Here is a 72,089-nt window from a genome sequence, read left to right on the forward strand (position 1 = left end):
AAGGTTAAATTGATTGAAGACATGGAAAGAGGAAGTCGAGGTCGTGGTAGAGGTGCTCAAAGGATGGCAGAGGAAGGACTGAGAGAGGAGATCTGAATTCTTGCTACCCGTTTGGAGGCAGTGGAGGCAGGGAGAATAAGAGACCCAGAGATAGGTGATGACAGTGAAGAGGAAACTGAAGCAGTAACAAATGGACCAGAAGGTGAGAGCCCAGAAGTGAGATTGTTGAGATCTGTTTTAGTGGCAAGCAGTAAACCCAAATCAGAACTCCTAACCTATGATGGCAGTCTGTCTATCGAGGTTTTATTAGATTGGATCAGCGAGATGGATAAGTATTTCGAGTGCGAGGAAGTCAGAGAAGACTGCAAAGTTATGTTCGCTGTGACGAAAATTTAAGGGACACACAACCCTGTGGTGGGATAGTGTCTAGATGAAGAGAAAAAGATTGAACAAGTCACCGATTAAAACCTGGTCAAGGATGGTTGCCAAGTTAAAGGGCATCTTTCTGCCGAAAGACTATCAGATTGCACTACACAGGTAGGTGCAGAATCTGAGACAGAAAGGATTGACGGTAAGGGAGTACATGGAGGAGTTCTATCGAGTGAACTTGCGAGCCAGATATACAGAGGATACTGCGAAAAGAATAGACAGGTATATAAATGGGTTAAGATTAGAAATTTTAGATGAAATCAATATTTTATCTCCAAAGAACACTGAAGAAGCGTATCAGAGTGCGATGAAAGCTGAAGAGAAAATTACTAGAAGGCAGAATGCCCAGAGAGGACGAGGAGCCGGCCGGGGAAGAGGCCAGTCATATGGTAGAGGGCGGACTGCTAGTAAAAATGAAGAAGGTAGCAGTTCCAGAACTTCTAGATTAGTGGACAGAGGTGATAATGCGAGAGGCGGTAGGTCATCCCACCGGGGTAGAGGAAATGGCTGAGGAAGAGGGGCTGGTTACCAATGTTATAGGTGTCATAAATGGGGACACAGATCATTTGAATGTCCAGAAGCAGAACAAGCTGGACAGAGGGGAGCATATGTTGCACAACCAGAAGAAGCAGCGGCACCTCCCCAAGAAGCAGAAAATTCTCTAGAGACATGGGAAGCCCTGGTGCTGCACAAGGTATTTCTAAAACCAGTCAAGGAGGTCACCAAATAGACACAAGAAAAGGCTTTGTTTAGAATAGTTTGTAAGTCACGAGGTAAGTGTTGTAAGTTAATTATTGACAGTGGTAGTACTGATAACTTAGTGTCCACAGAGATGGTAGAAAAGTTGGAGTTGAAGCATTTGAAACATCCCAACCCTTACAGAGTCTCATGGCTGTGAAAAGGCCATCAGTTGCTAGTGGATGAGCAGTGCGAGGTGGAGTTTCAAATAGGCAGATCTATAAAGATAAATTCGTTTGTGACATCATGCCAATGGATGTATGTCACATACTGAAAGTGGTACACGATGGATTGACGAACTGCTATAAGTTTGTTAAGGATGGAATCAAGCATACGCTTGTGCCCATCAAGGAACAAGGGAAAGCAGGGATAAGTGAACCAAGAGCATTGTTGGTTAGTGGAAAATAGTTTCTGAAACAAGTTGAGGACAGTGAGATGGGTTACTCGGTTATAAAGAAAGCAAGGACAATTTTGTTGCATACGGAGGTATCAGATTTACCTATAGAAATCCAGCAGATGTTGCAGGAGTTTACAAATATAGTAGTGGATGACTTGCTAGACAAATTACCCCCTAAAAGAAGCATAAGTCATCATATTGACTTCATACCTGGAGCCAGTTTTCCGAACAAAGCAGCATATTGAATGAGCCCCAAAGACAATGAAGAGATTAGGAAGCAGGTGCAAGAATTGTTAATAAGGGATTGATAAGAGAAAGTTTGAGCCCTTGTGCAGTCCCAACGGTTCTCACCCCCAAGAAGGGAGGAGAGTGGCAGATGTGTACCGACTTAAGGGCCATCAACAAAATCACCATCCGGTACAGGTTTCCACTACCACGGATGGATGACATGATGGATTGTTTAAGCGGGGTAGCATATTTCTCTAAGATAGACTTGAAGAGTGGGTACCATCAAATTCGAATACAAGAGGGGGACGAATGGAAGATAGCCTTTAAGATGAATGAAGGGCTATACGAATGGCTGGTCATGCCATTTGGACTGAGCAATGCGCCCAGTACATTTATGAGGTTGATGAATGAGACTGAAGGAGTACATCGGGAAATTTGTGATAGTGTACCTGGACGACATACTAATTTTTAGCAGGACAAGGGAAGAACACCTTCAACATGTACGGAAGGTGCTGGAAAAATTACAGCAGAATAAACTGCTAATAAACTTGAAGAAATGTACCTTTCTGCAGAAGGAATTGATTTATTTGGGCTTTGTAATAACATAAAATGAACTGAAGATGGATACAGAGAAGGTGGCGGTGATAGTTAATTGGACATCTTTGACAAATTTATTTGAGGTATGTAGCTTTCATGGACTAGTGAGCTTCTACTGGAAATTCAAAAGGAATTTTAGCGAAATTTGGGCACCTATGTTAGACACCATTAAAAAGGCCAGTCAGCCTTTTTGATGGATGGATGCAGCGGAGAGAAGTTTCCAGTTATTAAAGAGGAAGATTACTGAGAGGCCGATCTTGAGATTGCCAGATTTCAAGAAGCTTTTTCAGGTTCGTTGTGATGCTAGCGCTACGGCTATTGGAGTTGTACTCAGCTAGGAGGATAAGCCTGTAGCGTTTTTCAGTGAGAAGCTGAATGAAAGTTAACAGAAATATTTGTCGTATGATAAGGAGTTCTATGCTATTATACAGGCATTAAAACACTGGAGGCATTATTTGTTGGGAAACAAATTTGTGCTGTTCTCAAATAATTCTGCACTATAGTATGTAATGCAACAGCACAAGTTGAACCACAAACATGCCAAATGGGTGGAGTATTTGCAGAATTTCAACTTCGTATTGAAGCATATTAGCAGGAAGGCCAACAAGGTGGCCGATGCACTAAGTAGGGGAGCTTTACTTCTGCAAGAAAGTACTGTGCAAGTGATGGGTTTTGAGCACTTAAAAGACTTATACCAGACTGATACAGATTTTAAGGAGGCCTACGAGGCATGCCAGAATCCCTTGGTGAGGGATAATAGTCCATGGTTGGACTAAAACCTACAGGAGAAACTGTTGTTTAAGGGAGGAGAGCTATGCATACCTGACTGCTCGATGAGGGAGAATATTATTTGGGAGAAGCATAGTGGAGGTCTGGCCAGACATTTCAGCATGGACAAGACACTTGAGCAGCTCAGTCATTTCTACTTTTGGCCAAAGATGCGGAGGGATGTGCAGCGATTTGTGGCCAGATGTAAAGTGTGCCAGTTGGAAAGGGCCACAGTTAAAACACGGGACTGTACACACTGTTACTTGTTCCAGGCAGACCGTGGGACTCAGTCAGCTTAGAATTCGTCTTAGGTCTACCTAAGACACAACGAGGTTACGACTCGGTGATGGTAGTAGTGGATAGATTCTAGAAAATGGCGCATTTCATCCCTTGCAGGAAAACCAGTGATGCCACTCACGTGGCCCACTTTTTTTTCACTAAGATTGTCAAGTTACATGGGTTTCCTAATTCTATTCTGTCAGACAGGGACGTGAAGTTTACAGGACACTTTTGGCGTACCATGTGGAAGAAAATGGATACATAGTTGAGTTACAGTTCTACTTATCGTCCGCAAACTGACAGAGAAACAGAAGTTGTAAACAGGAGTTTAGGAAACCTGCTACGAAGTATGGTTGGAGAGAATTCGCGGATGTGGGATCGAGTGCTAGCACAGGCAGAGTTCGCTTATAACAACTCACCTAACCGCAGCATAGGTTTCAGCCCATTTCAAATCCTGTACGGCATGCATCCTCGTGGAGTGCATGAGTTGCAGGATCTTGGACTGCAAGAAAGGCAAAGTGCAGATGGAGAAGATTTCGCTAACGCGATGAGGGATTTGTACGAGTAAGTAAAAATCAAATTACAGGACAACAGCTTAAAGTATAAACAACAAGCAGATTTGAAGAGAAGGGAAGTACAGTTTAATGTAGGAGATGAAGTCCTCGCGCATCTGCACAAGGAACGCTTCCCTAGGGGAACACACAATAAGTTAAAGTATAAGAAGATAGGACCCTGCAAAGTCCTTCGGAAATTTTCGACCAATGCCTATGAGATACAGTTGCCACCCAGAACAGGCATTTCACCTATCTTTAACGTAGCAGACCTATTTCCCTACACGGATGACCCAGAGGAGAAGGAAGAATATGGAACCACACGGCCTACACGGAATGCCTACGATGGAGGAGAAGCTTGGATGAGACAGATGCCTTACATTCAGCCTCCCGAGATCAAGTGCATTCTTGACACTTAGGTGGTCAAATGAACTCGGCGGAAGGAGTATCTGCAATACCTGGTCAAATGGAAGAACCGTCCTATTGAGGACAGTTTGTGGCTTGATGCCAGTCAGATTGAGCAGACAAGTTCTTCAGTTGAAGAGCTCATGGACCAGAGTCATGATTTTCTTTTTCCTAGGAGCCTGATGCAGGAGCATCCAGCTCAGGCACCATGACTGGGTTTCGGTCTCTGCCAGGTCAAAGAGTTGAGTTTACTTTTAGTTATCTTTATGTTAGCTAACAGAATAATAGGTAGAATTTTTATTCTTATCTTAATTTCTAAATTAGTCAAGGGTAGTTGATCAGTTAGGGTTACTTGTTTGTCTGTTGTTAACAAGTCCTGGATTAATGATTGTCCTATTATTTTAAAAGGGAAAAGACGAATGTATCCTAAAGGAAAATCTTGCCATAAGATAGAACAAATGAATAATAACCATGTAACTATAAAATCTGTAACTGAAAAACAACTGTATAATTTCATTAACTGGAACTGGAAACATATAAATGTAATAGGACAAATCATGGAGGGGGTTCAGTTAAATACCTCTCGCACTCAAATAAAAACGATAAGAGAGAAATTAAGGTTCTGTCCATCTGTATGTCTACTGTACATTATTATGTTTTCCGTTGATGACTATCGGAGCATAAACTAACTCTACACAGATTTTTCTGAAAATAAATGCTTTTTGTTTTTCCTAAGAGAAAGAATTAGTTCTCATAGCGAGACCAAGAAGCAGTTACAATACGAGGGTTCATAGTTCGTTTGAAGTAAACAACAGAAATAAATCGGGAGTGATACAAATAGAAATTCGTTACAGGCCAAACAACCACAGGTCGGACGAAAGTTTCCACCATACGTTTAATTTGACAACCATATAAAATTGCCAACATAACTATAGGGTTCATGTACATTTATACATCACATCTCAAGCAAACAGAAGAATCATAACAACAATTCTGGCTACGAGTTTAGATCAAGTCAATAGCGAACGTTATTTAGGTTAATCAAACTTAATCTTATTACATTCCCCGGAAGAATTTTCCTTTGAAGAAGTGCAAAGTCCAGCGAATAAAAAATACATTACAGTACTGTAAAAATAAAGTCGTGAATGCTCAAACCATGAGCGATAAACCCTAGGCGAGGGTTTCAACCACAAATTCATACATAGCCATAGACATGCAGACCCCTGAACGTCAAACCCTAGGTGAGGGTTTCGATAGAAAATTGCAACTATAAATAGAATATTGCAGTCAAGACACAGTGGAAGTCCAGAATTCCAAAGTAGCAGAGCATCGCTCACAGTGATCCATTCGACAAACAACGTGGGTGAAAAACCCATACAACCTGAAGGCATAATAAAGACCAGAATGAACACTACAAGAAATTCGAAGAGGTAAAGCCTACCAGACAAGACTGATACGCATATGGCCAAACCCTCCAACCGCAAACCCTCAACACCTACACAACCATGATACAGAGGTGCTATAAGATACATTGCAGTAGAAGTAAAAGTACAGAGTTGGAAAGGAAAAACGAAACCATTCGAGTCACATATAGTTACCCGAGAGTTTGCAGTGAGACCAAAGACCGGCATTCCGCCAATAGCGTCGACTGACTGTGGAGACAAAGGAGGAGCCCAGGTCAAGAACTGTGGAAAAAGACCCGTAAATTGAAACAGAGAAAGTGGAATTACCTGTGTATTAAGCTGAGGACAAAAGAAAGCCATTAAGCTTAACCTGGAAACAAGCAAACATTGAGTTGCCAACCAGAATGAGCAATACCAGTGCATGAGTTGACATACGACGGCCTGTAGAACCCACGACAGAAGGAAAACGAAACACAACAGAGGTCACTTACCCACACAACCACAAGGCGAACCACAACTATCAACGAACCAAGGATTAAAGACCAACACACTCATAGCAAAGAGCAACCAGAGGTGTGCCCAAGACTCGCAGCATAGCTGCCCACCAAAACCTTGCAGAGCACTGTGGAGTAAACCCTCGACGAGCCAACAAAAAATGACCGAAAATACCAACGAACAAAGGGATCAAGCATAGGGTCGAGAGGGAAATACAAACTCCAAGGCAAGTACCCCTTTCATTATTGCTTAATTGAATGCCACATAAATCAAAACCCAAAATATCTGTTGTGCATTTCATCCACGTGTAATCACCACCATATGATTGAATAAAATGAATAAACATTAAAAAATCATTTCCATTACGATAGTTTATAAAGTGTTTGGCTAGCCCCATCAGAGTCACTCCAAATTAACAAAAAACAAATTGTTGATGGGACAAGATAAAACAACTTGACATGCAGATGAGATAATGCAGTTGGTGAGTGAATAATCATAGAGTTTCAAGTTATGATTACGAATGAATTTCATATCATATGGTAATATCATATTAAATCACATTCACTCGTTGCAGCGGAAGAAAAATCATTTACCGGTACGTTTCACCCCTTCAAAAAATATAGAGACGTGTTTCAATGCTATCGCTGACACTGACCTAGTCAGTATAATCATCATTTTTTAAATTTAAAAACTAGTTTTGCTGCTGAAAATTGACCTGTCAGCCAAAATGAAAAATGTGATACACATGTTGTTAGCGAATTCCTTTGAAAAACCATATCGGAATACTAAAACGTTGATATCCCCTCTATCAGTAATTTTCCCTCTTTATTACAATTAAGACGCTGACAGCGAGTTTGTAAACATTTTCTAAGAATTTAAAAAACAAAGTTTATTGTGATAACACATCATTTTCCCCTCCTCTCTATCTTTATGTTCTGGGTATTGGCCCATGATAAAAAATCCTATTTAGAAGTTAATAATATTCATGGCAAATATTCATGATTAAAATCTTATTATATTGTAAATATTAATTTTTTATCCGCTTGTTAATTAAATTTAAATATGGTTATAGAATCATTATTTTAATTTATATGGTAAAATGGATGTTAATTTTTAAGTACTATTTATATGTTATATGTTTTAATGTGATATGCATATTATATTTTGTTTTATCTAAAAAATTGTTTCTTAATTTTATTAATAAATAACAAAATTACAATATAAAAAAATTGAATTTTGAAAATATGTCACATCATGATTTGTGGACAAGACTTCCTCGCTTTCGTGAAAACAATTATCAACCAATAAGTTATCCTACGTAGTCTACAAACTATTTAAAAGTTAGAAATGAGACAAGCAATTACATTAAACTTTTGTTGTTGCTGATAATTCAATATTTCACTTCCTTATGGTGTGTTTACTCCTGATAATCACTAATATTGTCCTATAAATGTTGATGTAAGATGATTTTTTCAATAATTATAAACATTGAAGGTGTCATGAGTTCATATGGATCTTATTTTTGATCTAAAATACAGGAAGTGGATCGAATCAACTGGTCCTTCCTTTCAAATTAACTGAGATTTCATGTGGGGCTGTCTAAATGTAACATTAGAAACACCATTTTATAATTAGATGCAACAACTAACAATTGTATTCTGTTTATGTATAGAAATGGTAATGGATTTCCATTCAATATTTTCTAAGAGGATGGCCACACGAAATGTATTTTTCCGTTTGTAATATGTATTTTTGGTTGACGAGGGAGGAAAATTACCAAAGCTATTGTAAACAATCAATATAATCTACTCTAACAATTTTGGATTATGTATTTATTTTTATCTCATATAACCTAATTAATTATTTTAGCAAAAGAAAAATACATTTACATTCTATCTTATCCTGAGTTCATTATGTTGGAAAAAGAAAGAGAAACCTACATGTTCATCTGTGACATGATGAAGTGTTTAACTGAGCAAGATCATTTCTTTCTCTTTTACCATATGAAATACGCACACAGTAACAACTCCTCTTAGTCTGGCAAAATTATTTATTATAAACAAATAGTTATATCTAAAAAGTTAATTGTAGATTTTGACGGGTCCTTACTTACAAGCTTCAGGTAGATGGTTAAGTTAATTGTAGATTTTGATGGGTGCTTACTTACAAAGGTAGATGGTTATAATAAACATTCGTGATTTAGATAGTTAAAACCTGAGAACATAAATGTCTGGGATCAAACCAAATAAAAAATTCATTTCCATCCTTTTTCACCCCTTTGCTCATCAAGCATACATATAAAAATTACTTTCCTTCATTCTTATGCCTCTGCTTATCTCTCTCCCGCTAACACACACAAACAACTATACATAGAAATATATACATTCTCACATACAAACAATAACATAAATATATAAACAGACACAGAGGACAAACAACGCCAAGGAGTGCCCCCCACACCGTTGTGGAAAGAGAGATAGCAAAAAGAACCAAACTGTTGAACCAAAGAAACATTTTATATCAATGTGGAAATCAATTTAAAGATGGAATATTTCTGGTGCAATTGCTAGTTTCATACTTTCAACCAAAAAATTACCCATTAAAAATGCTACAGGGTGATTATATTTTCAATCATTTTCGAGGAAATAAACGAGCCCACCTAAAAAGGGAAAAAAGACAAACTGGGGGAGAAATGTCATGGCAGATTTAATGTATTGAATATATGCTTTCTAGGTTTTTTTTTTACTTCCTTTAAACACCTAGCAAACGACTATGAAGAAATTAGATGCAATCACTAAGTTTTATTATAAAATGATTATCACACGTTATTCTCCACAACATCCACATATAGAATGCAACAGATTTAGTAACATTTAACATTCCACTATGAAGAAAATTGCAGATAAACCTTAATCATGCTTATTTACACTGCTCCTTAAAGAAAAGCAAGGTCATGCCAAGAGATGCTATCCATTTCTATTCATTATTGGGGATCATATGCTTCCCAACAATTGAAGGATGTCAAGCTGCAAAAGGTCATGGAAAATCATAACGCCAAATACAAAATGAGACTTTGTAGTTCATAAAACCAAAAAAAGAACATCTTTTAGGTTCATTTGTGGACAACTTTAATGCAAACAAAACAAATATGACCTTTCAAGAAGACAAGAAAATTTATCAAAGGGAAATTAACATTTCAGTGTCGCAGATTTGAAGGAAAATTAGGATAATTGCCTCCAATTATATCAATATATGTCACATAGATATCCTGAATTCATACAACTCCATGCAGGTCTGTTTTTTTTTTCAATCCATACAAGAGCCAACCGCCAAGATTTCTTTGTTAAATTCAACAACATTACACACAAACCCATGTCTTGTATTTCCATAATCAATTTTTTTTTTAAATTTATTTAACTTCAACTCAACCGATCCACAAAAATGGTGTTTTCATTTTTTTGACCAATTTTGACTGGCCTTAATAAAACCCACTGCCAAGCTTTGTTGCGATCCCAAATTTGGATTTTCAAGCTTTTAAGTGTTCCTTATGACATACCTAGCCTTCCCATATGATAATAATTGCAATGTCAATCTAAATAATTGCTCCTTTAGCAAAACATGAAGAATATGCTCTCTTCCCAAATAAGTGCAAATTAGTCTTGAGTGCATATTAAAAAAGGACTTTGACTTTGTTGCCAGAGCAGTATTGCTTTCATGACATTTAGTTTCTATGAAGCAAATATCCTACAAAAGAACAAATTAATTTAAAAATATCTAGGACCAACAACAAGTACATCTCTTATGCCAAACAATAGAAAATAATAGTGCTCAGTATATGTAGGTATGAAAACGAAATAATTCACCTTTCACCACAAGGCTCAGCATTGGCTTTGATACCTGTTACAATAAAGAGGCACATTGTCTTACTTTATAAGCTCTTGATTCAGTTCCTTGAGAGAGAGATACACAATATCAATAATACGATTCACCATGTCATAAAAGAAACCTTGATAATATCATAAATGCATATTGATTACATCATTGGAAAATAATCTGCACCTCATATCCGAGATGAAGCATATGAAAAACTGGAGCAGGAATTCATGAAATTGTTTGTTTGCTGGCTCAAAACAACTATTATTTTCAGGAACCTATCAATCTCCTCGTCTGTACCTATTAATTCCCTGCAATCCATTGTTACAGGCTACATCTGTCGAAATCAAATGAAAGATATCAGTGTCATCTTCAAGAAATGGAAATGTGAAAAATACACTAGTTATATAAAAAACTTCACAAAAATATGGACATGAAAAGTATATGTGTCGTAGAGCCATAAATAATTTAACACAGTACATCCTACATACTAAAGAAAAAATGGGGTCCCAAATTCCTCGCCATTTCCAAAGGAATTCATGGTAATAAACTGAACAAATGCTTGAGTAACATTTAAGACGGAAAAATCACAAGAACACCGTGGCTAAGGAGAACAAAATGAGTGAAAGGTCAGCAAATTATCTGCAATATGTTCATGGATTATAATAAAGATTCACAAGGTGAACGGTTGCACAAATTAATATTCAATTGAGAGTTAAAGCACTGGGATCTAATAGTGGAAAAACTTTCAATCATCTAACATTAGATCTAACGGTGCACATGAGTACAAAGTGTCAGCTAGGGGAGTTCTTCCCAGAGAGGTGTAATTATCTTTAAAAAAGAAAAAAAAAAGCCTCTTAACATTTGTCTTTAAGAAATTTATAAAATTTGTTTATTCTAAAAAGTAATTTTTATAAATATTCAGATATACTCCAAACTCTAGTTTAATTATAAATTCAAATCTTGTTTTATTTTCTTGGAGGTGAAATTCTCCAATTCTAAGGGGGATTATTTTACTGAAATGTATGATCCATTCCTTAATGGGGCATTTCTTGGAACAATAGACCAATTTGAGTCCCCCCACATGCTGAACTATTCGATCATTTCGAATTGTTTGAATTTTATAGAGATATCTATGAAAGCGGTAAATAGGGATTCCTGAATGATCCATTTGGGTAATGGGTATCATATCTTTGATCATTGGTAGGAATTGGAACATGAAAGGTTTCAACTACCCTAGGAGCCCTTACCTAAAGATATTGTTCATTTGCTTGTTCTGATCACTAAATCATCGAAAAGAGTAAAAGTTGAACCTATTTTGAAACGAATTTATCTATTAGCAAAAGGAATAATTTCAAATCAAGCAAAGAATATCTTTGAAGAGTATTTCTCAAATATAGATTCTTCTTTTGGTAAACTAATCTATCCAAAAGATTTGCTAGAAATTCCCTCTCATCAGATCCAAGAAATTTATCCAAAAGATTTGTTGGATTTTCCCTCTCATCAGATCCAACAAATTTATCCAAAAGATTTGTTGGAAATTCCCTCTCATGAGATCTAAGAAATCTATCCAAAAGATTTTTTGGAAATACCCTTTGATCATATCCAAGAAATCTATACAAAAGATGATGAGTGGTTGATATATTTCTTGTGGTTGGAAATAGCCTTTAGAGTAGCCTATATAGATCTTGTACCAAATAATTCATGTGTTCAAATATATTCCAAACTCTAATTTTCCTTAATTATAGATCCAAATTTTGTTTTATTTTACCAAGAAAATAATTATAAAATATCTTTATAACTTTATTGAAATATTTTAACTTTGTTTTTTCAATTTTGAAATTCTAAACAATGATAATTTGTTTAATGTTTTGATTTTAAATATACCATAATTTTATACTTAATCATTTTATAATTTTTTTATATAGATTTTTTCAATAAAAATAAATCAAAATATAATAAATAAATAAATAAGACAACAACAACCTAAACTAAACTAAACTAATTTTTTTTTAATATAATTATCTTAAAAATAATTTCATATCCACATTTAAATTTAGATTGCTCAATTCAAATTAGTAAATAATGTTTCATGATTTCCTTATTTTTTATTATTTTTAAAATACATATTGCAAACCTAAGTCAGAGTAAAAATTTCTATATATATAAAAAACATTTATGCAGACTAATACAAAACTTAGTGCAATCGCATTTTAGAGATTTATAACCATAGATACCATTGCATCCATTACAACTATTTACAACTAATTATTAGGGCACTCATTTCTTTTTCTGAACAAGTGGATATCTGTGTGTGTGTTATTTTAATATGTATGATTATGACTCAAATAATTGTGTTGATTAACTCTTCAATTAATATATACATTTCCAACAATGTCAAATCACATTTTTGAGTTACACTTATTCATATAAAAAAATACAATATTTATTAAAATCAAATTGATAAATTTTCTTATGTTTAATCAATTAATTATTGTCCATACAATATTTATTAAAATCAAATTGATAAATTTTCTTATGTTTAATCAATTTATTATTATCCATGCAGTAGGCATAACTTAGGCAGAAAGCCTTCAACAAAGGATGTTGCAGTCACAATTTTTGAGAAACCAATTCCACTAATTCTAATTCTTCTTCTGCAAAAATCCCTCAGCAATGTGGCAGCAAAAAAGTAGCTCCTATAATATATCCCCAAGTGTCAAAACCATCACCCCAGAACATGAAAGCCTAATATGATATTGCATTGAGTCGTTAACTCCTATAATATATCCCTAAGTGTCAAAACCATCACCCCAGAACATGAAACCCTACTATGATATTGCATTGAGTCATTAACCTGTTTCGCTACATGAAAAATACTAACTCTTAACCAAACAAAAATAATTTTAAGGCATACTCCAAACCTAAAAAAAATAGTAGTATGAAACAAATCAATTAAATTCAATAAATAAATAAATTTTATTAAAATTTAACAAATACTTGTCCAACTAGGAAACAAATCAATAAAATTTGATAAATAAATAGATTTTATTAAAACTTAAATTAAAAATAAAATAATAAGAAATTAACCAATTAAATTTGATAAATAGATAGATTTTATTAAAACTTAAATTAAGAGTAAATTCAATAAGAAGTGAAAATCATGTGTAACCACTTAATAATTTAATATTGTCTTTTTATATTGCGTAAACAATAACAAGTGGTTCCCATACGAATTAATGTGGACGTGTGTGGATATGCCTCGATGAATTGCGATGATTGTGGATATTATATATAACGTGTGTGCTACTTTATGAATTGATTATGAATTAGGTTCATCATTATATTCTCATATAATTGAATAACTTTAATTTTCCGTTGTTAAAATTGAGTGGAATGTTATTTTATTAATGTTCCAACTTTTTAACCATACAAATAACTTGGCGATGAAAGGTCATGGGAATACAAAAATTATATCACTATGGTTATGGATTCAAGGAATAATAAAACATATGGATTTTTTTTTTTAAAGTGGGGATGGTATATAGTTAATTTTGGTTTAATTGTTAAGTGGGGATAGATTTATTTATTTTTAAAGTGGGAATGGTTGGGAATGGCAGATATGTAGTCTAATTATGTAGTAAATTTAATGTGTTGTCTTATTGTTATTGTTAGAAGGGGATTGTTAGGTGGGATATTGTTATGCGGGAAATTTCAAAAGTGGGAATAACATATGGTCTAATTATTAGATGGGGATTGTTAGGTGGAGAATTTGATCGGTTAGATGGGGATTGTTGGGTGGAGAATTTGATCTGTTAGATGGGGATTGTTAGTAGGGAATTTGATCTGTGGTCAAATATTGCCCAGACTATTCAGAAATACTTCAAAGGCAAACAAGCAGGAATACTTCAAATGCAAACAGGGTTGATATACGCTCACGTTTCTACATATAGTCAATCATTCATCCGTATTGTGTATCGCACTCATCTAACCCACTGCACCTCTCCTCGTTACAGGCCCTCTATCGTCCCCTGTTTTGGTTTCAATCTTCATATAACTTCCATTTTCTCTCTGCATTTTGCTAAAATGGCCACGGAGTTTGCAATTGGAGAAGCGTCCGGAGTGGCCACAAACGCCACCAACGCCATTATCGGTCTCCTCTACCAACAATTGAAGGATGTGAAGGAGTTGGGGAAGAACCTTCAACATCTCAACAATGAACTCGACCGTATGGAGCAGTCGTTACGCGATATTCAAACCCAATTCGAAGATCAACAAAAGAGGCTGCCGGAGTTAGTGGAAGGTTCTTTGGTAAGGATCAACAATTCCCTTGAAGAAGTCAAAGCCCTCATCGAACGCGCCAAAGGACAGCGAGAACGGTGTCGCGGTTGCTGCCTCTTTTTCAGCCCCAATATCCCCGCAGATATCAGAGAATGGAAGACCGGATTCAGTGAGCTCTTCCGACAGCTTGATTCCGCTCTCTCAAGAGCTGCCCATACCGCACAGATTGTGGTGTCCTCACAGCCTGAAGCAGAGGTGCTTCTTCAACCCCTACCAGATTCCGGCTTCGTGGGGTCTGGCATTCAAGCCGCTCAGCAGCAACTGCTCTCATGGCTTAACGATCCTCATCCGGTGATCGGTGTTTGGGGGATGGCGGGAGTTGGGAAAACGGCATTACTCCAACTCATCTACAATAACTGCGCCAAGAAGGTAAGTACTAGCTTCGATCTCGTCATTTGGTATACCATTTCTCAAAACTATCAGATTCAAAGTCTCCAGGATACCATTGCCGAGTCTCTGAATTTAAAATTTGAGCCAAGTTCTAGTAGTGACACGAAAATGATGAAATTGTATGCATCTCTTGAAAATAAGAGGTTTCTTCTGGTCTTGGACGATATTTGGAGTCCAATTGATTTGGATAAAGTTGGGGTCAAATTTGGGCGTGATAAAGGCAGCAAAGTCTTAGTGTCCGGTCGCTACAGAGATGTAGTTGAAATAATGGCAGAAAAAGAGTACAGCATGATGTTACGACCCCTTTCCATAGAGGAAGGGTGGGAGCTGTTCCGGAGAAGAGCGTTTAGAAGTGGGGCTGCTCCAGACAATAATCTAGAGCTTATTGCTACGCAGGTTGCTTTGGAGTGTAAAGGGCTGCCATTAGCAATAAATACAGTTGCTGCAGCTATGGCTCGGAAAAAGACTGCTGATGACTGGAGTCGCGCTCTAGTTTGGATGAAAAATGTAGATCCATCCTTCCCCTCCACTCACAGGACCATCGATGCTGAGCTCTATCAGCGGCTGAGATGGAGCTACAATGACTTGCCCAATAATAACATGAAAATATGTTTTCTGTATTGTGCTGCCTTTCCTGAAGATGCAAAAATTGATGTGGAAACGCTGGTGGAGATGTGGACCGCAGAACGACTGGTTCCTCAAAAAGGGACTACTTACTTCATGGATGTTGGGCGGGAATACATAGAAGCACTGGTAGATAGGTGCTTGATTGAGTATGTTGGTTGGCAGAAGCAGTATAAGCAGTATATAAAAATTCATGATGTACTGCGCGATATGGCAATATATGTAGGCCAAGCAGAGGAAAACTGGTTATTTGAAGCAAGTCAACATCTACAACAATTTCCAAGCGAAGAAGAAACCAGGGCTCGCAAAAGAATCTCCGTTCTCGGGAGCGAAATTAGTGATTTGCCAACAGAATTGAAGTGTCCAACACTTGTCAGTTTAGTGTTGGCCCAAAACATACGGTTGAAGGAAATTCCAGAGCAGTTTTTGGTAAACTTCAGGTCTCTCCGGGTTCTGGATCTGTCGTATACCTCAATAGAAAAATTACCAACAGCAGTGGAGAAACTTGGACAGCTTGAGTTTCTTAATTTGAGAGGATGTGGCGAATTGAAGGACTTGCCTGATAGCATATGCAGTCTTTCACATCTTCAATTTTTGAATCTTGAAGGATGTAAAAGTCTCCATTCTTTACCCGACAGGATAGGAGAACTTAAAAATCTAAAGCTTCTCAGATTTTGGATTTCTTACAGAGGAGGCATCAAGGTGATTCCACATCAAATCTCTCAACTCACTTCATTGAACAACCTGGTCTTGCCTCAAGACTCAACTCCAGTGAGATTGGAGGATCTCACAAATCTCTCAAATCTGATCGAATTGCATGCCAAAGTAGAGCCAGAAATTAAAGAGGGTTCAATGAGTACATGGTCAAAGATGAGAAAATTAGATTTATGGTTCGAGTGGGGCGAAGATGAAAATAGAGATGATGCGGCGCTTGAAATCCTTCCACAGAACATGCAGAGCATGGAGGAGTTGCAGAGGCTTGTGTTAGTCTGTTATCAAGGGGTAAGTCTGCCAAATTGTATTTGTCAATTTCAAAATTTGAAGTTTTTGATCTTGAGCAGCTGCATGAACTTAGAGGAGCTTCCAGTCTTGGAGACTGGGAGCGAGGCTGCACATGACGATTTTCCAAGGTGGGAGGAATTATATCTATTCGACCTATACAGGTTAGAGAGTATAGTGTGCAATGCAAAAACAATGCCGCAACTGCACACCTTGCAGATAAAAGAATGCCGCGTGTTGAAGACATTGAGAATGGAGGATCTAACCAATTTAAGGCAATTAATTGTATCAGGTTGTGCTGAGTTGAAGGAGCTGTTCATGGAGACCGGTGGCGGTTTTCCAAAGTTGCAGACAGTAAATCTATGGTCCCTACAGAGCTTAGACAGTATAGTGTGTAATGCAAAAACAATGCCGCAACTGCACTCCTTACACATAAGAGAATGCCGCAGGTTGAAGACATTGAGAATGGAGGAGCTTGCTCATTTAGAGAACATAGAGATTTCCAAGTGCCCTCAGTTGGAAGTTGAGATCAACAGTCTTCCAATGTTAAAGAAATTGACTCTTGCAGGTTTAGAGAAGGCAGAGAGTATTGCAAGACCATCGAGTGTATGGAATGAAGAAACAATGCCTAATCTGGAAGTTATAGAGATCAGACGCTGTCCACTGTTACGGAGAATGCCAAAAGAAATGGAGAAGCTACCTAAGTTGAAGGAAATTGTAGGAGAGTTAGATTGGTGGGATGGAATAAGTTGGGAGAATGATGACGTAAAATCCAAACTCTCTCAACTTTTTAAAGAATCTCGAAGACGGTGAAGTGAATTTGAAGATGGTGAAGTCGAACATGAAGAAGGATCTGAAATGTAAATGTAATATTTTTGAAGTGATATGAATATTGAAGGAATATATTTAAAGGAATAATTATATTAATAATTTCTGAATTATAAATTTGTTTTATTTTGTTATTCCTGTAAGAAGGTTATGTTATATTTACACCGTAAGACATTTCTCTCTGGAATCCATCCCCTTTTGCCTACCTGTCATCCTTGGACACGGTTCGATGTTAAACGATTACAAAAATCTGAACCGTTGATCAAAACAGTACAAATAGTTTTGTAGGTGAAGCTTTGGTCCTTGTGATGCTCTGTTTCCCTCACCGCGAAGGAAAGAATCGTTCAGGTAAGGGTGCATGCGGTGAAGCTCTGGTCCTTGTGATGCTCTGTTTCCCTCGCTGCGAAGGAAAGAATCGTTCACGTAAGGGTGCGTGAGGGGTTAACACCGTTTCTTGAATTCATGGACGATACTCTACAGTCGAAAATGGTCCATTTCAGGGTTAACGAGCAAGCCATCCATGATACTCTACAGTCGAAAATGGTCCATTTTAGGTTTAACGAGCCAGCCCAGGATGGCTACTCAAGATGTCGAGATGAAGGACTCAACAGTCGTGGTCTCCAATTCTTCTGCGCCATCGCCTCCTCCGGTTCTCACGCGTAAGTTCTATGAGATTTCACCATTGCAGGTAGTGCCCGTTTTGCCCGTGTTTGTGTTGAAATTGAGGCATATTTGTGGATGTTGCAGATCTGAAGATTACTGGGCTTCTAGTGCCCCCGGCACACGAGAGTTAGCATTGCTAAACTACTCTCGAAAAGTTCCTAAATGTTACTCAAATTAAAGGAAAGGAAATTTCAGGGGAATGCCCTTTTCTCTTAGTTATTTTCTCATCTGTTGTAGGTGAAGTCCCAAGAATCCTCGTTGAATCGTCATGGAGTCTATTTGTCTACCTCGTTGGATGTTACCAGGAAGGTAGGCTTCATATGGGCTATTTTTCCACTGGAGCTCATCATCAGTGGGATTCGAACCCTTACCCATCTGGCCCCTTTTATTATTTTTGCAGATATCGTTGACATTTCTGCAATGCTAACTGTTGTGGTGCAAGATGTGTTGTCCATATTGAGTACTGTGGGTCCAGATGTTCAGGCTCTCACTGGTTTCTCTGCTATTCCTTATGGAGTGGGTGTAGCAATCTATGCATTTGAAGGGGTAAGCATGATTTTGCCCCTGGAATTAGCTATGGAGAAAAAACATAGATTTGGTGGAGTTTTGGCCGTTGCATTTCTCTTCATTGCTCTCATTTATGGGGGTTTCGGAGCATTCGAGTATATTGCTTTTGGAAGTGCAACCAGAGATATGGTGACTCTGAACTTGGGGAAAAGCTGGATCACAGATTTTGTTCAGATTGCCCTATGTCTGAACCTTTTCTTCACATTTCCACTGATGATGAATCCTGTTTATGAAGTCCTAGAAGGGAGGTTTAGCAGAGGGGAGTTTTCCTTCATGATCAGATCTCTTGCGATTTTCTCGATAACAATAGTGTCAATTCTGGTCCCTTCATTTGCAGATTTTTTATCTCTGATTGGGAGCAGTATTGGTTGTATTTTAGGGTTTCTATTTCCTGCTCTGTTTCATTTGCATGCTTGTTGGCATGAATTATCTCTGATATGGATCCTTGCTGATGCCTTGCTCATCGTATTCGGCATTGTCTTTGGCATTGGTGGGTCAGTTTCGTCTATTACTCAAATCTGTAGCAAATAAACATTCTTGTAAGTGGCCAGGGCGGAGGTTCCAAGCCATGTCAAGAACATGAAAACCCAATAAGCATGGAGTTATATTTGGGCCTTGAGCTTCACAGGTTCCGGCCATTTTCGTAATTGAAAAAATACAGAAATTTTGCTCATATCTTGTAACTCAAAAGGGAGTTATCAAAGAGTGTAGCGACATTGGTGGTGGGATATCTTTTCTTTCAAAAGAAGAACCATAAGCAATCTGAGATGGGGAGAGAATCTTGGTGAGAAAAGCTTGGAGGAGGCGCCTTCATGGCATTCTTCTCCCTCAATCATGTAAATATTCCTTCTGCAAGAGAGTTCAGTTCTATCTGTGGCTTAGTGGATTTTGTTTGTTGTTAGGTGCCTTATTGCCTACAACCTCGATTGACATTTTTTGGCAAATTGTCTCAATAATCATTTCCACTTGAGAACTGAACTAGTGACCGAATGCCTATTTTTAATGCTGTTATAGATGCATGATAATAGTTTTTGAGTTTTGATGTTTCTCATGAGCATTTGGATTTTTTAATTTTAAGTCTGGCAGGCATTTTATGGGAGACGATAAATTGAGAACTGTTTCATACCTTTGCTTGTGCATTGCAATGCCTTGCGACTAATATTTTTTAAAAGGTTATCATATTCGTCAAACCATGTAATTCTCCATTCTGCACTTATGCTCATTTCTGTTATTGAGTCCTTCCCAAAGGAAATATAAATTTAAGCTGCTTTGTTTGATCTGGTGACTCATATCAGTTTTGTTGTAGATTGATCACCTTCCAATTGCATTTCCCTCTAGTCAACCATGGATAATAGGTATCATTCCCTGTTGCCTTTAGTTCTCGGGTCTGTCTGAGTCCACATGTGTTATGTGATCATTACAATGGGCAAATCATTACAATGGACAAAACCCCCAGTGGAATGCCAACGTTAGAAGAAATTTACCTTTGCTTCATACTGGAGTTCTGAATATTATGTGGTCCCTGCTTATAGTCGATGCTCTGTGGTGTTCAAACCACTTGACACCAAGAGGATATCCGAACATATTGTGAGCTTCAGCTTCTTCTGGTCTAAGAAAAAGTGAACACCACACATACAGGTGTGATTGGGGTTGCTCATCTTTGTAGGAAGAAGAAAGGAATGTCATTGATACATTTGTGATTATTTCTTTCAACAGGGCTCTCTTGAGTGTTATCGATCCCAGCGTTGGCATTTAAAAATGTGACTCAGCTCTTAAAAATGAGGTAACATTCTCTGCATTTTTAGAAAAGAAAGAAAAATTGAACACTTGCCTCTGCAATGGCAGAATATGGATATGTTGTCTGCATGATATCAAGGGAATAACTTATTCGGCTGATGTATTTCTTACCTGCCTATGCTATCTGTAATCGTGCTGTTAAGATACTTAACAGTTTTCTTATGCACAACACTCGTGTGCAATGTTCTAATAGTGATTTATGGTCGATCTATTTGTATCCTGAATGGTGGCCACTGTTTTCTCATAGAAATTTATACTTGAAAAGTCTTGATCTTACATTCATAATAAGGCCTCATGCTAATTGGAAATTAGTCTTGAATCTCTACAAATTACACAATTTAATTTATGTCATAATGGAACCATTTTTACACCCAGTTTGATGATTGAATGCGGTTGTGGGAAGTCATGAAGTCGTTGTCGATGATGGTCAGTGTAATAATTATGTTGTATTTGGCAACATTGTTGAAGATCCAGTAGCTGCACTTAATGTACAAGGCTGGAACAACTCTTCATTTCGTTCTTGGGAGGTATCATCTTTTCTTCTTCCCATAAAGATATAAGCTATGGAGGATGAGTGGATGGACTCTAAAAGTTTCTAGGATGAAAAATGCATAACAACTTCTAAAATGAAACATGCATATTTAGAGGGATTAAAGTCTTTATTTATGTTTCATATAAGGTGTAGTTCTTTATGCACTAAAGATAAACTTATGTATAATTTGTTATATCAAACCTAAATCATTTATTTTTCAATACAAACATAAAAGCATAGATTGATGGCACTAAATATCTCTAAAAATTCTATAAAAATAATGCAATTTACTCATCTAAATGATTTCCTAACAGTCATTGATAGCTTAGCTTGCCTATTTTTCTACTATGAAACTGTCTGACACTACTCAGAAAACGGGCCTCTCTCAGAATACTCATATGGAAGGAAATAACCAAACTTGTCACGCCATCAGGGACTTGATCATAGAAATATTCCTGAAATCCTTTAAAGTAAATATCTCTACTATTCCAAAGATAGCGAATTGTGGAGTTAAACAAATAACCACATAGGCGTTCTAACTCTAGAACTATCAAGTAGGCTTTGTGTCTTGCTACATGTATCCCAACCCTTTGGAGAACAGTTGATCCTTTCCTGTTATTCTTTTGGCTAGAGGTACAAGGCAACAGTCATATATAATTATGAGAACAAACCCACAAAGCCTGGAAAGGGCCAAAAGAAAAGCCTGGGCCTGGAATTGTGATCCGACATTTCTATCCATGGCGCTACCTTGCTTTATCAACAAAGATGTACTCTGTTTTACTGCAACCATTTCACAGATTAAGCAAGAGAACCAGATGGAAACCATTCTTAATATAAGCGTTTATCCTACTTGAGTTTATAAGTGTTTATTCTACTTGAGTTATTGCTTAGACTTTTTATGGATTTGAATTCGTATTTCCCTGTGTATTAGTATACTTTTCTGAGGAGCCTTGCACCATCGCTACTGCTTTGTCCAAAAAACAACGCATTGCCAACCAAAAGTAGATATCAAGATACAATTGTGTATACACATATGGGTTTGGGTTGATAGTTATTTAAGACTGAGAATCTATTAATACTGCTTTATCTTTGATATTTTTGGACTAATAGTCCTAACTCATAAAATGATTTAAAAATCTGGAACTTGCTGAAAATTATTTGTGTGATAGCGTAGTTTGGCCTGATTTAACGGATTCTATATAGTGGTTCTTGTAAAGCAACTTCGTATTGGAAGGCATGCTGATATTTCTCTTTCTTGTAAAACAGATTACAATGCAAGCAATATGAGTGATGGGGCTGCCTGTAAGAAGCTTGTGCCTGTAAAATGGTATCCCATCGAAAAAGACAACAGTGGCTATACCCACTGCCACGGTGAGAATCCCAACATATTTTAGATTCACATTAATCAGGTGGCTTCAGAATGGCTTCAGAGTTGAGAGATACACCAACAGAGTCAGCAAAGCAAAACTAATCCCTGAAACGATAATTTATACAACATTGGTTGAGAGATACACTAACCGAGTCAGCAAAGCAAAACTAATCCCTAACAATAATTTATACAACATTGTAAATCATCATCATCAAAGAGGTTACATAATGAGGAAAAATAGATATAAGCTCATGTTCAGAAGAATGAGGAAAAATTCACCCACAATTAATAGACAATCGATATCAAAATATTGTATATTCAGTGGCCCTAAACAAAAGGAAACGGACTGCAATTTCGACAACCTTTATAGCTTCCTCTGGCTCTAGCGGAAACATGGATGGATTCCTCTATCTCTAGCGGAAACCGGGTGTGAGCTTGGGTATTTTGGTGTGCGAACTGGGCGAGCTATGGGGAATGGGGGTGATTAGGAAGAAAGGCCACAGACATGATTTTCATAATTCAGAATAGCTTCCTCTGGCCCCAAAATAGCTTGCTCTGGCTCTCACGGCAACTCTGTTAGAGCTGGGTATTTCTGTGTGCGAAATTGGCGAGCTGTGGGAGAAAGGGGCAATAGGGGAGAAGGGCGAGGAGTGGAAGGACAGGGAGAAGATAATGGGGCAATTGGGGATAAGGGTGAGCTGTAGGAGGGAATTTTAAATTGAGTCTCAAGCCCCTCTCGATACAGGCTGTCGAGAGTACAGTGCAGAGACAGGCCAGGGTTTCTCGAGCACAGATTCCGCGGGAGGTTTTCGACTTGAGCATCACGTCTCTGTCTAACGGAGACGGAGGAGGGCCCCACTATCCACGTTGACAGGGCCAACGAATATGCAACCGAGTTAAGCTCGGCGGATGTTCAAGTTCTTCCTCTCGCAAGCCGTTGTGTTCGCTTGAATCATGAAAGTTCAGGGCCAGCTTAAGGAGACCCCTCTCACTCTGGATCAATTTGCAGAGTTACTCGGGCTTTTCGTTGGAGTGCTAGTATTCATTAGCCTCCTCGGAGTGGATACATTAAAAGCAAGAAAAAAAAGGGTCCATTGGGTTCCTGGTCATGCGCTTGTCCTCACTGCTCTCACCATCCAGGTTATGAACTTGCTGAACGCAGAGAGCACTTTACTAAAAGAGATCTTGAACAATCCACAGCCATTGAACGATGAGGTACTTAAAAATAACTTGTATATGATACATAGCAGCAGGGTAATGTTATGTGTGATAGTGGCCTACTTGTTGCCAGGAATGGCCCGTCCCAGCTATGAAGATTCATGGGGCAAATTAACTACTCTAGGTCTCACTATGTTTGTCCACATTTTCTCCGAGTTCTTCGTCGTACATCTTCGTTTGCGTGAATCTGGTTTATCTGTCATCACCTATTACTTCTACTTTTGGCCACACGCCAAGGAGGTTACAAAATATTCGTTTATAGTATCGAGTGTGATAGTATCAATATCCTTAGCATGGCTTCTTCTCCTCCTCAGCTCTACAACAATAGCCAATAAAAGCATCCGGGATATTATCGCTCAAAAACTTCCCATTATTTTGGCAAATCAAGGTAACGCTACAGAGAACTCCTCGCAGGTAGTAGAAGATCTGGTACTCAAATCTTGGATTGTCTCTCGTGCATGTTATCCTGAAACCATAATTGCAAGATCAGTGTTAGACGCGTCAGCCGCAGTTGCAGTCACAATTTGCATTTTAAGTTCAATCGCCGGATGGCTTGTTCAGGGCCCAATTATAGACGTGTTTCCTGGTGTCAAATATCGGTTAAAATTCATCACAACAAACATGGAAGTCGTATTCATCATGGTAGGGTGGGCAATCATCGGCTGGAGATGTCTTATCTCTGTAGTGTAATATGGAAGATGGCAAAGCTGGAATCCAAATGAAAGATGGTATACCTATTTCCAGGTGGAGGACTTTTGGACCAGGTACATCGTTGAGTTGCAGGAAGCAGCATTCGAGAAGCAGAAAAGTATTGTTGATGAAAAGGTAAATAAAATGATTGGCTCGGAAGGAATATAAATACATTTCTTATGGGCCTTTTTATGGGGTTTGTTGTGATGTGTGTATTGGCTGCAATTTTTTATGGTTTATACTAGTAAACTCTGTTGGTTTATCACAGAGTTTGTGTTGGATAATAGGTGTATGCAGAAAATATCCTCAAAGTTTTTATCAAAGCCGGGTGAAACAGAGGACGGGGATTTTTCAGAATACAGGCCAATTTTGGAGAACGTGGACCTTCTGTGGGGGGCTCCTTGGACCATGTTTGTAACAAACCGAAATTCCATCAAGAAAGCAAAGGAACTTGTGAAAGACGACAACATGGATGGTAGAGAATGCGATACCCTAATCTGGTTTCTGAGAAACTATAGAAAATCGACAGGATGTGTGGGTATACAGAGTTTGGATCCTGCAAAATTACAAAATAAAGCGGGTTTGAAGTTCTTGTGGAAAAGAGATCCTGGCCCTGTATTAGATGTGGAAGAGCATTACATATACGCGAGCAAACTGTCATTGAAGCAAACAGCGGTTTCATTGGTCAATATAATCGTTCGGTTGTCACCTGATTGTGGGAGAAATGCTTTAAAAGCATACTCTGAGGCATGTGAAGTGATGGATTTGGTGGAGGACTCAGATCTTGCAACCGATAGCTTGCTGAGTAAAGCGGCAGATAGTTTATTCAAAACATTACATGAACAAACTGCAGAGAATGCTCTGGATACTACAAGTGTTGTATACATGGAAGATGCAGCTGCTACAATCACATGGAAGATGCAGCTGCTACAATTGATAATCTTGCAGAAGAAAGTAAAAGGAAAGTTACGGTGATTGAACATGGAGGAGACTCTCTCGTTTGGAAGAAGGCAGGGGCAGGGAACGCCTTATACAGATTATGCAAGAACATTGATTGCAGTTCAACAGGGAATTTTATGGAAGTGGTCGATGAATTACAGAGTGCTTTAGCAGACATTGTCGGTGGTTGCATAGAGAGTGTGGGGAATGCGTTAGTGGATAACTGCACTAAATGGGCACAAGATTTCCAGGAAGGTAAGTTGCTAAAAGCAGTTTACATAGCCAGGAAAAATACGGCACTGTTGGAACGGCTGAGATCGTGTCCGAACCTGCACATTAGCCCAACAACAACACAATCGTCGATGGTAAGACTTGCAGTAATTGTGCACTGAATGTTTAATCAATACACTGTCCATCTTCCCCACATGCTCTCAAATAGCCTAACTCTACCTATGCGGTTATAGGATCCTAACACCTGCGGGTATTAGTCACGATAACATCTAATAGTGTCCACCCATTGTACTTTAATTCTTTGAATGCGTTTTTTGTGGAAACGATTTCAATTATGTTTTAAATCTTTGATAACGTTTTTTGCGGGCAAGATTTCAATTATTGTGGTTATCGGTGGGAGAAACATATCACCAGTGATATTTGATCAAACCAAGAATGAAAATATGGCTAAGTTGTGAGCAGAGGCAGATGCGTGGACAACCAGGGTATAGTAAGACGAAATTAGTGAAGGTTGAAAAACAATGTGGGTGCTAGTGGGTGCTAGTGGTAGCACTATGGATAATGACTATGAGTTTATTGCAAATTATATCATGGCTGCTAGTCTTGGTAAAAGGGTTGATTGTTAGCAAATGCAAGTAAAAAATCTCGATGCAAGGACTGATAATAATTAACGCTAAAATTAAAATTGTTAGTTGGTCTCAATACAGAGGCTAAATGGAATTAATGGCACTAGGTTGGACATGAATCAAGTTGGACAAATTGGCTGGAAAGAGGCAATGATGAAATATATTGGAGAAGTTACTCCTAGACACGACAATGACATGATGACCAAGTGATTGGCTAGTCCATGGGGAATGATAGATAGTGGCATGGTAGCCATGGAATGGAACAAGGGAAGTTCTATGACCTTAACCCAATATATATGTGTGTGTGTGTGTGAGAGAGAGAGAGAGAGAGAGAGCTGCCCATGATCGTGCCAATCTTGTATGCAAATATGAGCATGCCATTTTGTATGATAGGGTTTTGTCATGGTCTCTTCTTGTGGAAGAGGGACTATTTAAACTTATTTAATGGAGACGCGAATGGCATAAAAAGGTTCCAGGTTAATAAGGAATCAAGAAGGAAAAAGTACCCCGATTGATCTATAATTTTAATATCATGTGAACATGCTTTAGAAATTATGCCCATGTTATATTATGAACATGGAATGTTGAAAGATATAAAAACAAAATGAAAGCAGTGTGATGTGTGACATGCAGAGAAAGACAGTAGAGGCAGTGTTGGTTGGTGTCTATGGATGGAGACAGTGTGGTTTTTGGATTATCAATGTTGTGTATATATCACATTGTGTTATCTGTGTTGCATATATTTTGTGTTATACATGTAAATTCATTATGTGTATCATGTGTATGTGTATGTGTTGTGGTACGCCGTGTATACATACATGTGTTGTGGAATTTTTGGGGCAAGCAAGTATGGGACTGTCTGTGCCCTTCTGTTGCGTAATGTGTATAAAACAGGTAGGTATGGGACTTCCTGTGCCTATGAAGGTGTGGAATACACTTATATTCATGTCGATAGAAGACTACTTTGTTTGGTAGTGCCCATATTCACAGGGTAGTGATTGACCTTATCTATACTTATTTGTTACTAAGTGCTTGCCTTGGGGCCGATGAGCCACTTGGTAATTTTGAAATCGAAGAGAAGATAAGAGAAGGCACTAGGTGATTTCTAGACTTGGCAACTGATCTATTGTGTGTACGTGGCCAAAGAGAAGAGAAGGCATTACGTGTGTATCTAACTTGGCAACTGATCTAGTGTGTGTACGCGACCAAAGAGAAGAGAAGGCACTAGGTGCTTGCCGCCTTGGCAACCAATCTAGTGTGTGTGTTGGCCAAAGAGAAGAGAAGGCACTATATGCTTGTCAAGATGGAAACCAATCTAATGTGTGTGTGGAAAAAGGAAAGGGTTACTAGATGCTTATTGGGATGGGCAACTTATCCAGTGGGTGTAAAGAAAGTAACAAATAAAAAATCAATATAAGTATGAAGACTTCATTTATTTTAAATATTGAATTGTGTATCTAAATTCAATATTTTGATCTATGATGGTTTGGTTTATAAGCTAACTTGGTTTCCTTAATAGGATGAAAAATAAAGAGACAATCTTCATTTCATGGAATAGGTGTTAATGAGGTAGGATTCAAATTTATTGCAATCCACTATGATGAGTTTGATGAAATTTATGTGCTATGATGTAGGAAAGCATAGAGTTTGGCCTAGTTGGGTGGTTGGATCTAATTGCAAGATTGATGGCAGCAACAACAAAAGACTTGAAGCATGTAGTAATATGTTGGTGACAAATTTTGAGAATAGAGCCATTATGGGACACCGACAGTCATTGGTGCCCACTAATCACGATGAAGCATGATATGACCCGTATGATGGTTGGAGGCAAAGATATGCTTTGGGTTTTAGCTCCTTCTGATGCGAGTAAGCCTTGCCAAGGGATGGATCACCCGAGTGATTGATAAGTAGAGAAGGCGATGCATGAACTTGGAAGGTGAGTGACTGCACGAAATGGGAGTAACCAGATTTCCTGAAGGACTGAGAAGCAGAGAAGGGAAGGTTAGAATATAAATTAGATTTCTTGCTCATGAGCATAGCTGATTGGAATCAGAGCACATTGGGGGTGTGCCCAGAAACAATGAGCTAAGAATTATTCACTTAAGGAGCAAAGGGCACAAGGATAACAACACTAGACATTGTGGCAGACATCACTCCAAGGGAAAGAATAATCAAAGTTGGTCTGGACACGCCTAAAGTATACAAGGATAACAAAGGGAACCATTAAAAAAATGGTTGAATTATGATCATACTTTTAATTAACGATTACAACAAATGCATAAGAGTATTGTAAATACTATAAAATGTTGTGAATATAAAGCTCCAAGGACAATATTTTGTTATTTTTGTATTTAACATGTTTTTTTGTGTATATGTACAAATAACATCGAGGATGGTGTTCCCCCAAGGGGGAGGGGTCTGTAACAGCCCAACTTGAAATTGGCTTGATTTTGACATATAATTACATCATGTAACTGAATTTAAAAAATAAAATAAAATGGGTTGAGTTAAGGGACAAAAATTCCAGAGTTGAGGAGGTTATGTGCTTGGGATGTTCAATATTTCCTTGTTGCAAGAAATATGAACTATTTTTGATAGCCATTAAAGGCTGGTTGTCGAGCCTTAAATGATATAGTACATGAATTAAATTGAACTAAAAAGAAGGACGAAGGCCGTGTTTCCTTGGGAAAATTTATAAGGCAGAAAAGACATTATTTATGAAGACTTGAATGCATTGGTAGCAAGAAAGCATGAGAAGAAGAGGATGGACAAAGAATAATTTTTGGGTAGAAAAAGAAGGAAATGCAAAGATATTAGTTTTCAGTTGGCAAGGTTGGCAGGAAGAAGATCTCTCCCACGTGAGGAACAATGACTTATCGATTCCCTGTATATCTAGAGGGTGGAGATGGTCCTTCTCTAGATTCCATTGATGACTGGGGTGGAGGGTTATTCCTTGGAATCATGAAAGGAGGATCTCTAAAGCCTCCTTGTTGTGCGATTTTAAGAATGATATTTTTGGTTGCCAAGGTTGGCAGGAAGAAGATCTCTCCTAGGTGAGGAACAATGGCCTCTCGATTCCCTGTATAACCAGAGGGTGGAGATGGTCTTTTTCTAGAGTCCCTTAATGGCTGGGGGTGGAGGTTTGTTCCTTGGAATACTAAAAGGAGGATTTCTAAAGCCTTCTTGTTGTGTGGTTTTACAATGGATTTTGGAATACCCAAGATGGGTGGAACTGTTTTGTTGCTATTTAAAGGGTGGAGACTTATTTTCTATGGACTCCCTTAATATTCATGGGTGGAGAGGAAGTCTTTGCATCCCCTAAAACTATTGGTTGTTGAAAAACGGGAGGGTGTAGGCAACAAACCTATTGATTCCCTGCATGTATTGGTTGATCGTCATTGGATAGCTAGAGGGTGGAGGTAGTTGGCCTCTGGATTCCCTTTACATTGGTTAATTTCCAAGTAGCTAGTGGGTGGAGGAAGGAGAACATCTGGAGTCGCTATTTCCGCTGACAGTTGGTGTTTAAATCCTTTGAGAAAGCCCCTTAGTCTATGTAATTTGGCTCAGGGGTGATAGCTACAAGTGAGGATTGGCTGCAATTTCCTATGGTTGGGTGGAGATTCATAGTCCCTGACTCAGTTTCCCTAAAAGTTTACAAGATAAGTGCTCTTTTGTATTTGTTTAAATGATAATGAATGTATGTTGCATTTTTGGTTTGAAATGGTGTTGCAGAGCAAGATTCATGAATGTGTTCTAATAATGAATAGCATATTGGGCAATGCCTTTACATGATAAAAAGGACTATGTTGCATTTTTGGGTTGAAATGTTGCATTGTATGAAATGCTTGACTGTGTTGTTAATAACACACAAACAAATAACATATTGTGCAAAAGTTAAAGACATTGAAGAGATATATAAGAATCTAAACTAAATCATGACAATAATTGATATAAGGACTTCTTCTATTACAATATGATGGTTAGATGAAGGACAACCTGTGTTGACAATGTCTACATGTAGCATGGAAGGTGCTTGTCACCAATCCTTGTTGTTGCCGCACTGCATTGTAATAATGCTATGGAATTTCTCCTTACTTAATGGCATATGAACTTACAAAAAGGGCTTCTTTAGCCTATTGTGATAAATTCCCTGGTGTTGGGTTACATTGTCCACTTGAACATGATTTGGTCCTAGGATCTATGTTCACTCTTGAGTAAGGCACAACCTCATAAAAGGGATTGACTTGTTTTATATAATTTTATTTTTAGCAAGATTTATTTATGCACTAGTTGCAATAATGTTGAACCTTCTTAGGCATGAAGCCATCTCCTGTGTAACATCTCGACACTGAGATTTTGTGGCAACTCCTTGCTTGAATGGCTGGTAACAACCACAATGTTCGAGGTGATAATATCTCATACGAGAGGGATGGTTTGTGCATCCCTGCTAATATCCAAATACCCCTGAAACCCTTAATGTGTGTCACATTCTTGCTTGTAGGTTTGTCGTGAACCATAAGATACACCTTGGTGTGTAGCAAAAGAGATGTATGCCCTTTAAGAGTCCACAAATTCTTAACTGAGGGCAACCGAAAGGTCACAAGTGTAGGTCATGCCTGGAATTCCATGTCCTTGAGCAGGGAATACTTGAAGGCCAAGAACTCATCCATAGTTCATTGGTACATAAGGCTCACGCCTGTACTCAGACCCAAAAGAGGAATTCCTTATCTCTTCGATGATTGTTGAACTCCTTGTGGCCTTCTAGACCACCCAAGAATCCCGTGGACTCGGGAATGTTAACTTTGGCCAAATCTTAGGAGGATAACACCAGCAGGTGCCTTAATAAACCTTATTGCCCATGGCGAGACTATAACAGAAGTCCAAACATTTAAAGAGACATTGCAGCAAAGTCATAATTGAATCCATGTGTGGATGTCGATGTGAGCTAAAGCAGAGAAAACCCATGTGAAAATCACCGAGCTCAAGATCAAGCATATAAATCGTAGTCTAGAAGTATTTCCCTCACTTGGCCACGACAAGATTCTACTGTGGGCAATGTTGCAGTGAAGTTAGGCTTGGAATCACACTTATAGCTTCAACCAAGTAAACCTCATCCAATAGTTTGAGAAAAACCTTGTCGTTGAAGACAAGGATTAGTTGTCCAAATTTCGCCTCATTGCAATTGGGCGAAGGAATGGGTGGTGTGGCCTGGAGGCCACATCCCATAAGATAAAAATGGGAGTATAGTTCACAAAAGCAGAATGACATGGGGCCTCCACATAATCCCGAATGCAATCACATTGGTGCGAGGTGGGCCCTAAGATGCGTTGGCCCGTAAGAGTCTCCCTAGAGTTTAAATAAGAAGCGACAGAGGAGAAGTCAAGAGGGAAAGGCTAAGATGATGCAGTGAAAACTATCGTGGCAAAGTGAAAAAGGTGGACCAACCAGAAGCGGAGGTCCCATCCCGGAGGCGCCAAAGGGGAGAAGATAATGACATGTCCCCGAGGTCCCATCCCTAAGGCGCAAATGGGAGCAGGTAAGGAGAATTATTGGGGTGGTAGGACTGGGATGGTCGGCGAGTCAATACCATGGAAGAGGTTAGAGAGATGGGGCCCATATTGTCGTTATGCGTTTGTCTGCAACCCACAAGTAGTTTTAGAAACCTAATACCACCTTCTCCAACACCCACTCCAGTGGTTTCAGAAAAGGCGATGGAGGGTGTCAGAATTGATCCCAATCATAGATATGGAGATGGGTGGTTTGATAAATCGTTTTATGCACCACCCCTGCCCTTTTTAACATTTGTGCATGTTGAACAAACATAATTTGTTGATCTGGAGCACATGTAGCATGGGTCGTTGTTCATTGCGAATTTTTCACAAGGTGTAACCATGGCGGAGCCTGTGTGATGATGGGGACCACCATAACAAAGCAACATGATAAACCATTATAGGTTTTGGGGATATAAACATGGCATGGGGCCCATCACAATTGGGAAACTTGGCATCTAATAGGCCGACATAAAGTCCACCAATAGAGTGGTCATGGATGTATGCAAAAAAAATCCCATTCTTCTAACAACATATGAGGAATTGGATTAGTAGTAACCACCCCAATGGGGTAAATGGGGTGTTGTTACATTATCAATCTCTCTATCCAAAGAAAATTCCAGTAAAGGTATAAGGCCTTCAATTCTCCTTGGTTATTCATACCTCTTCTTATATTACCTTTGACTTGAAATATATGTCTTTGCAGATATAGAATGAATACAATCCCATTAATAGAATTTGGGCCTTGACAAATCCCATAAAAATATCCCTTAGCTAAAGACTTGTCCAATTATATCTCCAATAATGTTTTATGTGGTTTAACCTCATCATATGTAAATAGAGCATTAACTTGGCAACTAAATGAAAATATGGCCCTTTTTTATACTAGAAGAGCCCTAGTTATAATAGAAATTTGAAATTATATTTGCTCAAATGTTTCAAAGAATCTAAAGGGAATATGCCATGTAGTGGATCGTGACTAGTGGATTTGTAGATCCCCTTTTCTACCATATTGTTTTCCCTCCATCAACATTTCAACTACTTCACATCTTCTTCATTTCTGGGTGTTGTAATCAAATAACTAGTTATTATGACAACCTTGTGTAAAAATCTAAGGGATTATTTTTGACACTCATGGATCGTGTCTCTAACAAACTCGGTTTACATAAACCAATACATTTAATAAATTAGAACCAAATATATATTAATACAAAACTAAGCAATCACTCTCAACAATAAACTCAATATATCTCAAGTGCCACTGAAGTGATGATGTACCTATCGAGAAGCTCTTGCATTGAATTGCATAAGGTTATTTGCAACATATTGTATCATGTTTTGCTCTAACCAACATGCAACCAACATTAGCATACCATGCAAGTTGAAACAATGATTTGCAACAATTAATTCAAGATGTTCTAGATTGTTTTATGTTAGCCAAATACATTCAATTTCTTGTGTTACATCAAAACACATGGTCAAATTCATCTCTACTTGAAGATAGCCTTCAATTTTATAAGAAGTTAGTAAAATGTTTTTGAAAGATAAGAGTAAAAAGCATGTAACAAGAATCTAGAAATATAGACGCATCAAGTGTGAATTGTAACACCAAGCAACTTTTCAAACTTCACACAATATAAATTTAAAATATAAACATATAAATAAACCAGAGGTATGGTATATATATATATATATATATATATATATATATTTTCCCCGTGGAAAAAGTCGTAATTTTATTCATAAGACAAAATTACATTTTCTAGATGCTAAAGAGCATATGCAAATGATCTGTTCTTGTTTTCACAGAAACAAAAAGATAATAAAAAAAATGCTATTCTTTTCTCCCTTTCTTTTTCTCCACCTTTCACCATCCTCCAGTGTTGGGGGTAGCAGTTACAATGGATAGCTGATTTTCAGTTATAAGTGTGGGAGAGTCCTTGTCCGACTTAGATCCTTCTGATCCATGAGTTCTCTTGTTGCCAGATATTTCCTTTCCTGTTGGTTGGGAAGCTTGTTGGTGCAAAGGGTTACTGGGGGCTTCCTCTTTCTTTAATGTGTTTTTTTGGACCTTTTGTTCATCCATTTCTACTTTATATTATGTAGTCTTTGTTGTGTCTTCTTCTTCATCCAATGGATCTGCATGTTGCCATCCTTTATGGTTCCTCTGTTGCTTCTTGTTCCATTTGGGAATGCTTCTTGCCTATGGATAAGCACTGAGGAGGTGGCCCATTTGTAGACATCCACGACATCAAAACGCTGTATTTTCGTAATCCAGGAGTTGTATCCACTGTGTATTATTGAAATTTAGTGTTATACTTTCTGGTAGTCCCTGACTGAGGTCTAATTCAGCACAAATTCTGGCGAATGTAAATATTCCCCTTGTGAGTTTGTCTCCATCAGTCTTTAAAATTTTTCCCAAAGTGTTCCCTATGGCAATTAAAACCTTGTGGTGCCAGAAGTGTAATGGAAGGTTGTGCAACCTAACCCAGACTGACATTTTTGATACCACCATTGTGTTGGCATCAAAATCTAGAAACCAAGGGGTCATGAAGAGCCCTGCGCTACCCTAGAACCATGGTCCCTTGTTGAGGATATATTCCTTTTCCTGTTCTGTATTAAATCTTACTATAAAAAACCCCTTGGGCATAAGTATATTTTGTAGTTTGGTGTCCATGTAGTATGAATCCAGTGGTGCAGAACATCAAATTTGGGCCAAAAACCCTTAAATCTACAAATAACTGAGTGGTAATAAAGATCTGAGTACAAAGCATTTACCTCAGGCATTGTGATGGTGAGAGCAGGATTTTTAGTTTTTTCTTCTACAATGTAGGGCCCGAGAAGTTCAGGCATTGTTGTTGGTTTGGTCTGTAATTTCCCTTTATCTTTGATTGCATCCTTGAAGGAGCCTGTGTTCTTTGAGCTGGTTCCAGAACATCCACCCCACAGACGAAGATTGATGATGATGGTCGAGTCTGTAGTTATGTTGTAATCCTGTAGGGTGTAATTATCATGTAAGTTGTGTCCCATGTGGATCAGATTTTGCCCATGTACTGGTATACCAAGGAGGTTCTGTATTTTATATCTTAGATCCTGGATCCTGCAACCCTTCCAAAGCCTCAAGCAATAATGCCTGCCTTCCGGTGTTTTGATAAAGAACTGTGTGAGATTTGTCTCTGTAGGGTATGAATCCATTTGAGAATGACCTCGATCTATTGCCCAGGTCATTCTGTTCCAAACCACTAGATCACTTCCATTCTACTTGCCTATCAGGCCTCCTTCTATGTTTTGGGCCTGTGATTCAGGGCGAAGAGGTGTCTTGGTGATTGCATGCCCCTAGATCTGGACCTTGTGTGGGCTTCTCGGTCTTCTAAGTGCCTGATCTATTAGATCATTAACAGATCTAAGAATATTGCTGCCTTTCGTGGCGAGAATGGTCGACCTAGATCCATTCAATGACCATACAAATGTTGCATTCCAAACTCGGGATTATGGATAAGGTGTATGGAAAGCAAGTTGTCCCTTACCTCAGAGTCTATGACGTATAGGCTGCTAGATCCAGCACTATAAGTGTCGAAATTCCCTTGACCGTGGGGCTGAACAGACGCAAAATAAATATCTGCAGAAACCCTCACTGTCTCCTTCATGTACGTTCCATCTCTGTTTCCCACACGCCCTTTGCTTATCAAGCCGCTTAGGTTGCCGTATCTGCAGCCCATCTCTACCCCCCAATATGATGTTCCGCAATCTTCCTGCCCCATGGGGTTCTTTGTGCTCAGGAATATGGATGTGCCCAGAGATCGCCGGAGGATTCAGGCCATGGGCCTCCCTGCAAAGGGCGTGGGCACCATGCGGCCATTGGAGCTGCTTCTGCTCAATGGCTCCCATCCCTTGTGACCTAAGTGCAGGGTGGTTGATGCACATGTGTTCATACTGGATCCAATATAGACTAGCACTTCCAGAATTATTATCATTGCTCATTATTATCTATATATATATAGTATTTGCTCCAAAGGTATGGTAAATAAATAAAACCTCTTTTTATATTTACTCCATAAACCTCTTTATACTTACTAACACTCAAAAAAGAGGTTTTATTTAGGTGAAGCCTATGGGCCAAATTATTATTAATACCATGCAAAAAAAAACCATTATTAACCCTAATATTAATATTAAAATATTAATAATAATAATATTATTAAATATAATATTCATATTCATATTTTATAATATTAATATTATTAAATTTAATAACTTTAGATTAATACAATATTAAATTTGTTATATTATAATATATCATGATATAGATGAACTCTAGATAAATATGGGAGGGAAGAACAAAGACATAGAGTGATGAGGTCAAGAGATAGGGGGAGTGACAAGGGAGAGGTGGAGATAAACTGAAGAAGAGGGGAGAGGAGGAATGAAGAGAGAGAGAGAGGGAGAGGAGTGAGAGAGATAGAGAAGGATAAGAAAGGGAGAGGAAGACACAAAGATGGAGGGGGGCGAGGGAGAAGGAGAGAGGGAGGGAGATAGTGAGAGAATTGGAGGGGGGGAGAGAGAGAGAGAGAGAGGTGGGGGAAGAGAGATGAAGGTAGGAGAGAAAGGATGAGAGAGAGGACTTGTGAGAGAGGAGGAGAGAGGAAGGGATAGAGAGATGGAGTTGAAGGGGGAGAGAGGGAGGGAAGAAGAAAGACATAGAGAGTGAGAAGTGGAGAGGGAGAGGGAGTGACAAGGGAGAGATGGAGAGAGAGTGTATGTTTAGGGGTGAGATAAAGAGACAAAGAAGGAGATATAGAGAGAAGGAGAGAGGGATGGATATAGTAACATATTTGGTGAGAGAGAGAGAGAGCGAGAGAGAGAGGGAGAGAGGAAGAATGAGAGACATGACTTGAGAGAAAGGAGGAGAGTGATGGGGGAAGATGGAGGATTGGAGAGCAAAGAGAGAGAGAGAGAGAGAGAGAGAGAGAGAGAGAGAGAGTGATGGGGGAAGAGAGAGGGAGGTAAGAGAGAAAGGGAGAGAGGATGTGAGAGTGTGGACGGAGGGAGGGAAAGAGATATAGAGTTGGAGGGGGAGAGAGAGGGAGGTAAGAGGAAATAAATAGTGAGAGAAAGCTATAGAGAGGGAGAGGGAGTGATAAGGAAGATGGAAAGAGAGGGAGAGAGGACATCGAGAGGGAAGAAATATAAAAGCGGGGGAGAGGGAGAGAAGGGGAAGAGAGAGAGAGGGAGAGTAGGAGGGAGGGATAGATAGATAAATTAGAGAAAAATGATTTATGTTTTGGAGGTGATATAGAGAGACAAAGGGAGATATAGATATAGATGGAAATTGAAGAGAGGGAAGAAGAGAGAGGTGGAGAGAGGGAGGGAGGGACAGAGAGATTGATAGATATGGAGTGAGAGAGTGTGTGTGTTTGGGGGGTTGAGATAGAGAGACAAAGAAGGAGAGATGGAGGGAAATATAGATATAGATGGAGGGGGGAGAGAGGGAAGAAGATTTCTTGCACTAGATGCATTGATTTCAGTGTAGATGGTGATTTCTAATCCTATTTGATTGCTTGCACTAGATGCATTGATTTTAGTGTAGATGTTGATTTCTAATGATATTTGATTGCTTGCACTAGATGCATTGATTTAAATGTAGATGATTTCTAATCCTATTTGATTGCTTGCACTAAATGCATCGATTTCAATGTAGATGGTGATTTCTAATCCTATTTTATTGCTTGCACTAGATGCATTGATTTCAATGTAGATGTTGATTTCTAATAATATTTGATTGCTTGCACTAGATGCATTGATTTTAATGTAGATGATTTCTAATCCTATTTGATTGCTTGCACTAAATGCATTGATTTCAATGTAGATGGTGATTTCTAATCCTATTTGATTGCTTGCACTAGATGCATTGATTTCAGTGTAGATGTTGGTTTATAATCTTATTTGCTTACTTGCACTAGATACATTAATTTCAGTGTAGATGTTGGTTTATAATCCTATTTGCTTACTTGCACTAGATGCATTGATTTGAGTGTAAATGTTGATTTCTAATCCTATTTGATTGCTTGCATTAGATGCATTGATTTTAGTGTAAATATTGTTTTCTAATCTTATTTGATTACTTGCATTAGATGCATTGATTTCAATGTAGATGTTCATTTCTGATTTGATGTAATTGGATATATGATGGTGCATTAACTTTAAAGTGATTGGGTTAACATTGTGCATTGATTTTAGTGTAAGCACAAAAAATTGTTGGCAATATACAAAGATTTTTGTGTTATAGTAATTCAACCTATTAATATTGGAGAGAAAGAGAGACAAGGTATGATGTTTACTACAATAGTTCGAGCTAAAGATTTAAATGGTTTACTATTTAACTTGTCCTTTCATATAATCAATATGAAAAGATGACAATCGATATGAAGAGATGACAAAAGTAACAAGGGTGACATTATGAATAGTAGAAGAAAGTAGTTTAAGATTAATCACAATGAAGCCTATTTGTAATTGACTATATTCTCAGTATTCACATTTTCTATCATTCAACGCTATTACATTGTCACTTTACATTCAAAACTTTTATTTCATCATTAAAGTTATTAACAATATTTATCATATCAACAAACTGAGGTAATTAAGCAAATTTAAAATTAAAATGACCAAATTAATCTAAGACATATTTAGCATATTTCAAATGATTATATTAATATTGGACAAATTTACATATTATTGATACAATTAATCATATGTTCGTTAGATTTTTTTTGGCCGCACACAACTGAAACCAGCCTAGTTCCATTTTAACTCCGGATATATCAAGTGCCAAGAGGGATCACATCTCTCAAGGTGCAAACCTTTCCTTAAGTTTTGCACTAAAAAAAAAGGTTTGTACCTCAAGAGATTTGACCCCTCTCGACGCTTGATAGATCCAAAGTTAAGATGGATCTAGGCTAGTATACATTGAGAGAAAGATATGGATATGCTTCTCTTCAAATAAATGTATTAAATTAAATAACATAGAATTGTTCAATTAATTGCAACCAAAATTATACTTTTATTTATTAAAAATACTTTACAATCTATAAAATATGCTTACAAAATGTCATTTTCTAATAAAACATTCACTTTTCCATATGTAAATTGGTTTTAAATTTTTACTATATATTAAATCAAGACATAGTCTAACTAATAAACCTTTTTTTGGCTATAGTATGGTAATAAAATATCTTGCTAACAAGATTGTGATTTTTTGTTGTTTAAAATGAGTGAATGGATTCAACACCCTTAATCACTTACACTTTGTAGATTAAAAAACTTAAACTTATAATTCCTAAAAATCTTTACAAGATTTTTGACAAAATTGACAAGAAAAATGCACGGAAAATGGTCATTTCACATATTAAATTATGAGCTAAATTAATATTTTATTTGAAATGAAGAAACCTAGCAAAAAATCAACCCGGAGAGAAATAAATATTTATGCCCAATCAAATTTAAAAAGAGTTGTTGGTTTAATCTTGACATGATATAATAATTAAGATAACTTTGATACAATCATGGATAGGTTTAAAGTTTACAAGGTAATAATATTGAGTAACTTATAGTATTTGTAATGTGATGATTTAAATTTTAGATAATCCAAAATATTTACTTATAATATTGATCATATTCATTATTTAAATTATTTAAAAATATAAAATTGCACTGCATAAAATTTCTATAATAAAAAGTATTATAAAATTAATTTAAATATTCTTAAAAAATAAATTATTTCGTTAACCCATTCCCAAAAAAAATAAAATAAAAAAAATTGAGAAGTAAGGACGCTTTGCATATAGGGAAAGGAGGTCTTGAAAAATTCTCATCGTGGTTTCCCTAAACTCGGTATCAAAGTTATTTATTTAACCTAAGTGGGGATGTGATAGAAGACCTCAGCAACATCAAGTGGTCACCCACAGAGAACTATAAAGTTTCCCAAGCGTCTGCTAAGTTCGTTCTTTAAAATTAAAAAAAAAAAAAAAAAATTGTTCAAAACCCTAAGAAGTCCACCAAACCCTAATCGATATCTCATGAAAATCTCATATAAACCCGAAGACCTTGCTGCTTAAAACTCCCGAAAACCCCATCAGGCGCTAGTAAATCTCGAAATCCCAAAGCTTTCAAGTATCATCCATTCGAAGTCTGTCGCCCGGCGATGGATGACCTTAGAAAACCGTTATAGCCTGCGTCGACGGCATGCGCTTGGGGCATGAATCTGACATTATTGTGCATTTTTTTTCTTTTTTCGGTTCCAATATATACTGTACTTCATGGGTTTTTATTTTCAGTTATCTACTGTCTTGAAGCTATATTTTATGTGCATAGCGTCCCCATTTTCTGGAGATAATGCTCTCAGAAGTTTTAAGAATGTAGGGCTTTGGGGTTATTTGATGGGAGTTCGAGTGAAGGGGATGAGGGAGTTTTGGCTCCATATCTCTCCACTTCTCATGAAGCTCCACACATTGAATCAGCCATATTGGATTCCAGGAGATTGGTAGGTTTTATCTGTCTTCCTTATCCAGAAATTGGCTTATATTTGTTTCCGCGTGCTCATTCATTTCTTTGATTTTTCATTTTTTACTTGTACAAATTTAAATCGCTTTTTTTCTTTAACCCTTGCTGTAATCTGATCAGTGCACTAATCTTCTGGTAAATGCTGGAAAACCAATTGGATATTAGTTTTTTTGGATGTTTCATTTTTTTCCTTCTGAGAAGTGCATGAGAAGCGTCCCCCAACTTTTAAGTTCCCATTAAAAAATACATTATTTTATGATAAATGTTGGAAAGCCAATTGGATTGATAGAACTTCAGTGCCCATTAACATTCGCGTTTTCAGTCAGCTCTGTAAAATGTAATAAACAGAAAAAGTTGCTGTAGCAGTTATTGGATCTTTCGCCTTTGTGTTTTTCTTCTTTTCCGGTTTTTGTTGGAAAACAAATTATGTGTTGAATATGTAATTAAATGTCCAGACTCTTACTGATTTATAAACTTGCAATTAAATTTTGATAAAATAATTATCTAGTTTCCTATTATTATATTTACACATTTAGCAAAAAAATCACAGAATTGCCAAATTGATTTCATGAATATTCCAGTTTTTCATTTTATTGCTCATGGATTTGATTTCATGAATATTATGGTTTTTTCTTTTATTGCTCTTGGATTTCTCTTTCTGCATGTTAAACAATTAAACTATTATTTTTAAAAAGAAAACGGTTTACCTTGACATCACAAAATACGCTATGAAATTATGTGTTCAAACTTAATTATTACTAGTGCTATAAAGGGGTTTTGTAAGGGGGATTTCTGGATGTGCTTATGTTCTGCCGTCTGTTTTTATAAAGCTATGTTGCCTTATGGTATAATGAGGTAGAATCATGTTACAGCCAGAGTACAAAACACAGCCCTCTCATTATAAACATTGGACACACTTTTCTAAAAGTTTGTTTGGGCCAGCCCTCTCATTATAAACATTGGACACACTTTTCTGAAAGTTTGTTTGGGCCAGCCCTCTCATTATAAACATTGGACACACTTTTCTAAAAGTTTGTTTTGGCTAAATATCAATCAGATTCTCTAACCACCTTCTAATTACTCCTATACAGAGTGTTTTTTGTTTCTATTATATTACAAGGTTCTATATATCATATCCATGGAAGTATTCTACTGTTGGATTAATATCTTACTAGGAGAGGGATTTGGAAGGCTGAACACATAGATTTTTACAGATTTTCTGGCATTACTACTGCACATAATGCAAAGATGTTTTAGTCATTTGCCCCTTTCTTCATGAAAAATTTGGTTTTAGTGACAGTTTAGTTTATTTTTTTCTCTACTATTTTTGGGCCATAACCTTCTCAAGTCCTCTGCAACTTTGGAGTTACAAGCTTAGGACTTTCATTTTGCATCATATAGCTAAACATTTGTTACAATCTGTTAGGTTTACACTTTTCTAGCCAGTATTCATACCTTCGCAGAATTTACTTTTCTAAACACTCTTTATTACAGCATCACAACACTTCCTAATCTGCCATATTTGCAATCTGAAACAATATGCAACATGTAAAAAAGTATGACATTTTTATATTTTATGTTTTTTCCCCTACAACCTTACGAGGACAGAACTTGTCAAAAAGAAATGGAAGGAGTTCTACAAAAATTGGATCAATGACAGCGATCCAAAAACTTGAAAAAGAAAAAAGGGGATACTTTTATCAAAATCTTACTGCAGCCTGGGTTGGGAGTCTCCGGTGGTGTCTGTGTCTATACCCTTCAGGGTTGGTCACTCTCAGCCGAAGGCTTAACTAAAGAAGTTGGCTTCTAACCCAGTTTATATTTGATCACTCATGAGGGTTCTTGGAGAGTGTTGAAAGTAAGTGGTGTTTGGTGTTGACCCTTTTGGTTAATGTATACCGTGGGGAGAGTGCTCAAAGTCCTAATTTAACTAAATTACACCCAATAACTGAGTAAAATCTCTTGTAGAATGTTGCAACTTGGGTATTCAGACTATTGGCGGAGCCTTGCAAATTGATCGAGTAGCAACCAGTTGATTATATTATGCCTAGTATCCTCACATGCTTCCACAACATTAGTTTCTGTAGTTTCTGCAACTTGCCCTTTTAGGGTTTTACAATGTTTTGCAGGGCAACTTTCTTGGTTTGCCACATTTGTGTGCATCTTTTTACATTTTCAAGGCCCAAAACTGGTTTGCTTTATTATACCTTGATCTTTGAGAGCTCCACCACCTCCACTCTGTATATTTTAACTTCCTTTATAGTGCCACTTCCTACATCACAAGTTCACAACTATGTTTTTTCCGTTGTATTGCAACGTTCTCTACAATCCAACTTTCTACATTTTTTTTTTCAGATTTTATTTATGCTGGCCTTTTTTGCTACCTTCAAGTTAGACTGATTGAATCTCCCATTCAAATTGATAGTTTCCCAAGATGTTACTTTTTTTAAGCAAATTTTACACATGCAGGCTTTGTTACTTTTAAATTAGACTGATTGCATCTCCCATTCAAATGGAGGGTCCCCATCAACTTTAATCAAGGGAAATTTCTACCAGTGGGATTGCTCTTTATTTTGTCATCAATACTTGTTTTGTTTGAGCAACACTTTGCTCTCAGATATTGCAAAACTTAGACTTTGAATGGTGTTGTTAGCTTTGGTGGTCTCTTTTGTTCTTACTTTGATGTTGGTAGCTTTGCTGGTCTATTTTGTTTTATTATGTTAGTACCTTTGGTGGTTTCTTTTGTTTTTACTTATTTGATTTGTTTGTTTTTACTTATTTGATTTGTTTGAATATCTTGTGTTAAGGGTGTTGCATGTCTTTCCTTGGCTTAAAAATGCACCACTTTTGTAAAAACTAAATAAATGCTATGTTAAAATGCATGACTTTTGTATAAAACACATCGATGCTACATATATTAAATATTGTTAATTCCTCTTTCATCTAACTATGACTAATATTTTTATAAAATTTCATAAAATTGTGTTATAATGGAAATCATTTATTTAGTCAAAAAATTTTGTTGGAGCATTTTATCGATGAATATTTTTTTCTTCTATGATTGATATTTTTATAAAATTTCATAAATTGTGTTATATTGGAAATCATTTATTTAGTCTAAAATTTTTGTTGGAGCATTTTATTGATGGATATTTTTCTCTTGTAGGTTATTTAATAATAAAGTTAACAAGGGAAAATTGTGATTTTGAAAATGTAATTTGCAATTGTGAATTTTAATTAATAAAGTTAACTAGGGAAAATTGTGATTTTGAAAATGTAATTTGCAATTGTGAATTTTAATTTCAGTTGGAGCATTTTATTGATGAATATTTTTCTCTTTGTTAAGTTATTTAATAAAATTGACAAGGGAAAATTGTGATTTTGAAAATGTAATTTGCAATTGTGAATTTTAATTTCAGTTGGAGCATTTTATTTATGAATTTTTTCTCTTTGGTAAGTTATTTAATAAAATTGACAAGGGAAAATTGTGATTTTGAAAATGTAATTTGCAATTGTGAATTTTAAGATTGTAGATGAATTCATATATCTACATTAATATTTGTAATATATAATCTTAACAATTAGGCCTAAATCCTAGATTAATGAAGAAAACTCGTTGAAAATATAAGATTGTTTATTATGACAATAACTTGTACAAAACACAACAAGATCACTACCCTATCGGCATAGGGTCACCAATTTGTCGGCGTGCGCACTAATGGGGAATGTTTTTTCTATGCTTCTTTATCACAGTCTCAAGTTGTCTTGGGTAGTTGAGAAATGGAAACAATTGATAGTTTACACCTCGACAATTAGTGATGAATGGTTGGTACCATTTCCATTTCTTGGCCGAAGGATATCTTGGTCCAATTATGCAAAAAAGCTTAGGTGTTGGGTCCACACATTTTCACTCTCTCACGCTTCTTAATGGTAGGCTGCCCAAACCTTCACCATTCTCCTCTCTCATAAACTCGACACTCAGAGCTAAAGGTCAGGGCATATCATCCTTATTCTTGAACTCTTTTCGTTGCAGATTGACCCCTTCTTCGATTTTGACTCTATACATTTCCCATACCCAATGCCTCGAAGAACACATTTGATCTTAGATTGTCTCCACATGCTCATCATTTCACTTTTTCCGTCCCTCTCTATGTCCCTTCTATGGGGATTTCCTCCTTATATCACCCATACCAACCTTCCCATCCTCTTACAATGCTAAAAGCCCTAATTCAACCTTTGTTCCATCCTTGCAAAACGTTGCAAAATGTCACAACTAGGTAGAAGAAACTTAATAAAAAAGACCTAGCCAAAGAAGGTTTGGGTATGGAAGATGTGTTCTAGGAATCCTCAATATCTAATCACTCAAGGGCCCTTAAAGCGAAGGGTCTCCCATGGTTCTCATCTCACTAAATATCAAAGGGTTGGGAGGACCCCCAAAACGTTGCTCCCTCTGCCACTTAATACATCGTCATTGACCTTCCATAATTTGCTTACAAGAGACTATGGTCCCTGAAGACAAAGCCAAAGAGATCTCGCACAAAATATTTTTGGATTGGCTCCTTTGTATTATGGATGTTATTGGTTGCTTCGGGGGTCTCACTATCATATGGAACCCTTTGGAGGAAGATCTTAAACCTTACTGTCAGGCCAGGGAGTAATTCCTCAAAGCAAAATTGATTCATATGTCATATTCCTTCAGGTTGGTTGTTATTATATACATGAGGGAGAGACTGTTCACTTCATCTCCTGATGATTGTTCATATTACTTATTATTTATTTACATTATATTCCCCCAATCCTAATGATTAGGTGTCAACACTTATTGCTCCATAGTTGGGATCATCTTAGAAGATCATCTTTGGACTGGACTATTAATCGGACTATTGACCTTGTCGATTGCTATGGACCTTAAGAAAACATAGAAGCTTTTTGGGCCCAACTCCATCATAGTGGTTTTCTTAGCGATCGTTCACTCCTTTTAACTGGTGATCTCAACTTTACCACACCTGAGTGTGAGGTTTGGGGTCATAATGCTCACCTTGATCCCTTTGCACCAGTCATTTCTTGCATCCTCCATGATTCCAAGCTTATAAATGTTTCTCCCTTTTCCTATGACTCCCACTTGGAACAATGGAAGAATTGGAAGGTAGGGCATAGAAAATGTTCTTGACCATTTCTTAATTGTTGAGGCTTTAGTTGTCTCACTACACAAATACAGGTCTTGGGTTGTCCTTGATTCCATATCTGACCATTTCCCTTTCCTCCTTCAGATGGACTTTTAGTCTGTTCCTTCAATGGTTCCTTTCAAATTCAATCGACAATGGATAAAGGAGGACTCTTTCATAACTTTGGTCAACTCAGTTTGACAGTATAAAATATGATGGTACAATGTTTCCATGGATTTATGGATCTTCAAAATGTCTATCCTCAAACAAAAAGTAAAACAATGGGCAAAAGATTATGTATTGGAACAAAAGCGCGAGAATTGTCAGAAATTCAGGTGGTCATAAAATCCATGAATGATCTCTTATTATCCATGAATGATCTCTTATTATACTTAGTGTTTCCAGACTACATTAGACAACACCTTGTTGATCTATCTGAAAGAAAATCCCAAATTCTTAAAGTAGAAGAAGTTCGATGGAGACTCAAAAGCAGTGCCATTTGGATAAAAGAAGGGGATAATAATTCAAATTTCTTTTAAAACTTTGCAAACCACTGCAGGATAAAGAACTATATCTGGGAAATTCAAGACAACTTGGGAAACTCCTATTGCACACTGAACCAGATGAAGGCTGTAGCTAAGGCCCATTTTCACAATTTCTTCAAAGATTGTGGCAATGCTAATGTACATGAACAAATTAAGGTCATTCATCATTTCCCAAGGTTTTTCTTTGATGACGATGTAGAGTAGCTTAGTTGCTCGGTTACTGTGGAAAAGCTCAAATTTGTCCTTAACTTTTTCATAAAGGACAAAAGTCCCAGTCCAGATGGTTGGACTTTGGAACTCTTCCGTACCTTTTTCGACCTTATGGGGGTTGACATTTTGCATGTTGAAGAAGAATCTACCTATCTCCTTATGCAACACGATTGATAAAATTATTGCTAAGGTCATTTCCAACAAACTCAAACCCAAGCTCTCAAATCTCCTTTCACTTGAGCAATTTGGTTTTCTTCCCAATAGGTTGATCCACAATGCCATTGGAGTTGCAGAAGAAATGATACACTTTATCAAGATGAAGAAGTTGAATTCAATGGTTCTCAAGGTTGACTTGATCAAAGTCTATGACTGAGTCAATTGGAATTTTCTCGGATTAGTGTTATCCAAAATTGGTTTGAATGCTTTAATGTTTAACTAGATCATGGGATGCATAACTTCAGCAAATTTTGATTTTCTTGAAAATGGCTCTCCCATCGGTTTTTCCCCCAACCTTTGGGCTTGAGACAAAGATGCCTTTTATCCCCTTTATTATTTATGCTCATCATTGAAAGCCTCAGTGTGATGATCAATCCAGCTTAAGAGAGAAGGAAAAATCAAAGGGAAGATTGCAAAATCTTTTATTGTTTCCCATCTCTTTTTGTTGATGACGTTCTCATATTTGTGAAAATTTCTGAATCTAACACATTAGAAATCCCTACTGCAATATCTGGTTTAATATCTCCTACTTGTTCTTTACATTAACAAGTTATTTAATAACATAAACATCAAAGTAAACACAATTATAGCCTTCACAATTATATAGATGAACAATTGAGACAACACAAGGGACACTGTTATTTTTAGACAATTGTCTTCGGAAAAACCCAATTCGGAAAAACTGGTGCTGCATATAGAGGGTTTTATTATTAAGTAGATTTTTTAATATAACTAGGGTGCCATAGATGACTCACCCTTAAAAAATATCCTTAGCAGTAGTACCTCTATCCATAGAGATATTCCTGCAAATCAGCAACTGGATGAACAATCCCACAGTGATTCCAACTGTTTCTTGTGTTGGACAATGAAAGTTGCTCCAAGCATTCTAGAATTGCGGCACCCTCCAGGAACTACGTCACCATTTCTCGGCGTTGCGTCAACTAATCAGCTCTTAGTTTGCCTCACAGACACTCCCAGCGCAACCTCTGAAGCCTTTGACTTTTGCGTCAGCCTCTACGGCTTCTATGTTAGCCTCTTCGGCCTTTTGCATCCTCTGCGCTAACCTCCTTAGCCTCTGCGTCAGCCCTCTTAGGCTCTGTGCTGCCTCTTCTGGCACTTTGCTGACTCTCTGATATGTATTCTTCAGCCTTGGAACGAAATCCCTTGCTGAACTGCCCCTTTGGAACTGATCACTCACTCGATTTCCTCGGCAAACCCAACCCCAGAAAATCGAATTCTTGATTTCTCTTTGTGTCACTCCAATTGACCCTTAAGCCTCTTCTTGTACTTTTCCCGTTGACGATTCAACGGACGAGATTAAGTCTCTAATCAATGACTAAGATTATAATTGGCTTGATCCTTGACACCTAGAACTTTCTCACCCATTTTATATTAATACACATTAATATTTTTAGTTTCCTAAGTTTAAGCTTAGGAACTCATTAAAAATATTAATTTTTTTAATATCTCTTCATCTGGGTGGAAACTTATTAAAAATATTAATTATTTTAATATCTCTTCATCCAGGTGGAATTTCTCCAAACGATTTATGGTTTCTGAAGATCTCATGCACTTTAGCCTCTCCACCAATTTTCATGGCTAGAGCACATCCAATGCCACCAAAAATCAACACCCTCTTAGTAAGGAATGTGCTCTAGTAATGCTTCACCATAGAAACATTACACTAATCCTTTGCATTGGTACTTGTGTTGATGCTTGACCGGTTGCCTCTTGCATTGTTGTTTTCTGTATTGTTGCCTATGACACGACCACTGCCACTGTTACGTCTGTACTGTAGCTCCCTCTCAACATGCTACATCATGCTGCCCGTAACACTGCCACTACTGACCGTTGCACTGCAACTCAGTTACCGAGAAGTAAGTAACTGACTTCACCCAATAACTAACATCCTAGTCAGTCTGGAAGCCTTGTGATGCTGAAGCTACCTCTGCTACTATCCTGTGCTCCCTCTGCACTGCGCTGCTGCAACTTCTTCTGTGCCTCTCGTGTTGCTACAACCTCCACTGTGATGTTGCAACTTCTTTTGTGCCTCTCACACTGCTACAACCTCCACTGCACTACTACAGACTTCTACACTCTAGCACTGCCTTGTAGCTCCATCACACCTTGCTCCACCCGACATCTGTCATCACCTACTGTCCTTAAGGGCTTTCGTAACCGGATGTGATCCAAGAGTTTGGGCACCTCAAGGATCGTACCCTGCTTCTGTAGTCCTTTCAACTATAGCTCTATGTCTCCTCACCTCTTCTCTAGAGGCGCATGAGCACTCATGGCATAATTGTCATCAGTCTCGACATCCTTCTCCCCCTTTGTTGGAGTTGCCTTTGAGTTAGAAGCTTCTCCCTTGCCTTTCTTCCTGGGGCACTGAGATGCATAATGTCCCAGCTCCCCACAGTTGAAGCACTTGACCTTGGAGATATCCTTCTTCTTCCTCTTGTGAATCCCTAGCTGTCCTGCAAATGCTAGAGCTGCATCATCTTCCTTCTCTTTCTTGATTCAAACCCCCTTGCTACTACTCCCTGTCTTGGTCAATCTCCTGAGCTCTTCCTGTCGAAGAGCTGCCCACATCTCCTCCTAACTGGGGAGGGTCGCTCTACCCAAAATGCTTTGGACAAATTTCTCCCACTCCTTAGAGACTGCATTCAGGCAGTCCTGAACATGAACTCTCGATCCAGTGTAGACCCCACATAAGTAAGTTGGTCTCAAATCCCTTGTAGTCTGAGAAGAAAGTGATCTATCTCCTCTCCTTTCTGCATCTGATATGACCTCAGCTGATTTTCCAATAACATCTTTTGCTGCACGGAAGAGCCTTAGTATAAGGTGGTCAGGGTCTGCCACATTTCCCCTGTTGTGTTCTTCTCAGCAATATGTGGTATGACATGATCCTTGACACTGTCTAGAATCATGAATTTCGCCTTTGCTTGGGCCTCATACTTTTCGTTCGCATCAAGGTCAACTAGGACATCTACGGTTTTCAAGGCATAGTCCTTGATGCCATGTTTATCCAGGATTGCCAAGATCCTGGACTTCCAGATGACAAAATAGGAAGCTCTGTCCAATCTTTCTTGATCCCTCAATTCGTTCACTACCATCTCTGCTCCTCTTCTAGACAGACTCCCTCTGAGTCTTGACTTCCCTCCTGGAAATCCTCCTGCCAACTGTCGAATCACTCCTCTACAATCCCCCTTTGCTGCTGTAAGTCGGATCTGGATTTCTTGGCTAGAAATCTATCGAGTTAGTGCTTCCCTCTACCTTGGTTTCGTCTCCTTAGACCCAGTTTTGTACTAACAGAACCATCGTCCCACCAGCTCCTCAAATCACAATTTGCACAGCTCCCTTAGCCCCAACCATTGAAGAATCTGAGCCCTTCAGGCTTTGCGCAATCACGATGTACGTTGAATCTGTTCCTCCCGGCTATTTGCATCAATCCTTCCTAGCTGAGAAGGATAACGTGGCTCTGCATGAGCCTGTTTTGCTCCTCTCTGTTGGCCCTTCTCCTGGCTCAGAATGCTGACGCCGGTTTTGCATGAGCCTTTGCATCACCCTCTACAATACGTCACTCCTCTTGCCTCTTCAACTCTAGAGCAACACTGTCTCTCGGGACAATTGCTCCTCTGCTGCAAATCCTTAGATTTCTTCGGCTGGTGTGTCTGCACTCGCTTTGATGCCATGTGAAAATTTTTGAATCTAACACATCAAAAACCCCTACTGCAATATCTGGTTTACTATCTCCTGCTTGTTCTTTACATTAACAAGTTATTTAATAACGTAAACATCGAAGTAAACAAAATTGCAACCTTCACAAATATACAGATCAACAACTAAAATAAATTGAGACAACACAAGGGACACGTTATTTTTGGACAATCATCCCTCGAAAAACCCAATTCAGGAAAATCGGTGCAACATATAGAGGGTTTTATTATTAAGCAGATTTCTGAATACAACTAGGGTGCCAGAAATGGCTCACCCTTCAGAGAATATCCTTCGCAATGGTGCCTCTATCCAGAGACAAATACTCCAGCAAATCAACAGCCGGACGAACAATCCCATAGGAAATTTGGCTGTTCATTGTGCTGGACAGCGAAAGGTGCTCCAAGCACTCCTCTAGCTCTATGTAACCCTTCCTCGACTCTGCGTCAGCTTATCAGTGCCCAGTTTGCCCCATAGACACTCCCAATGTTGCCTCTGAAGCCCTCATCGACTTTTGCGTCAGCGTCTACAGCTTCTGCATTAGCCTCTTCGACCCTCTGCGTCCTCTGCGCTGGCCTCCTTAGCCTTTGCGTTGCCTCTTCCAGCACTTTGTTGCCTCTCTGGTATGTATTCTTTAGCCTTGGATTGAAATCCCTTGTTGAATTTCCCCTCGCTGCAACTGATTACTCACTCGATTTCCCCAGCAAACCCAAACCCAGAAAATCGAATTCTTGATCTCTGTTTGTGTCACTCCAACTGACCCTCAAGCCTCCTCTTATACTTTTCTTGTTGACGATTCAACGGTCGAGATTAAGTCTCTAATAAACGACTAAGATTAGAACTAGCTTGATCCTCATCACTTACAACTTTTTCACCCATTTTATATTAATACACATTAATATTTTTATTTTCCTAAGTTTAAACTTAGGAACTCCTTAAAAATATTAATTATTTTAATATATTTTCATCCGGGTAGAATTTCTCCAAACGATTTCTGGGTCTTGGAGATCCCATGTGCTTAGCCTCTCTGCCAATTTTCATGGCTAGAGCACATCCGATGCTCTACTAAAAATGAACAATATTTGGGGAAGGAACAATCACTTAATAGGGAGCCTTCTCTCACATTTTCCTCTCTTTCCGTTCTACTATAGGTATGAAAATCAATGTCCAAAAGTCTTCCTTTTATCACTATCATACCCAACAATAGATCATTATAGATGTCAAAAATTTTCTCCCTTTTAAGATGGGCTCTTTGGCAGAAGATTTCTCTTATTTGGGCTTCCCCCTAAAGCAAATCGTTATCAAGTACAAGATTGGAATTGGCTGGTCAACCATGTGGAACAAAGAATTAAACATTGGTGCTAATGCTGGCTATCTCTTAGTGGTAGAAAAATCCTACTAAAAACAATCCTTGAAAGCATACTTGTTTATTGGTTTACAATTGCAAAAATCTCAAAATCCATTGTAAACAAAATTCGACAAGTCAGCTATAGCTTTCTTTGGACAACTAAGAAAACAAATGCAATTATCCATTTGGTAAATTAGAAGCTGTTAGCCACTCCAAAGAATATGGGTGGTTGGTTTTTTAAAAATATCAATTATTTTGGTTGTGCTCTTGCAATGAAAAGCCTTTAGAGGACTATTATGTATTCTGGATTATGGAGCAGATTAGTCTCTGCAAAATACCTTCAAAACAAATCCTTCAAGGAATGGTTCTGAGCAGGGTTTGTGCTCAAATATTACTTAGGGTCACCCATTTGGAAAGGTCTATTAATGGCTCTTCCATGGGTATTTGAAGGGCTAATCTAGAAAGTTGGAAATGGTCATGGCATTATTATTGGAAAAAGTTCCTACTTGGGAGGACCTTTGGGCTATTATTTCTCCCTTGAGCTCAGGATTTAGTTGACATTTTTTAGGGCATGCAGTTTGGCAAATGGAAAACTGCTTCAGATTTGGATTTACATGGCTCCCTAGCATTGGAATGGAATCTTTTCATCAAGCTTCTCATATCAAATGGGATATTTCTCTCAGATGTTGATGACTCCATTGTGTGGTCTTGGAACAAAATCTATGAAAATCTCACAACAAAATTGGCTTATGAATATATTTTTAGCAGGACCACCCATGCCCATCCAAATTGGTGGACCAGGAAGCTATGGCATTGGCCAATTCCTCTGAAGCTCAAGTTCTTTGGTTGGCTCCTCTTGGAGAAACGTGTCCTCACCCAGGATAATCTTCTTCACAAAGGCTTCAGTGGTCCTAACTCATGCTATCTTTGTCTAAATGGACTAGAATCTGTAAACAATCTCTTTTTTTAGTTCTCTTTGTCCATGTTGTTTTTGTCTGATGTGCTGTCTCACTTCCACTTCCTAGAGCCTAGTTTGTACAACACCTTTTCTGATTGTCTAGCTTGGTGATCAAATGATGTGCCCTTACAAATCCCTTCATGTTTTGATAGCTTGGGGCTTTTGGAAAGTTCAAAAGAAACTCATTTTTGAAAACCAGCCTACCACCTTTGTTAGACACCTATACTACTAGTGTAACCCCTTATTGTATTAGTACAACACCCTTATTATATTGTTGTACCCATGTAGTCACCATATTGTTATTATTGTGCCCCATAGAAGCCCATTATTGTTATTATTGTGCCCTTACATTATTATTGTTATGTCGGCTGTGATTATATTATGACCCCTTAGACTCCTATATATAGAAAGGAGGTCTTGTTATTTGTATAATCCAAGAATTGTTCATTTGTGTAATATAAAGGAGGTTGCCCCCTCGAAGAGGCTTATTTCTAAGGCGTTGATATATCTTTTCTATCTTTTTGTGAGCTGGTTTCATAACATTTGGTATCAGAGCTTTGGATTCTAGGGTTTCGCTGCTCCAAATAGGTTTTCATGGAATTTTCATTATAACTTTTTTTCTGTGCTGTTTCAGAAGCTAAGAAAAAAACCCATTTGAGACTAAATCTCACTAAACCTCGGGTCCGAATTTTAGATCTTGTTTCGCTATATTTTCGGAGATACAATCTAAGACATTTAGGTTTTTTGCAAGCTCCCGAATTACATCCCAAACAAGTGACTTGGGGAAAATCGTCATAACCGTCTTTGAGCATCAGATTGAAATTTCATAAGAAATTACAAAAAGAGGACAGATTGTAGTTTTTTATGTATATTTTTCAGATCTGAAGGTCAAAATAGTGACACGTGGCACTTCATACAAGTTAGCTCTTCTGAAAAGGGATATAATCAGGTCATCTTGGGAGATTGTGCATAACTCTTTCTTGGAGAATCCAATTTCGATCAGACTGACAACGTTAGAAAAAGGACGCAGAGGGCTACTGCAGGTCACAATTTTAGAACTGGAAGATATGAAATTACAGAGTTACAATCGTTTCAAGATCGATCTCCTAAAATCAAGAAAAGGCGATATGAGGAAGTTTGATGGCAAGGATCCAATAAATTGAATACTACAAATAGAGCAATATTTTGATCTACATGAGCTGCAACTGTTACAAAATGTATGTATTGCATCTTCATATTTAGAACCGGATCAATTTTTATGGTATAAAGGGCTTTGTTCTCGTAAACAACTTGTTACGTGGTCAATTTTCGTGGAGGAAATGATAGCACATTATGAGGATACAAAGAGCAACACCTTTTTTAGAGCAACACCACAACAATTGAAAGAAAAAGAGCAAAATAACTTTGTAACAAAGTGGAAAGCAAAATTATGGAAACAAGGAAGTCTACCCCTCACAACTATAAAGATGGAAGTGTTGTTTCTCCTAGCCTCCCACAACCTACAAGGGTTACACCACAACAATTGGAAGAAAAAAGAGAAAAAGGGCTTTGTTACAATTGTGATAAGGTCATAAATGTGCTGGGAATAAATTATTTTACGTTGATTGTGGAGACGAGGAAAAAAAGGATCAAGAAATGTCAAAAGAAGAGGATAGACATCAGGAACCAACCCGAGAGAAAGAAGAAATGAATCCGACCATATCTTGTAAAGCATTAGAAAGAATTACTACTCATCAAATTCTTAAGATAGAAGGACATATCAAGAAGAAAAAAGGTTCAAGAAGTAAAAGACCACATCAAGAAAGAAGAAATGAATCCGACCATAACTTGTAATGCGTTGGCCGGAATTATTACCACTCCTAAAACTATAAAGATAGAAGAACATATCAAGAAGAAAAATGTTCAAGAAGTGAAAGATCACATAGAGCATCAAGAAATGAATCTGACCATATCTTGTAATGCACTGTAAGAAATTACCACTCTTCAAACTCTCAATATAGATGGACATATCAAGAAGAAAAAGATTCAAGCAGTGAAAGATCACATCAAGCATCAGTAACAAGTTCTCCAACTTTTAAAGGATAACACCACTTTGGTGCAGAATCAAATGAAACAACAGACAGATCAACATCGTCGTGAAAAAAGTTTTGATGTAGGTGATTGGATATTTTTACGACTACCTCTCAAGCAAGCTATTTATGAGAAGGAAGTGTTGGCAATACTACATGCACTTAAGAAATGGCGACTTTACCCAATGGGAAGACACTTCAAGGTAAAAATGGATCATGATAGACTTAAATACCTTTTTGAACAAATATTACTTTTAGAAGAACATAAAAAATGGGTCACCAATATGTTGGGTTATGACTTTGACATCATCTATAGAAAAGAGAAGCAACATTTTGTTGCATATGCACTCTCAAGAAAGGATGAGGATGTGGAAACATTGTTTTGTGCTATTTCTATTATCTAACCAGATTGGATAAACAAAGCAAGGGATGAATGGAAGAAGGACGAAGAAGTGTAACCACTCATTCAAAAGTTGTAGAAGATCCCAATTCAAACAATATTGCCAGAACTTGAAGAGGAAGAAAAAATCATATTGGAACCTGGAGCAGTTACAAAAACAAGAACCTGACAGCTACGAAATCGATCAATTCCAGAGTATCTCATCAAGTGGAAGAACTTAACTGTTGAAGATTCCACATGGGAGGACAAGAATTTTATACAGAAGCATTAAGAACTACTAAAGCGTTGAGGACAACACTTTTTGAAGGAGAGGGGCATGTTAGACACCTATACTACTAGTGTACCCCTTATTGTTATTAGTACAACCCCTTATTATATTGTTGTATCCATGTAGTCCCCATATTGTTATTATTGTGCCCCATAGAAGCTCATTATTGTTATTATTGTGCCCTTACATTATTATTGTTATGTCAGCTCTAATTATATTATGACCCCTTAGACTCCTATATATATAAAGGAGGTCTTGTCATTTGTATCATCCAAGAATTGTTCATTTGTGTAATGTAAAGGAGGTTGCCCCCTCGAATGGTCCAATTTTGGGACTGATACAAATACAAACATTGAACATGCATGGTTTGGACTTGTTCTTCGCCTCCCTCCTCCACCTTTCCTCCTTGCAAGTCATTGGATACTTTAAATATGTTATTGCCTGGATCTCTGACAAATCACATCTACATGTCATGTCATTAAATCACTGGAGGGACATGCTCACAACTCTGAAGGACAAATTCTATGCTCTCAGCTTCTAGGATGTTCATAAATCATGGAATAAAAAGGCAAACCTATTATCCAAAAAGGCACTGGAGGCAGAAGAAGGTTATATATTCTCTGAAGAGATAAGAAACTCATAGACAAAAAATAGGGGTCATCTTTCCCTCCTGATTGAGAGTCACCACAACTCCCTAATGTAGCCCCCTCGTGGGCTATGCTATGGCATTAAGTTTTTTTCAACAATCATTTATATGCTTTATTTATACTTTTTTTTGCCCTGTTTTCTGCTTCACATTGGCATCAGGTTCTCAATCAACTCTTTAGAAGGTTGAATCACTCAACGTTGGCCAAATTTTTTATTTTGTAATTCTCACTTTGTTCCACAGTGCTTGCTCTCATAGTTGTTAAGAGTGATCTTCTTTGGTTTCTTGCTACGATGCAAAATCAGGCTTTGGTCCTCATCACTTATAGATCATTGTTTCTTTTCCCATAAAAAAATTGTTGCAATTTTGGTGTCTTGCTTCTCTACAAACATTGAGGCGCTTAAAACATTACAAGGTTCTTGATCTTGTGGATCCATCAGTTTATTTGCAATTTTGAAGATATGTATACTCATGTAAAGTGTCTGCATTAAAATTAACAGAAAATAGCATTTTTTCCTTTGATTTTGTCTGTTGTCCTACTTATTGTTGGGTTTTCATCCCACATTCATTGTGTCTAGAGGTGCTCTCTAACGGCTAGCTCATTATGGTAGAGATGATAAAGATGATGTAATGCTTAATATTTTTACATTTTTCAAAATAAAATAAAATAAAATTAAAATATTAAAAAAAACAAGATAAAATAAAAATAGTAAAATTCTTTGCCTTGTATAGTAGAGATGTCATCATTTTTAATACTATGATTTAATTTGTTAAAAATAGACAAATAAAAATAAAAATTAAATTAAATTAAATTTCTCATGGAATTCTTAACCGAGTGGTTGTGATATTCTTCTATAATATAACATACTTAAAGGTTAATAATTAAATCAGTGGTTGAGATGAATCTAGATTGGTATCTAATATGTTTCTTGTTGTGTTTTTTATATTCCACAACTTTACATTTCCTTTTCAACTCTACAAATATAATTATTTTTTAACTTTGAAAGTCATAAGCATCCATAGTATATTTTTGTCAATTCAATTATCCAATTTTGGGTTATTTTTTTTTTTTTTAAAATGTAATTTTAGGAGTGTTACATGTATTTCCTTAAATTCAAAACACACTACTTTTGTATAAGCCAAATCAATACTGTATATGTTAAATATTGTTAATTACTCTTTATTATAATTATGATTTTAATATTTTTTTGGTTTTTTTTCCTTAAATTATAAAAGTGTGTTATTGGAAATAATTTATTTAGTCTAATTTTTTTTAAAACTTTCTATTATTTTTGGTATGTTATTTGATAAATTTAACCATGAAAAAATATATTTGAAAATATAAATTTGCAATTGCAAATTTTGACATTGTAGATGAATTCATATACCCACATTAATAATAAAACCTTAAACCCACATTAATAATAAAAACTTAACAACTTATACCCAACAATTAAGTGAAAATCATATTGAACCACATTAATAATTAAAACTTATAACTAACAATTAAGTGAAAATCCTATTGAATTAATGAAGAAAATTCGTACTTTTATTTTGCCTACGATCTTACCTCTCTTTGGGTTTTCATCTCATAATCATATCTAATATGTTTCTTCTTGTCTTTATTATGTTCTACATCTTTACATTTTATTTTCAATTTTACAAGTGGAATTTATTTTCTTTTTTACAAGTGGAAGGTTTCGTGGGTTCAAAATTCATAGAAATCCCAAATATATTTTTAATTGTGAAATTCAATTATCCAATTTTTATCCATTTTTCTATGTAATTGTTTTCTTCTATTTAATGAAATAATCTATGTTTTGGTTTCCAATATATTTGAATTTGTTGGAAAATTAAGGAGATTTATGTGACAAATGAATGATTTGCGCGAGAATTGACATTTGATTACTTACCTTTAACTTAAAAAAATCAAGAATGTGTTTTAATGATGTTTAGTGGCTATGTAATTTTATACTTGGTGTTGTAATGATAATTATTAGAATGTTATTTGTGGGGTTTTTAAAAAATAATTTTATTAGATTTTTGTAATATTGTGTATGTGTACAAATGTAAATATTATAAGTTATTTGATGGTGATATATATCTAAAGAAATAATGATGTATGTGTGAAAATTTTGAAATTTGGAATTCTAATGCAATAACGGATTAAGTTTTTTCTATTTGTAAAATGAATTGAACAAATTATTTACTATATTTTATGGTAAACACTGAAACCAATACACTAACTTTCACAAATACAATAATGTGGAAGAGAAATAATGTTGGAAGAATAGATGCACACACACACACAAATACAAAGTTATTTTTGGACCAATGTACTCGGGAAAACCCAACTTGGGAAAACCGGTGTAACAGTTGAGGGTTTTATTATTATGCAGTAGTAAATCTAAATACAAGACTATGGATGCTCAAATATAGCAATCCATATAGAGAAATGATTGACAGAAGATTCAGTGATATAAATCTCACCACTTCCACCGACGATCTGACATTGACCTTGGCTCAAGATGAGTTGCTCTCTATTGCCTTTGTGCAGCCCCTGGGTCAGCCTACACAGTTCTGCGTCACACAACTCGGACCAACATCTCTCTCGCTAGCTGATTAGTTGTTGTCTGGGAAATGGACTCTCCTGGCCTCCGGGCTCCCACTCCAGCTTCTAGCACTGAATCACTGCTTCTCCCCAACAAAATACAACTTCCCCTTTGAAGCACTGCGATGCCTCTCTGCTCTGTGTTGCCTCTCTGTGGAACTCACTGTCTCTCTGCTATGCACTCACCGGATTAGACAATCTCCCTCCATCCTTACTATCCCTACCCCTCTCTCACTGCTTCGATCTTACTAAATCACCTCCGACAATTGAATGCTACTACTCTGGAGATCGTTTTCTCAGCGAAATCAAATTCCTTGGTGTCTCTCGTGTGTTCTCCAACTCCTGTCAAATTTCTTTGTATAATCCCTTGTTGATACATCAACGACCAAGATCAAAACATAATCGATGTCTATGATTAATTATAACTTGATCCATGTCTTCTTCTAAAAGATTCTCACCATGACTTAATTAATAGCCTTTATTTAATCAGTTTTCCTAAGTTTAGACTTCAGAACCATTAAAAAAATGATTAATTATTTTAATTAAGGCATCCCTAGGTGGAATTTTCAGAAACGATTTCTGGGTTTTGGAGAATACATGTATTTTACACTCTCCACCAAAATTTGTGGCTAGAACACAACCCATGCTACAAAAACTAACACTCCCTCTTAGCAAGGAATGTATAATAGCATTGCAACCCACTGAAGCAACACCCTGTCTCTGGACCACCCCCTGTCACGCTGCTGCCCACCAACTACTGCGCATCTCTGATAAACACTGCATCTGTGCTGTTGCTGGCCTTGTTGAACTGTTGCCAACACTGCATCTGCACTGCAACTGAAAAACATCCAAAATACTGAATCAACTGTGATCAGTATGATGCATCTATCTCCCGAGTCTCTGACTTCTGCTAGTCTCTGCGCTGTCATTGAAGCCTCTGCACTGCTGTTGACTCTGCTTTGTGCCAACTACACTGCTGCCAACTCTACACTATGTTGCTAGTATCTAATCACTACTAGCCATTGCACCAGTCATTCTGGCATCTGACTGCACCATCTGCCACTAATCCTTCCTGCTACTGCATGCTACGGGCTCCCGTAGCAAGGTATTGATTCATGAGGTGGACCTCCTCAAGAATCCTCCTCATCTATAGCTCTCTGGGGCTACAAAACGAAATCACCCCACCTCGTTCCTGGAGGTATATCGATGATCATAACAAACTCTTCCTCCAATCTGGAGGAAAACCTGTCGATCTCCATGGATGCAACCTGTTGATCATGCTTCTTCTCTTTGCCCTTCTTTCTAAGAGGACATTGAGTGTTGTAGTGGCCAAGCTCACCACATCTGAAGCATTTGATCTTGGAAACGTCCTTCTTCCTCCTGTGTTGCTCCTACTGCCTCTTTGATTCGAGGGCCACCTTCTCTTCTTCCTTCGCTTGCTTCGTCCTACTGCTGCTGCTAGTGCCACTATTGGTGCTCTTCACCAAATCTTGCCTCATCTCCTCCTGTTGTAGATCAACCCACATTTGATCCCAATATGGTAACTTTTCTATGCCAAGAATGATCTAGACGAAGACCTTCCATTCTTTGGAAATGCTATTGGGAGAAAACCACACCAATTCTTTTGGCTGAAGCACTGACCCTAATGGAGACAGTTGGTCTTGGATATCTTGAAGCCTAGTGAGGAAGAGGTCTATGCACTCCCCTTTCTGCATACTTATGCATCTCAGCTTCTCCTCAACATACATCTTCCGCTGCTTGGAAGATCCCTCGTATAACATAGCAAGTGCCCCCCACATCTGTTGGGCAGTATCTTTCCCAGCCATGTGAGACACCACATCATCTCGAACCCCATCGAGAATCAACCTCTTTGCTTTCGCCATCTCCTTCATGTATGCTTTCAACAGATCTACATCTGCGGGTATAACTACCACACTATCGATGTAAGCTTTGAGATCATACTCATCTAGAAGATAGGAAATTCTTGCCTTCTAGATCACATAGTTGGAGGCTCCCTCCAATCGATCTTGATCTCTCAGCCCTGCTGATGCCATCTCTGTAAAAATGTCAAATTCCTCCTCTTCTCCTCTACGCAGTTATTGATTGGCTCTATGCACTCCCTGTTGGAGTGGGCAAATCTGATCATAGCTACTGCTGCTCTGCTAGGAAAAATTGAACTTCTGGACTAGAAGTCCCATAAGAAAAGAATTCCCTTGGTGTGTGTTATTCCTTCTTGACGCTATTTTGCACTAGCAAACTGTTGCAAAATAACTATGTCCTAGCTAAAGATTTTCTCTAAAAGAAAAACACTGCGTCTCCCTCTGCCTCTGGTAAGCCCTGATATGGAAAATCTAATTTATCTATCAACTCTCTCAGAGAAATAAATTTTCCTAAAAAACAGACCCTACTAGCCCAAGGACTGCACTTCCTCTTGAGGTTTTTGAACTACTGCCTCTACAGAGATTCAAAATTCCTCATCCCTTCTGCTACTAAGCTCTTTGGCTTATGATATGTGCTCTAATACCATGTGAAAATTCCGAAATCCGGAATCCTACAACAACAACTGATTAAGTTTCTTCTATTTGTTAAATGCAACAAATTATTTACTACATCCTATGGTAAATATCCAAACTAATAATGCTGGACGAATATTTGCACACACACACACACACAAACACAGTTATTTTTGGACCAATGTCCTCGGAAAAACCCAACTTAGGAAAATCGGTGCAACAATTGAGGGTTTTATTATTATGCAATAGTAAATCTAAGTACAAGACTATGGATGCTCAAATCTAGCAATCCATACAAAGAAATGACTGACAAAAGATTTAGTGAGAAAAATCTCACTTCCACCAGTGATCCGACACTGACCTTAGCTCAAGATGAGCTGCTCTTTGTTGCCTCCACGCAGTCCCTGTGTTAGCCTACACAATTCTGCATCACACAACTTGTACTAGTGTCTCTCTCGCTAATTGATCAGTTGTTGTCTGGGAAATGGACTTTCTTGTCCTCTAGGCTCCCACTCTAGCTTCTGGCACTGGATAATTGCTTCTCCCCAATAAAATATGACTTCCCCTTTGAAGGAACCAAGCACGTGGTAGTAGATTTAATTTGTAGATATCTATGGAAAAGGCTCTAAAAGTCATATATAAAGTGGTAAACTAATAGAGGTGAAGAATAGATATCTACCTAAATTTAATGTCAAACAAATTTGAAATGATTTTTATCCAAGGAGTTACATCTAGACAACATGCTCTTATACCATAAAAGACTAAGAAAAATAAGTAAAAATATATAACCAAGATTTATTTTATCAAATAAATTCCTATGGAAGTCATCATACAAATAAAAACAATATATGGGAGAAAATCTAGGGAGGAGTTATGTAAGAATGATGTTCTTACAATTTATAAAACAATAAATTTTGTCACTAGACAAATCATTACATCATGGGCTGTAATGAAACATATTTGGAAGAAAATGACACTATATTATATTCCCCCTTAATGGCAACTTAAAACATATAGCAAAGATAACATCATATAAGTTGTTGAATGGAATACAAATAATATAACATCTTATGTTCGTGGATGATGTACTATTTCTGTGTTTTCCCACTGTTTCAAAATGGCAGACATTTCATAGAATTATAAATATTTTTTGTAGTGCAACTAGAATGGAGATCAATCTAAATAAATTCACTTCTCATTAATTCACAATGAGCCCAAGCATCCTCTCGGCTATTTAGACTTTTATGCCCTTACATATTATCTCTGGAAAATGGAATGAAGTACCTTGGTTTATTTATGAATATAAAGTGGAATAGACATGGCTAATCAAAAAAGTAGAACAAAAGATAAGCTTGTGGTGTTACAATTGGTTGTCATTGGGGGGAAAAATGATACTTGTTAAATAAGTGTTGGAAAATATTCCTTTCTATTGGTTGTCTTTAGCTAGGATTCCTTTAGCCATCCTTAACTCCATTAGACAATTGATGTTTAGCTTCCTGTAGACTGGTAAAAATTGTAAGGAAGGGATTCATTTAGTCAATTTGTTAGCCCTATCTACCCCTAAAAGGCTTGGAGGATATGGATTTAAAAATATAATCTAGTTTGCAAGAGCTTTGACACTAAAAGATCTGCAGAGAGGCCTGTTCGATGAGGGACTTTAGAGCTAGGTTGTAAAAGTTAAATATCTAAAAAATCAGTTGGTAGTGGACTAGCTTAGAGGTCATGCTAAAACACTAGTCAAAAGAGGCTCCATTGTCTGGAAAGCACTCATTGCCTCATTCCCCTTCCTCTTCAATTGGTTAACATGGAACATTGGGGATGGAAAGTAAGTAGTCCTTGGCAGGGATCCTTTTATTGGTAGTGCATGTGTCTTCAAGCTATCCTCTGAGCTGATTCATTATTTAACTCAAAGGGTCTTTTCTACCTGTATAATATAAAAAGAGGAGATTCCTCTTTTCCCTCCAACATCTATTAGTTGACCTCTGTTGAGATGGGACTAGTTGGTTCATTAGTAGAGGAATCAAATATTTTCATAAAAGAGATAATTCAAAATGGGGCAAGATTAAAAAATTCCGAAGACTTGTTGATCTAGAGCTGGGATGACTCTTCTAGCGAGGTAAAAGCTTGACTTTCTTGTGAAGAAATCACTCATTCTGAGGTAGAGTCGAATTACAGATGGAGGAATAATTTTATTCAGAAATGGCACATCCCGAACAAGATAAAATGCTTCACTTACTTAGTACTTCAGAACAAAATTTTGACATGGGAGAACCTTTAGAAAACACGTTTCATGGGATAAAATGGATGTGATCCATGCAGACATCATGAACAATTTATAGACCTCCTATTTACCAAATGTTTTATTACTCATAAAAATTTGAGCATTCAAGGAAACTAGGGTTGGACCTCCTTTAAGGAAATTTTATGTTTTTGGGTGAACAAATATTATTATATCTACCCTCTTCCTATCTTTGTGGCTTGGGGCATATGGCTATTAAGGAATATGATCATTTTTAGAAATGATAGTATTTGTACCCTTACAAAAACTTCCAAAACATTTCCCTCTTTAGGGAATATATCCATTTACAGTTTGGAAAAGTTCCAAGAAGATTACATTACCCTATTATCTCTCTTGATCTTCCTATTTGCTTTTTTATGGAGATTCTCAAGGGAATAATTGTGGAGGAGGATGATTAATTCAGTTTCTAGAGAACAAATCTGTCCTTTTCAAAATTGGCCTTGGATCTGGGACTAACACTAAAGCATAACTGATAGCTGTTTGGGTTCTCATGAATTTAACTAAGTTGAAAAAAATTCAAAGAATTCTGATTCTTGGTGACTCCAAATGTGTTATTGATTGATTGATAAGCATTGCTCAGTTATAAGTCGATATCTAGTTACTTGGAAGCATATAATCAAAGAAACAAGACACCGCTTTTAGGAGATCATATTCCAACATACCTACAAAGAATATAATAAATCTGTTGATAGGCTATCAAAAAGTGGACTTTGGCTTCATTCTTTACAAGGATCTTGATGGCGACCAAGTTCAAGGTGTATACTCCATTCCCATTGACCACATGAATTAACATTCAGTTCACAACAAGTTCATCAGAAATCTTAACTTTCAGCTCTCCAAGACAAATGAATCTTATATATTTAGCTTCACAAGTTACAGGTTACATGTCACGTTGTATTTCAATCTTCCAAAACCTTTTTGAAAAATGGAATAACTTATTGTAATATCTCTGTAATATGTTTCTCGTTATGACATCTCTCTTCGTAGTTGGACATACTTTACAGACAAGCAATATTTAGTGAAATCGATTATGTTTTGATGTAGTTTTTTGAACCTCTCAGACATATTTGAACTTGTATTGTATTTTACAAATTCTCTTGCACTCTCCAGTATAGAGCTTGTATAAATTTCTTGTAGATTCAAACTGCTAATTGTAATTTACTAAAACAATAGACTTGGATCTACTCTATTCATCAACAAAAGCAATAAAATGACTGCGAAATCAGGAAGCATACAAGAGAGAATTTAATCAACACATTACACAATGATTTCCTAGGGAAAGCCACAACTAAAAACCCCTGCTATCTATATATTGCATTAGTAAAAAAATATGTGAATATTATAGTGCTTTTCTCAAGCCCAAGCAACCTCTTCACTATCTCTATCTGTCTCACAACATCCTAGACAATCCGAGGCCAATACTTAACTGATTTCTCGCTTGCTCAAGTCCCTATTTCCTTGCATTGTTTCTGTTACACTAAAAAATGTCACCTTGACTACTTACAGTTAGTATGGCTCCAATCAACAAGTCATGCTACCCTCTTAGGCAAGTCTCATGCCTCTGTTATCCATCTCAAACTCAAAGAAGAGAGAAAGTCTTGTAAAAATCATGTTTATCTCTGGGGTCGCAGGTTCTCTCTAGCCTTACCTGCGGGGACGCTGACCATGTTCACAAAATATGCGTCCATGGACGCTCTGTATGTTAAGGGACAGGTGCGTCCCTCTGTAAAAGGCAAAATGCGCGAGTTTTATCTTGAAAAAGTTACTTGTGGTTACTTCTAGAACATTCTAGAGGTCGGTTTGATGAAATGGATGCGCCTCCAGTTGGTTCATGTATCTCTATTAAGGGGGAACCTATCCCATCAATAAGGGAGCTATCCCACCCATAGAGGGGGATGATCCCATTGATAGTGGACCTGAATAACCTCTTTACAGCACTATAAATGAAGGCATTGAGCCAGAAGGAGAGGAGGTTGGAGCTATACATTTTCTTTGGGTAAATGCTGCAGGATTTAGGTCTTCCATTAGAGCCTTTGTGAGGAGAGATTGTCTTCACTTGATTCTACTTGGGAGAGGGTGAGCTTTGTCAAAGTAGAGGAAAACCCTTGATGGACCCTGGGAGGAACTTGCACAACACCAAGGCCAGGTTGTAAGAGTTTCTTTGTTTCGTTATTAATACAAACTGGTTTATTTTTCTCAATAGCTTGTGTTAATGAGTTATTTCATGTGTTCCTTGGTCTGCATGTTGAATATATGTTTTATTATATGAAATGCAAGTGCTTGGTAATTGTTTGATTGTTTGTGGTTGCAGGAATTGACTTGAAGGAGGAGCTCATCCGGATCGTCAAGAACGGACTTCAACAACAGCGTTTTGGAATAAGGTAAGCCTAAACACTTGTAGTTTTCATGTTGTAAAAGGTGTATTTAGAGAAAGATCATTCCATTTTGTCTTGTTTGTCATTAGAATGTCTTAGACTTCTAGGAAGGTCAGTCGTGTCCGCACCCTTGACAGATTCCGTGTGACAAATTGGCGACTCCGCTGGGGAATCCATTAATGAGAGAGTCTTTTCCTTTATATGAACTTTGCTTTGAGAAAATCATTTTTATTTTCTGGTTTTTGACTGTGAGAATTAGTATTTGGGTGGCTTAGCTGTAGCTTTAGTTGGCTTTAGTTTTTCTTCCTTTTTCCAGAAAGACGCAGTCTCTGTGTGCTGCACAGTGCGTCCTTGGACGCGCTGTTGTCGACTGCACAGTGCGGGGTCGCACCTGTGACAACTGCTGGCCTGCGTCTTCCTGTAAAAGTTAAGAAAATTCCATTTTTGCCTTAAATTACTTTTAGATTTTGTTTTTTCTTAGTGTTTTCTGCCCAGATCCTTTAGTACCCTGTCAAGAATTCTTACCTGAACTGGTTTTGTGAGCTTTGAGTGTTTTAGTGGTTTTCAACGAAGTTTAGACCTAGGGTTTGATTTTTGGAAAGGCTTTGTAGTAACTTTGAGCTTAGAAAGTTGTTCCAGCCTTAGATATCTCTGGTTAGTCAACCTTCTTAGAAGTTGAGCCTGCCGTAAAGTCTCCTTGTTTGAGCAACTTGTCATTTGAGTTGTTTTGGGTCAAATTTCGAATTGCTTGTTTTTAAAGTATTGATTTCCATTTTCAAAAAGGACAAAAAGATTAGAATTTTGTTTTGACTAGTTTTTGGTTCTGCAATAAGCTAGTCCTTGATTTGATTGTGATCAAGTAAAACACCTTAGAAATAATCATTGTTAGTTTTGGCCTCGTTAAGATTGCTTAGAGTAAATTTGCCTTTAGTTTGCTTATGAGTGCATTTTCATAGATTTTAAGAGTTGTTAAGATTGATTTTTGGTCATATTAGATTTATTTGCTTTATTAAAAGAAAAATACAAAAACATCTTCTTAAAAGTCTTGTTTCAAGTAGCTTTTTGTTTTCAAAAGAAGAAAAGAGTTTTTTCGTGCATGTAAAGAGAAGTTATGTTTTTATGCTTGGAAAAGAAAAACGAATTGTTTCTTTGATTGTCTTCAATTAAGAAGTTGCTTTTATAAGGATTGCATTCTCTCAACTTTTTAGTTAAGCAATTCATCGAAAAAGTAAAGTAGTGGATAAATCATTTTAGGTGCATTTTGTAGTGGTTTCGAGTCGAGTCAACATACCACTAGTTTCACTTCCATCACCTTTTGACTTAAGAAACAACCTTAAAAGTAACGCTTAAATTAAAATCAATCTAGTAATCTTTATTTTTCTAGGGCTCTGAAGCACCAACATAGCTTAGGCTAGGGTCTTGGAGTAGGTGAGTACTTAACTCTCCAAGACTACAAAACCAAACAGATAGTCTATCTTGAGTAGAACAAATCCAATTGTTTCAGTTACATTCTGGGAAAGCTCCTCTTAAAGGAGAAACACGAGCTCGTGTCCGAACCATCCTAGATGTGCGGACACGGCTGACCTTCCTAGAAGTCTAAGACATTCTAATGACAAACAAGACAAAATGGAGTGATCTTTCTCTAAATACACCTTTTACAACATGAAAACTACAAGTGTTTAGGCTTACCTTATTCCAAAACGCTGTTTTTGAAGTCCGTTCTTGACGATCTGGATGAGCTCCTCCTTCAAGTCAATTCCTGCAACCACAAACAATCAAACAATTACCAAGCACTTGCATTTCATATAATAAAACATATATTCAACATGCAGACCAAGGAACACATGAAATAACTCATTAACACAAGCTATTGAGAAAAATAAACCAGTTTGTATTAATAACGAAACAAAGAAACTCTTACAACCTGGCCTTGGTGTTGTGCAAGTTCCTCCTAGGGTCCATCAAGGGTTTTCCTCTACTTTGACAAAGCTCACCCTCTTCCAAGTAGAATCAAGTAAAGACAATCTCTCCTTACAAAGGCTCTAATGGAAGACCTAAATCCTGCAACATTTACCCAAAGAAAATGTATAACTCCAACCTCCTCTCCTTCTGGCTCAATGCCTTTATTTATAGTGCTGTAAAGAGGTTATTCAGGTCCACTATCAATGGGATCATCCCCCTCTTTGGGTGGGATAGCTCCCTTATTGATGGGATAAGTTCCCCCTTAATAGAGATACATGAACCAACTGGAGGCACATCCATTTCATCAAACCGACCTCTAGAATGTTCTAGAAGTAACCACAAGTAACTTTTTCAAGATAAAACTCGCGCATTTTGCCTTTTACAGAGGGACGCACCTGTCCCTTAACATACAGAGCGTCCTTGGACGCAGATTTTGTGAACAAGGTCAGCGTCCCTGCAGGTAAGGCTAGAGAGAACCTGCGACCCCAGAGATAAACATAGTTTTTACAAGACTTTCTCTCTTCTTTGGGTTTGAGATGGATAACAGAGGCATGAGACTTGCCTAAGAGGGTAGCATGACTGTTGATTTGAGCCATACTAACTGTAAGTAGTCAAGGTGACATTTTTTAGTGTAACAGATTGCCCCCTAAAGTGCGAAGCCTGGAATAGAGTAGGGTTTTATAATTCTAGGAAGGGTGAAGCGCTTTATCATTTCAAGGATTGTCTTGTGGATGGCCTGGTTGGAACCTGCAATTTTCAACACAAAATACATGGATAAGATTATATCATCACTGAGGTAGGCATTCCCATACTCAGATTCAAAACTTTAACTAATGGACTAACTATTCTGATACAGGAATGATCTTGCAGTACATCATTTTTATAGACTTTTGTAGACACAGTATGGACGCAGCCATCTGTTTATGATTAGTCTACATAGATAATGAATACAAAACTCCTCGCAGCCTGGATGGTAGAAACTAGATCCAGGGTCTTCACTTCTACTTCCCGAATTGGTACGATTCTAGCCATGTGATTAAATGATTCGATGTCGAACATGTTAGAAACCACTTGATTACCAGTCGATGATGTAAACTGTTAACAAGTGTGAGAGAAACCACCAGTAATGTCAATGGTTCTCAAAGTGCCAAGCACAACCCGTGAAATGTGAATAGATGTCTTGATGTCGAACACTTCACGGAATCCTTTGATCGAAAGTCAATGATGTAAACTGACGTCAAAGGCGAGAAACCTGCCATTGATGCATGCAGAATTCAAGGTATTGTCGATTCCTAAGTCATCTTTCTAGATAATGTGTCGATGTCGATAGAAAGCGACCCGTTGCAGACAAGCCCACAACACGAAATCATTGTTCAAGTTGAAGAAATGTTGCTGTAAGGACTGACTCAGGGATGGTCAAATGGATGACAAGTATTTTGCAGATGAAAGTTTTTGCTTGCAGACCTCTTGAACACATAATGACACAACAGATGGCTTGGTGACGAATAACTCAAAGTTAATCCCCGAAACCCGGTTAAAGACTTTCAAAGTGGTTTGGTCAACTGTGAGGTAAAAGATTTCCCAACCCAGGTGAATGAAAAGTGTCGTGTTCAAGAGTGGTAATAAAGTTTCTTTTGAGACAAAAAGTAACAAACAGGTTCATTCTTCTCTCTTTTCCCCCACCATTTCTGGCAAGTACCTCTTTATTTTTAACAAGCTTGAGGAGGATAACATATGCTTGATTATAAGCTCATCCTTCGGACGAGTCCAACCTAGTTTAAATTCGAACCCTAGGAAGGAGTGGTTCGTTCCTGTTTGTAATTGAACAGGTCCTCTACTGTAAAAGTTTAACGAGCCCAGTATAGGAGAAACTCGGCGTTTTTCAATTTTAGAGAGTCTGAAAAAACTAAAGGAGACTCCACGTTGAACTTTTTCGTACATTTGTGTCCCTCAAGCCCGAAAAAGTATAAAATAATACCTGGGGGAACCGCTTGATCTTGCGACCAAGGAGTACTTTCATAATTAGTGCCACTGACCTGAAAAGTAAAAAGCGATCAAGGACACGTCGTTTTATTTCCTTATCGAGTTTGAAACGACAAAAACCCGGCAATCTTTTCCTGATTTTACGGTCAGAAAAGAGCTATAAGGGGACCGTCTTTTAATTTCCGTTTTAACGAGTGTAAAAGAAACGCTCGGCGATCTTTTCATGTTTTAGGAGTCAGAAAAGGGCTTAAAAGATGACTCTGAGGTTTCACTTTTTCTTAAGTTTTAACGAGTTCGAAAAAGGGATAAAAATGTACTCATGGTTTTCACTTTTTCGTAAATTTTAATGAGTTCGAAAAAGGGATAAAAATGTACTCATATGACCGACTTTCAATTTAATTTACGAGTAGGAAAAGACGGAAAGAACTCGGCATTTTCATTTGTTTTACGAGAATGAAAAATAGCAAAATAATCTCGGGATTTTCATGAGTTTAACGAGTCTTGAAAATAACTGAAATTGACTCGAGATAGGTTTCATTTTTACAAAAGCTTGAAACAGATAAAAACTATGCTTCAAATTAGTTTCATTTTTACACAAGCTTGAAACAGAGATAAAACTGTGCTTGATGCCCCCTAAGCATAACTGTTAGAGCGCATGCCCCCCAAATTCATTTCATTCAAGCAGTTGGATGAAATGAAGGTTGAGTTACGAGATCATTTGAAAGACTCGACCTAAAACTGTAATAAAATTATGCAAAAAACTGAAATAACTAACCTAAATATACAACTTAACATCTATGAGATCTAGTCAAACTCTCGACTCAAGTAGAGGAGGATTTGTTTCATTTTTTAACGAGCTTGACACAGGAAAAGAACTATGCTCGGATTCGGTTTCATGTTTACGCAAGCTTGAAACGAAAAACTATGCTTGTTATAAGTTCACATGCCCCCAGCATAATGATGCAAATCAAGGTACATGCCCCCCAAGCTTCATTGCATTCAATGAGGTGGATGGAATGAAGCTTTACTTCCAGGATCTTGGAAAGACTTGTGGGAGTTGTTTCATTTTTTAACGAGCTTGACACAAGACAAGGAACTTTGCTCATAACTACTCTCTACAATCTACCTAACAAAAACTTTATTCTAAAAACCTTGATTCATTTTTAACGAGCTTGACACAAGACAAGGAACTATGCTCTAAAAACCTTGATTCATTTTTTAACGAGCTTGACACAAGACAAGGAACTATGCTCATAACTACTCTACAATCTGCCTACTTAACCTACCCTTGTTTCATTTGTTAACGAGCTTGACACAAGACAAGGAACTATGCTCAAAAATTTCGCATGTCCCTAGTTTAATGATGCAAAATGAGGTACATGCCCCCCAGGCTTCATTGCATTCAACCGGCTGGATGAAATGAAGGTTTACTTTCAATATTTAACTTGAAAAGGGAGTTGTTTCATTTTTAAGGAGGTTGACACAAGAAAAGAACTATCCTCATACCTGATTCATTTTTTAACGAGGTTGACTCAGTAACAGGAACTATCCTCGTACCTGATTCATTTTTTAACGAGGTTGACTCAGTAACAGGAATTGTCCTCGCACACACTTACTTTCTACAATCTACCTACATAACCTAAAATCTACCTGATTCATTTTTTAATGAGGTTGACTCAGTAAAAGAACTATCCTCATTACAGCCTATTTCATTTTTTAACGAGGTTGATACAGGAAAAAACTATCCTCGTACTCACTGATTCATTTTTTAACGAGGTCGACACAGTAAAAGGAACTTTCCTCGTACCATCCAGTTTCATTTTTTAACGAGGTTGAGAGAGGAACAAACTATCCTCGTACACACTGATTCATTTTTTAACGAGGTCGACACAGTAAAAGGAACTTTCCTCGTACACACTGATTCATTTTTTAACGAGGTCGACACAGTAAAAGGAACTTTCCTCGTACATACTGATTCATTTTTTAACGAGGTCGACACAGTAAAAGGAACTTTCCTCGTACACACTGATTCATTTTTTAACGAGGTCGACACAGTAAAAGGAACTTTCCTCGTACACACTGATTCATTTTTTAACGAGGTCGACACAGTAAAAGGAACTTTCCTCGTACACACTGATTCATTTTTTAACGAGGTCGACACAGTAAAAGGAACTTTCCTCGTACACACTGATTCATTTTTTAACGAGGTCGACACAGTAAAAGGAACTTTCCTCGTACACACTGAGCATGGCTTCTAACTGGAAGAAAGACATGTCAATGGACACACCTTGATCATGGCTTCCAAGAGATCTTCATCCGAAGGAAGAATAGTTTTTTGGAAGGAACACACGTCAAGGGACTCAAAAGGGATAAGAACATCGTGTTCAAATAATCCCATAGAGTTTTCCATGTCAATTACCGGATCTAAATCAACAGTGAGAGGCTCACTTACATCGGTAACTGAAAACATGGGACCAGTTGCCACATAATTAACCCATGGCGGGGTAGATACCACTTTAGAATCAGGAACATTTAGGGGTGTCATATTATTGGTAGTTGAGACAAGACTAGGGAATGAAAGCTGGTCTACAGTCACAATATTTCCATTGTGAGGGAAAGACATCACGCGAAAGAGTGTCGATACGACAGCTTTCATTGCATAAACATAGTCTCGCCCAAGGAGTAAATTGAAATCCAAGGGACCTCGAACTACCATAAGATCAAT

General features: G+C 37.5%; 1 protein-coding gene across 1 annotated transcript; it reads left to right on the top strand.

The window, feature by feature from the left end:
* Positions 1-14,022: 14,022 nt before the first annotated feature.
* On the top strand, positions 14,023-18,933 carry LOC149243488 (putative disease resistance protein At1g61300). The gene is made up of 2 exons (XM_089374532.1): positions 14,023-18,004; positions 18,093-18,933. Exon 1 carries the CDS (start codon positions 14,076-14,078, stop codon positions 17,328-17,330), a length of 3,255 nt encoding a protein of 1,084 aa, XP_089230658.1. The 5' UTR covers positions 14,023-14,075; the 3' UTR covers positions 17,331-18,004; positions 18,093-18,933.
* The last annotated feature ends 53,156 nt before the right edge of the window (positions 18,934-72,089 follow it).

This window comes from Pinus tabuliformis, chromosome 8 (assembly GCF_031772625.1).
Source record: "Pinus tabuliformis cultivar Carrire ecotype Pingquan chromosome 8, CPIR1, whole genome shotgun sequence".
Lineage (NCBI taxonomy): Eukaryota > Viridiplantae > Streptophyta > Pinopsida > Pinales > Pinaceae > Pinus > Pinus tabuliformis.

Excerpts from the sequence above, each read along its gene's own strand:
- LOC149243488 (XM_089374532.1), top strand. The coding sequence starts at position 14,076 with ATGCAAACAGGGTTGATATACGCTCACGTTTCTACATATAGTCAATCA.